This window comes from Procambarus clarkii, chromosome 64 (genome assembly GCF_040958095.1).
Source record: "Procambarus clarkii isolate CNS0578487 chromosome 64, FALCON_Pclarkii_2.0, whole genome shotgun sequence".
Taxonomy (NCBI): domain Eukaryota; kingdom Metazoa; phylum Arthropoda; class Malacostraca; order Decapoda; family Cambaridae; genus Procambarus; species Procambarus clarkii.
Genome location: NC_091213.1, coordinates 31,730,195 through 31,802,283, shown reverse-complemented (window position 1 = coordinate 31,802,283; position 72,089 = coordinate 31,730,195).

The window sequence follows — 72,089 nt, the reverse complement described above, 5'->3', positions numbered from 1 at the left end:
GGAAGTGAAGCCAACGTGACGTTATAGGCGAAATTCGCCCCCTGACATCAAAGCAGGGATAAGGGCCAGCTGCAATGGTTTTGCAGCTGCGCTCAGGCTATATACGGGGAGAGAGTAAGGAGCCGAGGGGGTTATGTAATAATGGGATCGAGCCAGGGGGCTCCGAGGGAATATTTTGCAGGTACAGCGGTCGGGAAGGTGTGAATACAGGTGGACACACTCTGGGCGGATGGGCCTCGACCAGAGAGCTGTGAGGGATCTACAGCGTTCTGGGATTGGTGCCCTGGAACGAGACGTCAGCACAGACCCAAGGGAACATGACCCTGGGGTAGGAATCTCCGTTGCTCTGGAGGCCAGGATCACGTTAGCTCAGAGCAACGATGGGACATTGACAACATTCACCAGGCTGGACAGCCTGGGTTTTGTCTGGGTCATGGAGGATCTATGACCTAGCAATCATGGGACACGAAGACAAGAGAGGTGATGCTGCCAATTGTGGAGGAGGCCAGTGCAACATTGTGTGATCATTGTAAGCCCTTATGTCAACAGTACAGGGCAAGATGTTAAATTATAATTAACTTGTTACTAAGGATGCAGAACCTTAGATATATATGTTTTGTGTATATATTAATGACTAGTGTCATTTCTGTTTAAGTGCCAGCATTCTGGTCAATGTAATTTTATGGTTATGTTTGTATGTAATTATATGTCAGCAGTTTAGGTATATGTGTATTGTTGGAGATGGGAAAAATTATTACAGACTATTTTACCTGTGCTATGATGTGAATATAATGTATATGTTGGAGAAGTGTTGTGAGTCATGTCGGGGAAAATTTTAATTTATTTCATCGTGTGTATGATGAACTTATTGGATGATTTTTTAGTTGTACACATATGGTGGGTGCATCCTCCAGGTCCTTGCACTAATGGAACCATTGCAATGATGCATATGGGGACATATGCGTGTTTAAGGAGGGGAGTGGTGTTGTAATCCACAAGTTAGTAGGAATTATTAGCTAGAGGATCATTACTACAACACTTAACGAATGATGATTGGAAGTACATGTAAGTAGACAGACTATGGATCACATATCTAAGAAAGGTCAATGGATTAAGACCGAAGCTGTTTAGCCAAATTAATAATTCCTGGAAAGAGGAATTATTCTTCGTCAGACTTCTAGGATCAAGGTTACCGCTCTAGGGATAAGGTTAATCGGATTATACCTTCCTTGAGAGGAGTGGTGAAATGTTTGAGGCCATGGTTGGCTAGAGTCAGTCTGATTGTGGGAGTTGAACTGGCAAGTCCTCTGGATCCCCGTTTGCGGCAGCAGCGAAGTGTAGCAGACAGCTATGCGAGAACCTGATGTGATCTTAGTGACGAAGTTAAGTCTGCAGTATGTGAGTATTGAATGAAAGACTAACCGGGTGTGGAGCGTTGTAGTAATCATTCCGTATTAGGGACTTAGGCGGAAGTTACGAGTGTGGGTGGTGATCGCGGAGGTCAAGTGGTCTATGGGTATTGGAAGTGTATTGACCTAATAGAGTATGTTAATATGTATTTATTTGTCAGAGTCTATTCTTTGTAATTAAATGACAAAACCCGACGGCCTTTAAATACCTTCCATATGTTCATTCATTGTGTTCCAGTACAAACCGAGTGGTACGCCTGAAGGGTCTGGTGTGTGTAGGAGTATAGGTGGTAGTAACGGTTGCTGAGGCAAGGTGTTATGTGTTGTGTATTCGCTGGGTTCGGAATGAACCGGGGTTCAGCGTCACGACACCCATCCCATATTGGAATCCCATTAAATGAAAAAGCTGATGAAATTGCTAAATTGGCAACTCGTCATCCAGTGATACATAAAACAATTCAACCCAGCCTAGAGAACATAAAAAACATCATCACCAAAAAACTTTCACATCTCAACAAAGCCTACCTGCACCAGAGAATAGCTGAAGGTTCGCCATCTGCAACATGGTATCTTCAGGCAACCAAATTAGAAAGGTTAAATATCCCAAAAGGAATCCACAGGGAAATAGCAGTTAGGTTATATAGACTACGTCTAGGTTACAGATGCAACTGGGAGATTGGTGAACCCCGACAGAGAGAGTGCATCTTCTGCCAAATTGTCACAGAAAAGCCATTACTTCACTATCTTCTGGAATGTGAAGCAACCAATGACCTTAGAAGAGCTTTAAGAGTTCCTGAATCATGCAGTGGCCACCCTGAAGCCATCAACACAGCCACTCTCCTGGTCAACAAAGGTGTCCAGCAGCTGGACACCCTCATAAAGACTGTGAAGCAGTATCCTCCCCCGCGATAACAGCTTGATGGTTAAATGCAACCTCAGAATACTGAGAAAAAAAAAAATATTTGTACCACTTACGGGCTATTCATGCCCGTGCCACCTCTTGGGTGGCTTAATCTTTATCAATCAATCAATCAATCGTGTAAGTTCTATTCAGTTGTGTATGTGTAAGCTAAAGTCTTTGAAAATGTAATAAGTTTTACGAAACGCGCTCAAGTGTCGCGTCAGACTAGAAATAAAAATGAATTTTGGAGAATTGATTTTTGAATTACCACCAACAGTGAAAAGAAACGTACGAAAGATCGAGAAAATTCGTGTTAGAATTATTAATCTTACTTTTTCGGTCATATTTAATAATATATGTCTACAGGAAAGACTGCTACCAAAATATACTAATATATATATATATATATATATATATATATATATATATATATATATATATATATATATATATATATATATATATATATATACCCGCAATATACCCGCAATATATATTTATACCCGCAATGCGGGTATAAAATCAACTAGTATTGTAAGATTGTTCACTTGAGAATGAACCATGGAGGTTCGAAACGTAGTGCAAATTATACAAATAAGTGTAATACACTCTATAGTAAATCACTTCTTTTCTTCACCTTAAAAGTGCGAAAATGAGTTTTGGAGAACTCCTATTCCAATTAAGCCCTGATGCTAAAAAAATAGTTAGAGGGATAGAAGCCCTAAACCAGAAAATAATAAATACAGAATATGCGGTCATATTCAATGAAAAATGTTTGAAAGAAAACCTGCTGCCAGTATACACCAATATATATATATATATATATATATATATATATATATATATATATATATATATATATATATATATATATATATATATATATATATATATATATATATATATATATATATATATATATATATATATATATATATATATATACCCATATATATATACAAGCATACATAAACATCAGTGGCCTATTTGAGGTTAGCTAACATCAGAACTGCTTTCAAAAACCTGTGTAAGGAATCCTTCAGAATCTTGTATACCACATATATAAGACCAATCCTTAAGTATGCAGCCCCAGCATAGAGCTCGTACCTTGTCAAGCACAAGAGAAAGCTGGAAAAATTTCAGAGGTATACCACTAGGCTAATCCCAGAACTAAGAGGCATGAGTTATGAGGAAAGGCTGCGTGGACTTAACCTCACGTCACTGGAAGACAGAAGAGCTCGGGGAGACATGATCAATACATACAAATTTTCAGGGAATTGACAGACAAGGATGGATTATTTAACACGGTTGTACAAGCACAAGGGGACACAGATGGAAGCTGAGTATTCAAATGAGAAAGATACATTAGAAAGAACTTTTTCAGTGTCAAAGTAGCTAGTAAATGGAAGCATTAGGCAGTGATGTTGTGGAGACTGACTCCATACACAGTTTCAAATTTAGACATAATGGAACCTATTTGGCTCTGGAATCTGTACATAAGTTCATTGACGGTTGAAAGGCGAGACCAAAGAGCCAAAACTCAACCCCCGCAAGCAAAGCTAGGTGAGTACAACTAGGTGAGTACACAAAGATTTTTCCCCCCTGATGCCCATATCAAGAGGATAACATCAGCGGCATATGTCAGGTTGGCCAACATACGAACGGCCTATTAAAACTTGTGTAAGGAATCATAATGAACGTTCTATACCACGTATGTCAGACCAATTATGAACTTAGGTTCTGTTGGCGCGCCAACAGAAGCTAAGCACCTGAGGCAGCTCCAGCATGGAGTCCATATCTCGTTAAGTATATGACAGAATTGGAGAAGGTTCAGAAGTTTGCCACCAAACTAATGCCTGAACAGAGGGGCATAAGCTATGATGAGAGACTACGGGAATTAAATCTCAAGTCGTTGGAAGACAGATGATTAAGGGGGGACATGATCACCACATACAACATTTTCAAGGGAACTGATTGGGTAGACAAAGACTGTTTATTTAACACAAGAGGCACACACTAGGGTACACTGGTGGAAATTGAGTGGCCAAATGAGCCATAGAGGCATTACAAAAAGTTTGGTCAGTGCTAGAGTAGTTAATAAATGGAATGCATTAGGAAGTGATGTGGTGGAGTAAGACTCCATACACAGTTCAAGTGTAGATATGATAGAGCCCAATAGCTCGGGAATCGGTACATCATTTGATTAACAGTTGAGAGGCGGGCCCAAAAGAGCCGAAGCTCATCCCCCGCAAGCACAACTAGGTGAGTACAACAACTAAGTGAGTACACACTTACATATCACTGGTTACTGAATGTCTCTTGACCTGGCCTTGATCAGCAAGTTTCTCTTGGTTCATGTGTGTCCCTCAAGCAGTTAATTAACTCCCTTGAGTGCTAGATCCACGGGCTAAGCCTGAGGCTAACTTGAGGATGAAGCAGACACCGACAGTAACAGACTCCGGAAACACACACCTGGTCTCTTGAAGCCCTCGACACAGTTGGGTAAGCACTGTTTGGTCCACTATGACTTTAGGCTAATGTCACTTGCAATACTGTTGTCGTGCCTCACACCCTGACTACACTTGACGTCACTTGGCAGGTCCTTACTGTCAGACACATATCCATAAACTGTCCTGGGACGGAAACCTTCTCTGTGCGGCCCATGAAACTCCAGTCCTGCTATCAGTCGAAACCTCATTTCCTTACTGGCCTTACACGGAGCCCCAGTAGAGAGGCTGATCACTTCCTGCCACCATTGGTCTGACACTGCTCTAGACGGGGCGCCATACCCAACCCGTCCTCAGGCCAGGCTAGTTACAGGAGCGGCCGTTCATTTCACACGCAAACATAAATCTTAACATAAGGTGATTTAAAAATTGTTTGTGTGACAAATTAATATTATTATATTTTAAATGTCTTTGTATAGTTAGGGATACGATAGATTACTCATGTAGGTTCTCTTCGCGACTATTTGTATATGAGCAGCATGGGTGAAGCCTTTATAGTGATATGGACGTCAACAAAGCATTGTTAGAGAAATGTACGAACGTTATCAGTTGTGAGTCGTATGTAAACTGTTTTTCATAAACAAGGAATTTTGTGACTGGATTAACGAGCATTTGACCTTTGTTAATGTAGGCTGGCCAGCCCGTCCTCCAAACAAAGACCCAAAAGTGATTCCATGCACCCGCCAAACCCCCTGTTTATGAATGAAAAACGGTTTACACACGACTCACAACTGATTTCGTTCGAACACTTCTGGAACAAGTGCTTCACTAACGAATTTTGTTCGAACCAGAACACTGTAATTGCTTCACCCACGTACTACAAATACAAATAATCGCCAACAGAACCTAAACACCTAACCTAACCTATATATGCATAATATGCTAATATATTATAATATTAATTTATATTTGAGAAAATTACCGTTTTGAGTGAACAGCATGTAAAAATTTATGAATGCGTGTGTGGGGTCGACCGCTGGATGTAATGGACTTGAGTCGAGGACGAGTTGAGGCCGGCGGCCTTACCATCAACAGACAAGTTCATTGTGCTGTAGAACGACCTGAGCAAACGATCTCCCTTGATGAGTTGGGAAGCGAAGGTAAGGTCCTTGGGCTGAAAACTGACTCTTGGGATATTATTTATTTATTATTATTATTAATTTATATATTAAATGATTTATATTTTAATGGGTTATTAATGTATTTCTTATAATAATGGACTGTATGATTTCTATTTTACCACAAGTAGCTTTTCTTCACAGGTTTGGGGTTTAATTATATTATACTAAATCAAATTTAATCGATTGATACTACTAATGGTTAGTCTACTAGGCCATATTGGGTTAGTAACATAAATATTCCAGCTTAGCTGTTATAGCATGTAGCCTGGTTAATGAGCACTAGACGCATCCACGTCGCGTGAGCTGAGTCTCCTGGTGGATCAGTCTATAATGGCGTCGTAGCCTGCCTCGTGTTGCACCAGGAAATCTGCTTCTAATGTCTCCTTTCACTTTAATTTCACCTCTCAAATAGCCACAGCGTAATAAATCGTAACCAATATATGACGGCTATATCAGGGGCAAGATATTATCTCTAATTGATCTAAGCTGACCCGTTCTTGGTGGCTTGCCATGCCCATGACCGGTCAACCCTAATCTACATTAATGACCACAAATGATAAAATATAACAGGTCAATTGGGTACCGAACACTTCCTTTATGGCTAGGTAAGTCGTGTTGATAATAGGAGATTCTGGAGTCCTCAGCACTATGATTTGCGGGAAGTATTGAAGGAACTTGTACGAGCGTGCTCGTAGGCAAGGCGTGTTGTTATCAATTAATGGCGCCTCCCCTACCCTCCCATACAATCAACGCGTCTCCCCACCCCCCCCCCCCCCTCCCTCCCCCGGCGCAGTTCAATTCTTGCCCATTTATTGACAAAGGGAGAGGGGGGGGGGAGCTGATTATATTGGCTATTTAATTATGTTCAGTCATGAGAATTTGTTTTTATTTATTCTAGTCCCCAGACTGGTGGTTTAAGAATTATTTAATGTAAATATTATAGATAAATAAAACTCAGGTGACGTGGTGGATATGCATTTGCTAAGAGATCTTACAACACGGAAATTTCTTTATATGATTAACTATTGAAAATTAATGGTTAGTTTGTTAATGTACAGCAACAGCGTTTAATGTTTGTTACATTATAATTTTTATGTGTCGGGAATTTCCAACAGTCCTTGACCAATGACAGAGGCAGACCCGGGGGCGTGTTGCCCACTAGATCAATACTATTGCTTGACGTCAGAGTAGAATCTTGGCTGCCCGAACCTTCTACAACATTCAAATGTTGTAGAATGATACGGAGTTTCTGGTATCCTTGGAGAATAATACCGTGGAGAATAACACGGGTTTTCCATACTTCTAACCCAACCTACCTACTCATGCTCGATTAAACGTCCATTTAATATAGGTTAGTAAAAAAAAAGTTGAGGAATAATTTTCACAAAGTTATGTGATCCATGTAGGGGACAGAGGCATAATAATAATAGTTAAGTATAGTTATGCATTTAGATACTGTGATTAGACGATGAGTGACAATAACGTGGTTGGAGATATGATGACCAAACCACACACCAGATGATAAGGAGACGACGACGTTTCTGTCCGTCCTGGACCATTATCAAGTCATTATCACAGTCTACTTGATAATATTCCAGGGCGGAACATTAATGGCCCAGTAACAGTTGTATTCAAAAAGTTATAAAACTGGAGGATTGACTGTAAAATAACAATGGTTGTTGACGCACTTGTGAACGTTGTTGTGTTTGGTCTTTCTTTTGCTTTTCTAACTGTGATTTCCTCTCTGAAATATTCACAAGGTTTGTCCGCACGTTTTACATGACTCGGTTTAACTTTTATTTCCACAAGTGATCGTTGATAGTTATAAGTTTGTACTGTAAATGTGGACACACAATATTATCAAGTCTGGTATCAGGGTGCCATAAGCACAATTAGAGAACACAATGTAAACCTTAGAGATCTATAATATTTCAGTCTATTGATATGATTATTTCTAGTTCCAGAAATGTTCTCCAACAAAAGTGAAAGTTTTCAACTCGATTTCGAGTGTAATTCTCTCAAAGCTGTTGCCTGTGGCGCCCTTCCCTCGTGATGCCTTGTGTGTGAAGCTGTTGGTCTTCCTGGTACGGAGGCCCACACAGCTTCACATCCAGGATGATCTGACACAGCTTCACATCCAGGATGGTCTGACACAGCTTTACATCCAGGATGGTCTGACACAGCTTCACATCCCGGATGATCTGACACAGCTTCACGTCCAGGATGATCTGACCCAGCTTCACATCCAGGATGGTCTGACACAGCTTCACATCCAGGTTGACCTGACACAGTTTCACATCCAGGGTGACCTGACACAGCTTCACATCCCGGATGACCTGACACAGCTTCACATCCAGGATGGGCTGACACAGCTTTACATGCAGGCAGACTGACACAGCTTCACATCCAGGATGGGCTGACACAGCTTCACATGCAGGCAGACTGACACAGCTTCACATCTAGGATGGTCTGACACAGCTTCACATCTAGGATGATCTGACCCAGCTTCACATCCAGGATGAGCTGACACAGCTTCACATCTAGAATGATTTGACACAGCTTCACATACAGGGTTATCTGACACAGCTTCTCATCCAGGAGGAGCTGACACAGCTTCACATCCAGGATGACCTGACAGATTCACATACAGGCTGAACTGACACAAAGCTTCACATCCATGATGATCTGACAGAATGCTTCACAAGCCAGATGAGCTGACACCAAGCTTCACATGCAGGCTGATCTGACACAAAGCTTCACATGCAGGCTGACCTGACACGAAGCTTCACATGCAGGCTGATTTGACCCAAAGCTTCACCTGCAGGCTGATCTGACACAAATCTTCACATGCAGGCTGATCTGACACAAAGCTTCACATGCAGGCTGATCTGACACAAAGCTTCACATGCAGGCTGACCTGACACAAAGCTTCACATGCAGGCTGATCTGACACAAAGCTTCACATGCAGGCTGATCATACATAAAGCTTCACATGCAGGCTGATCTGACACCAAGCTTCACATGCAGGCTGATCTGACACAAAGCTTCACATGCAGGCTGACCTGACACGAAGCTTCACATGCAGGCTGATTTGACCCAAAGCTTCACATGCATTCTGATCTGACACAAATCTTCACATGCAGGCTTATCATACACAAAGCTTCACATGCAGGCTGACCTGACACAAAGCTTCACATGCAGGCTGATCTGACACCAAGCTTCACATGTAGGCTGATCTGACACAAAGCTTCATATGCAGGCTGACCTGACACGAAGCTTCACATGCAGGCTGATTTGACCCAAAGCTTCACATGCAGGCTTATCTGACACAAATCTTCACATGCAGGCTGATCTGACACAAAGCTTCACATGCAGGCTGATCTGACACAAAGCTTCACATGCAGGCTGAGCTGACACAAAGCTTCACATGCAGGCTGATCTGTGAACTCCAGCAGAAATTTCTCCAGTTTTCTCTTGAAAGTTTGCACTGATGTTCCAGCATAATTTCTCATAAACTTTGGCAGGAGATTGAAGCCTCTGATGTTTACTGTTTTCTCTTGATTTAAGAAATTACCAAAACGTCTAAATTAAGTTTTATTGAGCTACTAGCTGTACCAGGTTATGCGTTGCTGTGGCTCAGCAACGCATGCGCGTTACTGAGCCATAGCAACTCTTTCTTGTCCCCTCATCCTTCCCACTATTCTCCCCTCGTCCTTCCAACCATTCCCCATTCCCCCAACCTCTCATCCTCCCCTCCTCACTCCCCCGTCCCCTCGTCCTCCCCACTTCCCCGTCCTGTCGTCCTCCCCACTCTCCCGTTCCCTCTTCCTCCCCAGCATTCCTCACTCTCCCGTCCACCTCGTCCTCCCCACCATCCCCTACGCCCCCGTCCCGTCGTGTTCCCCACCATCCTCCACTTCCCTATCCCCTTGTCTTCCCCACTATTCTCTATTCCACTGATCCTTCGTCGTCCCTACCACCCAACCCACCCCCACTCCCTGTCCTCTCATCCTCCCTACCATTATCACCTCCCTCGTCCTCCCCACCATCCCCCACTACCATCCTCTCGTCCTCCCCACTATTCTCCACTCCGTCATCCGATGCATTCCCAAATGATCTGATGTTCCCATCAGAAAAATGGGAACATCAAATGATCTGATGTTCCCATCATTGAAAAATAAGAAGAACAGTTAAAACCCGTGGTGAAAACAATGAAAAATAAAAAAAAAGACTATTCTCATGAAATGAACGGTATAGTAAACAACACAACTCAATTCCAATGCAATGTCATACAAAACAATTAAATCAAAATGAAAATAAATTGAAATCCATGAAAATTAAATTTATCAATGCCATCTGAAACCTTGAAATGGACTCATAACATCTTTAGTAGATCATGTGTTGCTTTTACGTGCAACAGATGGCGTAATGTTTCAAAAAAACATGATTTTACCTGTCACAGGTGTGGCATGTATATAGTAGGTATATAAAAATAAGCACGTATTCGAATGTAATGTTGTATCAAAATTTCAAAGCCATTGGTAGAGAGGTTTTGGAGATTTTCCTCACATGAAAACTCTCATGAAAAACAGTTTAAAAAAATCATGTGTTTAATTGTCACAGACGTGACATTTATATAGCAGATATATAAGAACACGCTTGTATATGAAAGGAACGATGTGTCAAAGTTTCAAAGCAATCGGTTAAGAACTTTCGGAGATTATAAACTTTTTACAAACGAACGTTTACATTTTTATTTAAATAGATTACCTAGAATCATGTGATCAAATTCATTAATTTTTGCGTAAATGTGTAAGTGGTAAGTTGTACAGTAAGCAAGGATTTGCATGTTAGTACGGTTATGGAGATTGCAATTTAGTTGGAATTGCTTTAGGGACACAGACGCTAATTAACACATGTTTATTTAATATTTCTGTAATTCGTAGAACCATAAACAAACATATAAAGTTACCAAATTACCTTTTAATATTAAGCCTATGCTCTAAAACTTACTAATTTCTCATTAGTATCTAGTATAAGTAACAGGAGGAATGATGGAGATAACTCATGTGGTGTGTGGTGTGGTAGTTTACATTCTGAAGGTGTTGGTTAGTGTGTGGTGTGTTAGTTTACCTAGTGAAGGTGTAGGTTAGTGTGTGGTGTGTTAGTTTACCTAGTGAAGGTGTTGGTTAGTGTGTGGGGTGGTAGTTTACCTAGTGAAGGTGTTGGTTAGTGTGTGGTGTGTTAGTTTACCTAGTGAAGGTGTAGGTTAGTGTGTGGTGTGTTAGTTTACCTAGTGAAGGTGTTGGTTAGTGTGTGGGGTGGTAGTTTACCTAGTGAAGGTGTAGGTTAGTGTGTGGTGTGTTAGTTTACCTACTGAAGGTGTTGGTTAGTGTGCGGTGTGGTAGTTTACATACTGAAGGTGTTGGTTAGTGTGTGGTGTGTTAGTTTACCTAGTGAAGGTGTTGGTTAGTGTGTGGTGTGTTAGTTTACCTAGTGAAGGTGTTGGTTAGTGTGTGGTGTGTTAGTTTACCTACTGAAGGTGTTCGTTAGTGTGTGGTGTGTTAGTTTACCTACTGAAGGTGTTGGTTAGTGTGTGGTGTGGTAGTTTACCTACTGAAGGTGTTGGTTAGTGTGTGGTGTGGTAGTTTACCTACTGAAGGTGTTGGTTAGTGTGTGGTGTGTTAGTTTACCTACTGAAGGTGTTGGTTAGTGTGTGGTGTGTTAGTTTACCTACTGAAGGTGTTGGTTAGTGTGTGGTGTGGTAGTTTACCTACTGAAGGTGTTGGTTAGTGTGTGGTGTGGTAGTTTACCTACTGAAGGTGTTGGTTAGTGTGTGGTGTGCTAGTTTACCTAGTGAAGGTGTTGGTTAGTGTGTGGGGTGGTAGTTTACCTAGTGAAGGTGTTGGTTAGTGTGTGGTGTGGTAGTTTAGCTAATATCAAACTCTCACAACTTTTATCCTAGTTTTGTTTACTATTCCGGTTCGTATATTATTGTGTTGGTACAATACATAATAATAAGCCTTGGTGTTCCCTGTATTCCAGACTGACAGACAAGTGTTCGACAACATATGTGTAGAGGGAGGCTTACAACATAACCCTACCTTTAGCACTTCTGGAGAGTGTGGTGACTTCTGCGGTAGGCTAGGTAGATACTGAGGCATTATGCTTTGGTCGTGGCACTACTGTGGCGTCTTGTTGTGTTGATGCCTTTGTACTCACCTATTTGTTCTTGCGGGGGTTGAGCTCTGGCTCTTTGGTCCCGCCTCTCAACTGTCAATCAACAGGTGTACAGGTTCCTGAGCCTACTGGGCTCTATCATATCTACACTTGAAACTGTGTATGGAGTCAGCCTCCACCACATCACTTCCTAATGCATTCCATTTGTTAACCAATCTGACACTAAAAAAGTTATTTCTAATATCTCTGTGTCTTGTCTAATATTTGTCTTAACGTTTCGTTGTATACCGGCTTGTGCTGAGGTGTTCTGCTGTGGGATATCTTGAGTTGATTTCGGGGCTTTAGTGTCCCCGCGGCCCGGTCCTCGTCCACGCCTGCACCCCAGGAAGTTGCCAGTGACTAACTCCCAGGTACCTATTTACTGCTAGGTAACAGGGGAATAGGATGAAAGAAATTGCCCATCTTTTTCGCCGGCGCCCGGGATCGAACCCGGGACCACAGGATCATAAGTCCAGCGTGCCGTCCGCTCGGCTAGTGCTGTTTCCCGCAATGAATTCCAAATGACATGAGTTTCTTTCCTTTGTATATAAGCGAGACTCAACATTGATCATTTACCTAATTCGTTCATCAGAGATTGTTCTGTAACATTTAACTTTGTTCAGTTTATACATATTTTGTGTTTTCCGGCGTTAGATAATTTACACACACACACACACACACACACATATATATATATATATATATATATATATATATATATATATATATATATATATATATATATATATATATATATATATATATATATATATATATATATCTTGTCTTGTGTTGTTTGTTAAGATTTCTTAACATCTTAACAAACAACATAGAAATCATCAATAGATACAGCGATAGCAGGCAGCTTGACATATGCGAGGCACTACACATCAAGAGGTCAACACCAGCAATCAACAGCCAATTAATGCACAACTATATTCTAGCCACTTCAAGACTCCGCACCAATATAGAAGCATCAAGATATATGGTCCAATAGGCCCTTTGCAGTTACTTCCATTCCTTTAATTTACCCAATTTATACCCATTGTTTCCTGTTCTGTCTTGTATTAAATGTTTTGTTCACCTCATCCAAAACTGTTGTAACATATCACCTCACCCAAATGCAGGGATATAAGATGAAAGGTGTTTAAATAATTGCATGGTAGAACTCTGTTTAGTGTTTGCAGGTAATAGTTGTGTGTGTGTAAACTAAAGTATTTGAAAATATAATAGGTTTTTACAAAACGCGTTCAAGTGTCGGGTCAGACTAGAAATAAAAATGAATTTTGGAGAATATATTTATTAATTATCATCGACAGTGAAAAGAAACATAAGAAATATTGAAAAAATTCGTGTTAGAATTATTAATCTTACTTTTTCGGTCATATTTAATAATATATATATATATATATATATATATATATATATATATATATATATATATATATATATATATATATATATATATATATATATATATATGAATGAAAACTCACACCCCAGAAGTGACTCGAACCCATACTCCCAGAAGCAACGCAACTGGTAACTACAGGGCGCCTTAATCCACTTGACCATCACGGCCGTCAAAAGGAAGTGATAGCCGAGGCTATTTGAGCCACTTCCCCGACGGCAACTCGGATGGTAATCTTGGGCATAGCATTTCACCAAATCACCTCATTCTTTGGGGCACACGTGAGGAACACAAATGCGAACAAGCCTGAATGGTCCCCAGGACTATATGCGAATGAAAACTCACACCCCAGAAGTGACTCGAACCCATACTCCCAGAAGCAACGCAACTGGTAACTACAGGGCGCCTTAATCCGCTTGACCATCACGGCCGTCAAAAGGAAGTGATAGCCGAGGCTATTTGAGCCACTTCCCCGACGGCAACTCGGATGGTAATCTTGGGCATAGCATTTCACCAAATCACCTCATTCTTTGGGGCACACGTGAGGAACACAAATGCGAACAAGCCTGAATGGTCCCCAGGACTATATGCGAATGAAAACTCACACCCCAGAAGTGACTCGAACCCATACTCCCAGAAGCAACGCAACTGGTAACTACAGGGCGCCTTAATCCGCATTTGTGTTCCTCACGTGTGCCCCAAAGAATGAGGTGATTTGGTGAAATGCTATGCCCAAGATTACCATCCGAGTTGCCGTCGGGGAAGTGGCTCAAATAGCCTCGGCTATCACTTCCTTTTGACGGCCGTGATGGTCAAGCGGATTAAGGCGCCCTGTAGTTACCAGTTGCGTTGCTTCTGGGAGTATGGGTTCGAGTCACTTCTGGGGTGTGAGTTTTCATTCGCATATAGTCCTGGGGACCATTCATGCTTGTTCGCATATATATATATATATATATTTATATTTATATATATATATATATATATATATATATATATATATATATATATATATATATATATATATATATATATATATATATATATATGAGTGGTAACTTTACTGGTGGTGGTTTTGTTTGGTTTATATTGATGACAAAGGTTTGTTCTCTGCTGCGTTCCCCACTACCAGCTTGAACACTTTATTCTGTGATGCCATTCACCTGGACCTAGATTCAGGAAGCTCTGTGTATTTCTTCGTAAGTGGGTTTGCTACGAAGGTTCCTAAGTGCGCCCTAAGAAGATGCTTAGGTGCGATTCAATAAGGTATACTTAGGAAGAAAATTGTTGGTTCACCTGCGTGCCGATAGAGGTCACTACTGTGTTTCGTTTGGCCAATCAGAGAGCAGCAACATTCTTCATATTGAAGATTTAGCGCTGGCTTATAGGAGCTCTACTGCCTCCTATTTACGTCGAATTTTCTTATAAAATTAGTATATTTCGAAGTAAAACAATGTTTTTTCAACTTCTACAGCCAGCACCGACATTGTAGTAAACAAATATGTTACATTTGTTGTTTACCTACGTAATTCTAAGAGATACTGTGTAGCTGTCCTTGTTGCTCGGAAGATGCGCTGACAATTATTGTATATATTTACTGAATTTACCCAATGGCCACTAACTATCTAGTGACCTCGAAGAGGACAGAAAGCCGGCGGCTTGTTAAAGGGCCCGCCAATTGAATTAATGTTATTTTTTAGCTGGAATTTGGCATTTACGGCTTCAGCGGGTAGGCGGTTCCATGGGTTTATAGCCCTCTTGGTGGAAAAAAAACATCTGTTTTCAGTCCTACTTGAGAGAACATACTCTCCAACACTATATCTGTGATTGTCCTGTTATCAGTGACTTCATACCAAATGGTATGAGGTACTTTGAGCTCTGTAATTACTTCATACACTCAGGAATATTGGAAGATATTCTTGTGCTACACCCAGATTTTGCCAGTGGAGGCTAATAGATCAGCATTAAGTATTTTGTTCTCTCCTAATTCCATGTATGACTGGCCGTCCTGTGAGGTGAGGATGTTGGGTGAGCTTGTAGCTGGTTTTTGATCTACACTGTGTGGCCCTTTATACAGAATAGGGAAGCAGCACATTGCTGTGTATACCTAAACATGTTTAAAAATACAATGTTTGAGAGGAGTTTTGTAGAAACTGGTAAGAGTAATTATAATATAATGTTTCCATGATTCAGTGCTTACCTCTTGTGAAAATTGCTTAGAGTTGTTTAGTCAGAGTTGATTTGTTTTTTGTATTGAGGCTGGTATTTTCTAAATTGATTCCATGTACAGTATGTCTAACAATCCTGTGAGATGGGAGTATTAGATAAAATTATAGCTAGTTTTTTATCTACACTGTGTAATATTCCATATAGAATAGGGTAGCAGCACATTGCTGTGTATACCTAATCTTCTTAATAAAAAAAATCAGTAATAAAGATTTTAAATTATAGTTTGTATTATTACAAATACAGTACTGTATTATCCTTATTAAATCATGTTGACCATGGATCATTAAGATCTCATGTTGATATGTAATACAAGTCATATTTCTTTTGAACTGCTAATCCATGCTAATCATTCATTAAATTGTGCATTATGTCTTAATTTTTCACTTCCTTGGATATACTGTACAGTACAAAAAGATAGGATAAAAATAAACCAGTAATATTTCTTTCATTATATTTTTCATTTAAATAACTGCATCAATATTTTTACAGCTGACAGGATTTGTTTTCCCATACAGGTGCATTATTTGTTAAAAAAAATTTGGTTTATTGTTACACACAATGGTGCTACATAGCCTTCCCAGCTTGGTGCCTTCTTTTAATACTTACTGATTAAAAAATAAATAATAAATACATTTTATTCAGGAAAAGTACATACAGTTGATTTACAAACATAATGTTGGATTTATAGGCAGAGCTAGTACATACAATACCTAAAGCCACTAATACTCATAGCATTTCGGGCAAGGTGTGGGGGAAAAAAACAGACTAAAACTTAATAGCAATCGAGATTAGGTATAAATTGTGTTGAAAGAAGGAATAAAAAATACAAAAAGGGGGTTAACATAGCATAAATCAGCAATTGCACATGTTGGTGAACAGCGTTGTTTAAAAAATAGCAAGACATGGGTTGACATTTAGGAGGTAAGTTAGGTTACATGGAGTTAATTAGGCAGTACTTGGTTTAACTCTTAAACTGGTTGAGAGAGGTACAGCCTTTGACATGATTCGGGAGGTCATTCCACATTCTGGGTCCCTTGATTTGTAGAGCACTTCTAGTTTGGTTACACACAGCCAAATTGAGTAACAGGAAGAGGTCTTGGACACAAATTTGTTCCATGCTAAATGTAGAGGAATCAGCTGAGTATTCCTCAAATAAAATAAGTTGCCTCAGCTTATAAGGTAAATAAAATAAGCATTTCTCAAATAAGTAGCTGCCTCACCTCACTGCCTTACTGCTACATAGCCTTCCCAGCATGGTGCCTTCTTTTGATAATTACTTGTTCCACACCCAAATTGTATAACAGGAAGAGGTCTTGGACCCCTACTTCCCTCTCTCTTTTTTAGTAGTCTATATAGTCATAATTATAGCTTTAAGTATTCAATGAATAAAGTTTTTGACATTTTTACCCTTTTCCTTACCTAACATCATTTGTGCAGCATATTTTTATTTTATGTCTCACCCAGATTTAATTTCAAAATAAAACCAAACTAAATAAATTAGAAATGGGTATGTATAGCTAAGGTACACCCTTACTACTAGGCGAACAGGGGCATTTGGTGATAGTAAATGATCCCATCAGGCAGGGCTCATCACCTTCTCTCATATTTCATGTTCACCAGTGTTTATTTACTTAATAACTACTGGTATAATATCTTGTTATTATAAAACTAATTCTACTATCATCAAACACATATTTACTTCAAGTTTCAAGCAGAGAATGCATATATAACTAACACGAAGGACTCCTCTCCACTAGATTCACCAGCTATAATATTTTGGTCATGTTCCAATATCATAAATCGATCCCAGTGTTATGTAGTAGAGAAAAAATGACTTATATCCAGTTTACGTAAAGCTACGAGTGGTCGAAACCACACTTAAATCCCGGAATGAACTTACGAAGATTTTTCCACTTAGGGTAGTTAATTGAATACGGACGTAGCCGCCACGAAGGCGCTAAGACGGAAAACGCTCTTAGCTAAGAGGAAAAACCTTCGTAAGTACCTTCCTGAATCCGGCCCCTGGGCTCGAGGAGACTCGAACTGTGTACCCCCCCCCCCCCTCGCGTGTGTGGGCGAAGCTGCACCGATCCTGCTGTTGAGTAATCTTAATAAGGATATTTATTAAGAACTTTATTATTAGTCATTTTCACGTGAAGTTCCGAGAAAATGTTTATTCCTCGGAAGTGTGGATGACAATTTTTTATTGTGTCAGATTAACCCGTAAATGTCTTGAGGACATTAGTGGACATTTTGTTGTCTTTGTTTAATAATATACAATATAAAGATCATATTTACATCAGTTAACAAGGGAAATACTACAATTATATATATTTTATATAATTCTCAGTAAACCAATTTTCCATCACCAAGCATGAGCCGTAATCCCCATATGTTGTACTTGATCCTTCCTCGCAAGACCTTCAATATTGTGTCTACTGAGTAACCGTCCCAGGCTGCGGGCGCGTCACCTCTCATCCTCAGTAACCAATTCTCTCTCATATATTATTTAGTAATGTAGTTGGATGGTTGTGAAGTGGTACAAGTATTGTGTAGCGCGAGGTTTACACACGCGAAGTCTACCATGTTTTTAACTCCTGGCAGCTGGGGTTTTATTAGTAAATATATTTGTATAACACTGAACATTAAAAATATATTTGCGTCATTTTTACGATATATACAACTGGGTGAAATACGAGAAACAATAAAACTTTGAGTCTCATAGGGCGGTGGGGTCACGGTGAGGTCGTGGTGGGGTCACGGTGGGGTCGTGGTGGGGTCACGGTGGGGTCGTGGTGGGGTCACGGTGGGGTCACGGTGGGGTTGCGGTGGGGGTCGTGGTGGGGTCACGGTGATCACGGTGGAGTCGCGGTGGGATCACGGTGGGGTCGCTCTGCGGTCACGGTGGGGTCGCTGTGGGGTCACGGTGGAATTACGGTGGGGTCGCGGTGGGGTCACGGTGGAGTCCCGGTGGGGTCCCGGTGGGGTCACTGTGGGGTTGCGGTAGGGTCACTGTGGGGTCGCGGTGGGGTCGCTCTGGGGTCACGGTGCGGTCACAATGGAGTTAAGGTGGGGTCACTGTGGGGTCGCGGTGGGGTCACGGTGGAATTACGGTGGGGTCACTGTGGGGTTGCGGTGGGGTCACTGTGGAGTCATGGTGGGGTCACGCTGGGTCGCGGTGGGGTCACGGTGGAGTCATGGTGGGGTCACGCTGGGTCGCGGTGGGGTCGCAGGAAGCATTTGACATTTAATTAGGAAAGAAGGACTGTTACAATCAGAACACAAGGCACTATTATCGCAAGGAAAATTGCCGCATACATGTTCAAGTTTGCTTAATGGTGCAATTAAGTTTACCTCGGCCGCTCTCCTTGCACTATGAAGCAGGAAAGGTCATTAGGCAACACTCCCTGGGCGGGGTGGGAAAGATCAGCATGCATCTTTAAACACACTGTGACGCTCAGAACTGGTCACAGAACATTTTGGGCCCCCCTGACTGAGGGGGTGAGAGAGGACTCCTCAAGCACATCCCTCTAACTCAAAGTATAAAGTTTACATTTTTTATTGTGTAGTAATTGTTATGAGAAACGTTAGCAAGTGTTTTGAATAAAAGCCTCTGAAAGTTATATATCTACACTGACTCTCTGTTCACTTCTCTCTGATCTGTCGACAATGTTGCTAAAAATGATGTGAAAACCATTCGGACCATTTTAAATTATTTCCAATATGCAAAGTAGCAGCATAATATCTTTTTAACATATATGCATCAGAAAACTCTTGACACCAGAAGGATTCGAACTCGTTCAGCCAGGGTCTCCATGCCACATGACGTGTCCAGTACTATAACCACTCGGCTAAACTGACTGTACAAAAGAATTGGAAGTCGTCTGACCCTTAACCCAATAACCGACAGCTCTGGGGACGAGTTTTCTAATGTATATGGGATTGGGAACCATTCAAGCTTGGTTTATATATATATATATATATATATATATATATATATATATATATATATATATATATATATATATATATATATATATATATATATATATATATATATATATATATATATATATATATATATATATTGTGACGGTAAAGCATTGGTGTTCGGCTGTTTCAAAAGCTAGGGGCAGGGCCTCGTCACATCACGAAAAAAAGAGAGAAAAGTTTGCCCTTTCGTCTGTGGTAAGGTAATGGGAAGACACAAAACACAAGTATATAAACAATGAAATTTTAATTACTCTAGAAAACAAGACATGAATAAAGGTAATCTCATAAAATATGCAGGTCAAGTCAACAAACAAAATAACATGAATAATCACTGGCAAATGAAAAGTTACGCTAAGACAAGTAAGTTACAGTGATAGCAAAATAAAATATGAGTGCTGGAATACTGGCTTCGAGCTGCCACCTCCCTTAGTACACGAAAGCCAAGGCTTAGTCTACCAGCGAGAGATGTCAACTGCATGGACCACTGAGATATTCTGACGAGACTGGCGCACTGCAGCCCAGACGTCGAATTGTGGTGGTGGCGGAGGGCAGGGGCGACGAGACACCAGCCAATCAGCAACAGGCAGGCAGAGGATGAGCAGTTAGCTGGTTACGGCAGTGGCTAGGTGTGCTGGGTACGATTTGCTCTCTGGGCAAAACGTTTGGCGATACTTGGTGAACGTATCTTGTATATATGCAGGCGATGAGTCACAATAACTTGGCTGAAGTATGTTGACCAGACCACACACTAGAAATAGAAGGGACGACGACGTTTCGGTCCGTCCTGGACCATTCTCAAGTCGATTGTGATGAGGAGGTAGGGACAGGCAATAAATAGGCAAGAGAGAGCTGAGGAGGAAAGTCAGGTGTAGGGGATAGTAGTAATGAGAACTGCAGCAGGCCTATTGGCCCATACGAGGCAGCTCCTATTATAACCACCGAAGGAGATAGTAATAGGAAAAAGAAGAGGATAGCATGGGAGCGTAGGAGAAGACAATGGACAGAAAAAGGGAGAAGAGAGAAAAAGAAAAGGAAAGAGAAAGAAAGAAATGGAAGGGGGAAAGCTTATGTTAAGTCACGTTTGTTAGAAAGATTAGAGCATTTGAGTATATACTGTGAAAGGGAAGAGACCACAGCAACAAAGCCAGGACTCAAGTTCATGTTGGGTACATTGTGTATAAGAGCCGATTCAACAAGACGGCGTCTGTGTAGAGTATAGGCAGGAAAGATTATTTTGGAGGAAAACCAATCAATGGGATGATTAGAATCCCTCACATGGCAGAAGAGAGCATTGTTAGTGTCTGCAGACTTAACACTTCTCTTGTGTTCTTTAAGACTGTCATTCAGTGTACGGCCAGTTTCGCCAAAGTATTGGAGAGGACAAGATGAACAGGAAATAGAGTAGACACCAGCAGCATTAGAAGCAGGAGGAGCAGTGTGAACTAGATTGCTACGAAGTGTGTTAGTTTGTCGAAAGGCGAGTTTAATGTCAAGAGGACGAAAGGTATTGGTAAAAGTTTTGAGTTCAGATATGAAGGGAAGGCATAGTACAGTGCTACTAGTGTTGGAAGCAGGTTTAGGATGGAAGAAGAATGATGAAGCTACCCATTTCATTATGTATGAGGTCAATTTTATTTTATTGAAGTTAAAATTAACGTAGATATATGACCGAACCTAACCAACCCTACCTAACCTAACCTAACCTATCTTTATAGGTTAGGTTAGGTTAGGTAGCCGAAAAAGTTAGGTTAGGTTAGGTAGATTAGGTAGTCGAAAAACCATTAATTCATGAAAACTTGGCTTATTAGGCAAATCGGGCCTTGCATAGTAGGTCAATTTTTTTTTATTGGAGTTAAAATTAACGTAGATATATGACCGAACCTAACCAACCCTACCTAACCTAACCTAACCTATCTTTATAGGTTAGGTTAGGTTAAGTAGCCGAAAAAGTTAGGTTAGGTTAGGTTAGGTAGCCGAAAAAGTTAGGTTAGGTTAGGTTAGGTAGGTTAGGTAGTCGAAAAACAATTATTTCAAGAAAACTTGGCTTATTAGGCAAATCGGGCCTTGCATAGTAGGCCGAGAAGTGCGTTCTGGCTACTAGGTACGACATATATATATATATATATATATATATATATATATATATATATATATATATATATATATATATATATATATATATATATATATATATGTCGTACCTAGTAGCCAGAACTCACTTCTCAGCCTACTATGCAAGGCCCGATTTGTCTAATAAGCCTAGTTTTCATGAATTAATGTTTTTTCGACTACCTAACCTACCTAACCTAACCTAACCTAACGTTTTCGGCTACCTAACCTAACCTAACCTATAAAGATAGGTTAGGTAGGGTTGGTTAGGTTCGGTCATATATCTACGTTAATTTTAACTCCAATAAAAAAAAATTGACCTCATACATAATGAAATGGGTAAATTTATCATTTCATAAGAAAAAAAATTGAGAAAATATATTAATTTAGTAAAACTTGGCTTATTAGGCAAATCGGGCCTTGCATAGTAGGCTGAGAAGTGAGTTCTGGCTACTAGGTACGACATATATATATATATATATATATATATATATATATATATATATATATATATATATATGTCGTACCTAGTAGCCAGAACTCACTTTTTGGCCTACTATTCAAGGCCCGATTTGCCTAATAAGCCAAGTTTTCCTGAATTAATATATTTTTTCTAATTTTTTTCTTATGAAATGATAAAGCTACCCATTTCATTATGTATGAGGTCAATTTTTTTTATTGGAGTTAAAATTAACGTAGATATATGACCGAACCTAACCAACCCTACCTAACCTAACCTAACCTATCTTTATAGGTTAGGTTTGGTTAGGTAGCCGAAAAAGTTAGGTTAGGTTAGGTTAGGTAGGTTAGGTAGTCGAAAAACAATTAATTCATGAAAACTTGGCTTATTAGGCAAATCGGGCCTTGCATAGTAGGCTGAGAAGTACGTTCTGGCTACTAGGTACGACATATATATATATATATATATATATATATATATATATATATATATATATATATATATATATATGTCGTACCTAGTAGCCAGAACTCACTTCTCAGCCTACTATTCAAGGCCCGATTTGCCTAATAAGCCAAGTTTTCCTGAATTAATATATTTACTATAATTTTTTTCTTAGGAAATGATAAAGCAACCCTTTTCTCTATGTATGAGGTCAATTTTTTTTTATTGGAGTTAAAATTAACGTAGATATATGACCGAACCTAACCAACCCTACCTAACCTAACCTAACCTATATTTATAGGTAAGGTTAGGTTAGGTAGCCAAAAAAGCTAGGTTAGGTTAGGTTAGGTAGGTTAGGTAGACGAAAAAACATTAATTCATGAAAACTTGGCTTATTAGGCAAATCGGGCCTTGAATAGTAGGCTGAGAAGTGCGTTCTGGCTATTAGGTACGACATATATATATATATATATATATATATATATATATATATATATATATATATATATATATATATATATATATATATATATATATATATATATATATATATATATGTCGTACCTAGTAGCCAGAACTCACTTCTCAGCCTACTATTCAAGGCCCGATTTGCCTAATAAGCCAAGTTTTCCTGAATTAATATATTTACTATAATTTTTTTCTTATGAAATGATAAAGCAACCCTTTTCTCTATGTATGAGGTCAATTTTTTTTTATTGGAGTTAAAATTAACGTAGATATATGACCGAACCTAACCAACCCTACCTAACCTAACCTAACCTATATTTATAGGTAAGGTTAGGTTAGGTAGCCAAAAAAAGCTAGGTTAGGTTAGGTTAGGTAGGTTAGGTAGACGAAAAAACATTAATTTATGAAAACTTGGCTTATTAGGCAAATCGGGCCTTGAATAGTAGGCTGAGAAGTGCGTTCTGGCTATTAGGTACGACATATATATATATATATATATATATATATATATATATATATATATATATATATATATATATATATATATATATATATATATATATATATATATATATATATGTCGTACCTAGTAGCCAGAACTCACTTCTCAGCCTACTATTCAAGGCCCGATTTGCCTAATAAGCCAAGTTTTCCTGAATTAATATATTTACTATAATTTTTTTCTTATGAAATGATAAAGCAACCCTTTTCTCTATGTATGAGGTCAATTTTTTTTTATTGGAGTTAAAATTAACGTAGATATATGACCGAACCTAACCAACCCTACCTAACCTAACCTAACCTATATTTATAGGTAAGGTTAGGTTAGGTAGCCAAAAAAAGCTAGGTTAGGTTAGGTTAGGTAGGTTAGGTAGACGAAAAAACATTAATTTATGAAAACTTGGCTTATTAGGCAAATCGGGCCTTGAATAGTAGGCTGAGAAGTGCGTTCTGGCTATTAGGTACGACATATATATATATATATATATATATATATATATATATATATATATATATATATATATATATATATATATATATATATATGTCGTACCTAGTAGCCAGAACGCACTTCTCAGCCTACTATGCAAGGCCCAATTTGCCTAATAAGCCAAGTTTTCATGAAATAGTTGTTTTTCGACTACCTAACCTGCCTAACCTAACGTTTTCGGCTACCTAACGTAACCTAACCTATAAAGATAGGTTAGGTTAGGTTAGGTTAGGTTAGGTAGGGTTGGTTAGGTTCGGTCATATATCTACGTTAATTTTAACTCCAATAAAAACAAATTGACCTCATACATTATGAAATGGGTAGCTTTATCATTTCATAAGAAAAAAATTAGGAAAAATATATTAATTTAGGAAAACTTGGCTTATTAGGCAAATTGGGCCTTGCATTGTAGGCTGAGAAGTGCGTTCTGGCTACTAGGTACGACATATATATATATATATATATATATATATATATATATATATATATATATATATATATAGATAGATATATATGTTGTACCTAGTAGCCAGAACGTCGTACTTGGCTTACTATGCAAGGCCCGATTTGCCTAATAGGCCAAGTTTTCATGAATTTATATATTTTTCCAAAATTTTTCTAATGGAATGATAAATCTGTCCATTTAATTATGTAAATGTTAATTTGTTTAAATTTGAGTTAAAACTAACGTAGATATATGACCGAGCCTAACCAACCTTACCTAACCTAACATAACCTATCTAAACCTAACCTAAACTAACACAACTAAGTCAATAATTTATGTTCCTAATATAACATAATAATAATAATTCAAATAAACTAATTGGAAACAATTTATTGCAAATAAAGAAAATCACTCAGCCTATTAGACAAATTTGGCCTTGCATAGTAGGCCGAGAAGTGCCGAGAAGGGTTAAAGGAGAACCCAACAGAGTTCTTCATTAACTTGCTTCCATCCTGAGCTGTGGCTGAGAGCACGGTCGACATAAGCGTTAACAACACTCCTCTTGTACATGTCTGGGTAGTCACTGTTGGCATTGAAGCACAATTCTATGTTTGTTTCCTTAGTGTAGACTGCAGTGTGGAAACCTCCGCTCCTTTCCATGACTGTTACATCTAGAAAGGGCAGCTTCCCATCCTTCTCCATCTCGTAAGTGAAACGCAACACAGAGTTCCGCTCAAATGCCTCCTTCAGCTCCTGCAGATGTGTGACATCAGGTACCTGTGCAAAAATGTCAACATACCTGCAGTATATGGCCGGTTTCAAGTTCATGTCGACTAAGACCTTCTGTTCGATGGTACCCATGTAGAAGTTCGCAAACAGGACCCTTAGGGAAGAACCCATGGCGACCCTGGTTGATACCTGGTTGATGGGGTTCTGGGAGTTCTTCTACTCCCCAAGCCTGGCCCGAGGCCAGGCTTGACTTGTGAGAGTTTGGTCCACCAGGCTGTTGCTTGGAGCGGCCCGCAGGCCCACATACCCACCACAGCCCGGTTGGTCCGGCACTCCTTGGAGGAATAAATCTAGTTTCCTCTTGAAAATGTTCCCGGTTGTTCCGGCAATATTCCTTATGCTTGCTGGGAGGACGTTGAACAACCGCGGACCTCTAATGTTCATACAGTGTTCTCTGATTGTGCCTATGGCACCTCTGCTCTTCACTGGTTCTATTCTAAATTTTCTTCCATATCGTTCACTCCAGTACGTTGTTATTTTACTGTGTAGATTTGGTACTTGGCCCTCCAGTATCTTCCAGGTGTATATTATTTGATATCTCTCTCGTCTTCTTTCTAGTGAGTACATTTGGAGGGCTTTGAGACGATCCCAATAATTTAGGTGCTTTATTGCGCCTATGCGTGCCGTATATGTTCTCTGTATTCCCTCTATTTCAGCAATCTCTCCTGCTCTGTAGGGGGAAGTGAGTACTGAGCAGTACTTAAGACGGGACAACACAAGTGACTTGAAGAGTACAACCATTGTGATGGGATCCCTGGATTTGAAAGTTCTCGTAATCCATCCTATCATTTTTCTGGCTGTCGCAATATTTGCTTGGTTATGCTCCTTTAACGTTAGGTCGTCAGACATTATTATTCCCAAATCCTTTACATGCTGTTTTCCTACTATGGTTACATTTGATTGTGTTTTGTACTCTGTATTATGTTTAAGGTCCTCATTTTTACCGTACCTGAGTACTTGGAATTTATCACTGTTAAACATCATGTTATTTTCTGATGCCCAGTCGAAAACTTTATTAATATCAGATTGAAGTTTTTCAATGTTCTCAGCCGAGGTAATTTTCATACTGATTTTTGTGTCATCTGCAAAGGATGATACGAAGCTGTGACTTGTATTTTTGTCTATATCTGATATAGAATAAGGAAAAACAGCGGTGCCAGGACTGTACCCTGAGGTACAGAGCTTTTCACTGCACTTGGACTAGATTTTATATGGTTGACCGTTTCTCGCTGAGTCCTGTTTGACAGAAAACTGAGTATCCAGCGTCCTACTTTTCCGGTTATTCCCATTGGTTTCATTTTGTGTGCTATCACGCCATGGTCACATTTATCGAAAGCCTTTGCGAAGTCCGTGTATATCACATCAGCATTCTGTTTTTCTTCTAATGCCTCAGTGACTTTGTCGTAGTGCTCAAGTAGCTGTGAGAGGCACGATCTTCCCGCTCGAAATCCATGTTAGCCTGGGTTGTGAAGGTCATTGGCCTCCATGAAATTGGTGACCTGACTCCTAATCACTCTCTCAAATACTTTTATGATGTGCGATGTTAGTGCAACTGGTCAATAATTTTTTGCCAATGCTTTGCTCCCTCCCTTGTGTAGAGGGGCTATGTCTGCTACTTTAAGTGCATCTGGTATCTCCCCCGTGTCCAAGCTCTTCCTCCACACTATACTGAGTGCCTGTGCTACCGGCACTTTGCATTTCTTTATAAATATTGAATTCCATGAGTCTGGACCTGGGGCCGAGTGCATGGGCATGTTTTCAATTTCTTCAAAATTTAGTGCGCTCGTGTTTATATCAGTTATATTTACAGGGGTTTGAATATCCCGCATAAAGAAATTGTCTGGATCTTCCACCTTCATGTTGTTTATTGGAGTGCTAAACATGTCCTCATACTGCTTTTTTAGGATTTCACTAATTTCTTTGTCATCCTCCGTGTATGAACCTTCACTTGTACGAATAGGTCCAATACTGGCAGTGGTTTTTGCTTTTGATTTCGCATACGAGAAGAAATATTTTGGATTTTTCTTTATTTCCTGAATTGCTTTCTGTTCTAACTGTCTTTCTTCAGTTTCATATGAGTGTTTCAATTTCCGCTCGATTTCTTCAATCTCCCTATTTAAATTATTCCTTCTTTGACGGGAAATTCGTGTCTGCATAAGCAGTTCCGTTATTTTTTTCCTGCGTTTATAGTGTCGTCTGCTTTCTCTTTCTACGTTAGATCTCTTTCTGGCTTTCCTGAAAGGAACATGTTTCAGACAGACTTGATACGCTTCTGAAGTCAGTTTTTCTATTCCATCTGTAGGACTTATATTAATTAGAACAGGTCCCCATGGAATGTTTGTAAGTTCCCTGTTTATTATCTCCCAGTCTATCCTTTTATTATTAAAATTGAATTTACTGAATAGCCCCTCTCACTTTATCAACGTTTTAGGTCTATTCTGAGTATTGATGGTAGTTTGCACTTCAATGAGTTTGTGATCTCAGTATGTGGTATCTGATATCGTAATGTCTCTGATAATGTCTTCATTGTTCGTAAAGACCAGATCTAGAATATTTTCATTTCTCGTTGGCTCAGATATCTGCTGATTGAGTGAAAATTTGTCACAGAATCTAAGTAGTTCTCTAATCTGTGGTTGGTTAGGTCCTGATAGATTTCCTGGTATAATATTATTGTTTGCTATTTTCCACCTGAGACTAGGCAAGTTGAAGTCACCTAGGAAGATAATATCAGGTATCGGGTTCTCCAAATTATCAAGGCTATTCTCTATTTTGCTTATCTGTTCTGTGAATTCCTCAGCCGTTGCATCTGGCGGTTTGTATATTAGAATAATCACAAAATTTATTTTCTCTATTTTTAATCCCAGTACCTCTACCACCTCATTTGTAACGTTTAGGAGCTCCGAGCATACAAGGTCTTCCCTAATATACAGACCCACTCCTCCATGTGACCTAATTTTCCTATCACACCTGTATAGGTTATATCCTGGAATCCAGATCTCACTGTCCAACAATTCCCCTGCATGGGTTTCTGTGAAAGCTCCAAATACTGCATTTGACTCCGTGAGGAGGCCATTTATGAACTGTACTTTGTTGTTTGTTCTTGTTTTCAGTCCTTGTATGTTGGCAAAGATGAATGAGGTTACTCTATTAGTGATAGTTTGAATGGGAGACTTTTTCGGCAAGCCCATTATTCGTGGACATAATGAGTTTGTTCTGACCAGTACTGATTGTTGTAGGGCAGTTGTCTGTCGTAGTTGTAGTTCCCTTTCGGTGGGTAATTGTATCTGTAATTCTGGAATGCAAGTGGATCTGGTATCCAGTTCCATACACTCTCCATGCTGCTCCTTTTGAATTCTCTGCCGGTCTGGTATAAAAAAATTATAGAGTTTCCTCCAAATTCATTATCCTGCTTGCCACTCTTTATGTAGCGTTCCGTGCCTTTCACGTGAAAGTGTGGGCAGCTGAGGTCATAGCATTTTCTGTCCTCCAGTGAGGTTTGGCACATGTCAGGATGGAAAAACCTACATATTGATCCAAATCGACACTCACCTTTCCTAAGCATATTTAAACATTTTTTGGGATGTTGGTAACTGCATTCCAATCCTTTTTTATTACCAGCATATCTATGTCTGCATATGCCCTTTGCATAAAATTTGCATAAGTCTGTCCTTCTGTTCTGAATTGCTCTATCGGGAACCGTCGTAGTGTCTGTACCTATCGAGCTGTCAGTGCTGTCTGGTACACTTTCTAGTTTACTGTCATCTACATCCTGGCCTACTGAGTCAGAGTTTACAGCTTCCTGAGTTTCAGCCTCAGTTTCATCCCTGACTATAGCCTCCGCCCCTTGTATATTAGAATTGTTGTTCCTTTCCCACTCCTTCTGGATGGCTGGTAGGCTTCCAAAGAATGATGTTTTCCGATCATGCGTCATGTTATCTAGAATGTTTTTTAGGATATTCCAAGCTGGCAGGTCATTTTTACACACCCAGAGCAAGTGACCAGCTCTCAGTGCCGTAGTGTTACTCACTCCTGTACAAGCCGAATGGAATCTAGTCTTACAGATATAACATTCAACTCCCGTTACCCCATCTACTTGCTTATACATGTGCTCATCCGGGCTCAAGAAGGGTGCCTCTTTAGTACAAGCTAAACCAGCCATATACTGCAGGTATGTTGACGACATTTTTACACAGGTACCTGATGTCAGACATCTGCAGGAGCTGAAGGAGGCATTTGAGCGGAATTCTGTGTTGCGTTTCACTTACGAGATGGAGAAGGTTGGGAAGCTGCCCTTTCTAGATGTAACAGTCATGGAAAGGAGCGGAGGTTTCCACACAGCAGTCTATATTAAGGAAACAAACATAGGAATGTGCCTCAATGCCAACAGTGACTGCCCAGACAGGTACAAGAGGAGTGTTGTTAACGCTTATGTCGACCGTGCTCTCAGCCACAGCTCAGGACGGAAGCAAGTTGATGAAGAACTCTGTAGGGTAAGGCAGGTCTTAGTCAACAACGGCTTCTCCAAGGATTTCGTTGAAGACATCATAAGAAGGAAGGTGAAACGTCATGCAATCTCTGAAGAGACAACTAACACAACACCTGTACCCCCTATTTGACTATTTTACAGGAACTTCTTTTCTGCAGTTCATAAAATGGAGGAAAGGGTCCTGAAAGATATTGTTAATAGGTACGTTATCCCTACAGACAAAAATCAGAAGATACAATTGACGATTTACTATAAAACCAAAAAACCAGCCAACCTAGTCATGAGAAACTCTCCAGACACAAAGCAGAACGCTTAAAAAAAGACCAACGTCGTCTATGCCTTCAAATGCCCACTTGGGGACTGTAAGCCTCAAAGAACTCAGTATATAGGCAAGACAACATCTCTTTCCAGGCGATTAACGATGCATAAGCAACAGGGCTCCATTAAGGAACATATAATCTCTTTCTACAACCAGACCATCACCATAGAAGTCTTAACAAACAACACAGAAATCATCGATATATACAGCGATAGCAGGCGGCTTGACATCTGGAAGGTACTACACATCAAGAAGTTAACACCAGCAATCAACAGGCAATTAATGTACAACTATATTCTACCCACTTCAGGACTCCGCACTAATATAGAAGCATCAAGAAATATGGGACAATAGGCCCTTTTCAGTTACTTCCATTCTTCCGTTTAATTTACCAAATTTATACCCATTGCACCGTGTTCTGTCTTGTGTTTAAAGTTTGCTTTATCTTGTGTTGAAAGTTTTGTTCACCTCATCCAAAACTGTTGTAATATATCACCTCACCCAAATGCGGGTATACAAGATGAAAGCTGTTTAAATGATAGCATAGTTGAACTCTGTTTAGTGTTTGCAGGTTATAGTTGTGTGTGTGTAAACTAAAGTCTTTGAAAATGTAATAAGTTATTACGAAATGTGTTCAAGTGTCGCGTCAGAGTACAAATAAAAATGAATTTAGGAGAATTGATTTTTCAATTACCATCGACAGTGAAAAGAATCATAAGAAATATTGAGAAAATTCGTGTTAGAATTATTAATCTTACTTTTTCAGTCACACACACACACACACACATATATATATATATATATATATATATATATATATATATATATATATATATATATATATATATATATATATATATATATTTATATATATATATATATATATATATATGTCGTACCTAGTAGCCAGAACGCACTTCTCTGCCTACTATGCAAGGCCCGATTTGCCTAATAAGCCAAGTTTTCATGAATTAATTGTTTTTCGACTACCTAACCTACCTAACCTAACCTAACCTAACTTTTTCGGCTACCTAACCTAACCTAACCTATAAAGATAGGTTAGGTTAGGTTAGGTAGGGTTGGTTAGGTTCGGTCATATATCTACGTTAATTTTAACTCCAATAAAAAAAAATTGACCTCATACATAATGAAATGGGTAGCTTAATCATTTCATAAGAAAAAAATTAGAGAAAATATATTAATTCAGGACAACTTGGCTTATTAGGCAAATCGGGCCTTGCATAGTAGGCTGAGAAGTGCGTTCTGGCTACTAGGTACGACATATATATATATATATATATATATATATATATATATATATATATATATATATATATATATATATATATTTATATATATATATATATATATATGCGAACAAGCCTGAATGGTCCCCAGGACATATGCAATTGAAAACTCACACCCCAGAAGTGACTCGAACCCATACTCCCAGAAGCAACGCATCTGGTATGTACAAGACGCCTTAATCCACTTGACCATCACGACCGGACATAATGAGGTGATAGCCGAGGCTATTTGAACCACCCCACCGCCGGCACTCGGATAGTTATCTTGGGCATAGCATTTTACCAAATCACCTCATTCTTTGGGGCAACACGTGAGGAACACAAATGCGAACAAGCCTGAATGGTCCCCAGGACATATGCAACTGAAAACTCACACCCCAGAAGTGACTCGAACCCATACTCCCAGAAGCAACGCATCTGGTATGTACAAGACGCCTTAATCCACTTGACCATCACGACCGGACATAATGAGGTGATAGCCGAGGCTATTTGAACCACCCCACCGCCGGCACTCGGATAGTTATCTTGGGCATAGCATTTTACCAAATCACCTCATTCTTTGGGGCAACACGTGAGGAACACAAATGCGAACAAGCCTGAATGGTCCCCAGGACATATGCAACTGAAAACTCACACCCCAGAAAGGGGTGATTTGGTAAAATGCTATGCCCAAGATAACTATCCGAGTGCCGGCGGTGGGGTGGTTCAAATAGCCTCGGCTATCACCTCATTATGTCCGGTCGTGATGGTCAAGTGGATTAAGGCGTCTTGTACATACCAGATGCGTTGCTTCTGGGAGTATGGGTTCGAGTCACTTCTGGGGTGTGAGTTTTCAGTTGCATATGTCCTGGGGACCATTCAGGCTTGTTCGCATTTGTGTTCCTCACGTGTTGCCCCAAAGAATGAGGTGATTTGGTAAAATGCTATGCCCAAGATAACTATCCGAGTGCCGGCGGTGGGGTGGTTCAAATAGCCTCGGCTATCACCTCATTATGTCCGGTCGTGATGGTCAAGTGGATTAAGGCGTCTTGTACATACCAGATGCGTTGCTTCTGGGAGTATGGGTTCGAGTCACTTCTGGGGTGTGAGTTTTCAGTTGCATATGTCCTGGGGACCATTCAGGCTTGTTCGCATTTGTGTTCCTCACGTGTTGCCCCAAAGAATGAGGTGATTTGGTAAAATGCTATGCCCAAGATAACTATCCGAGTGCCGGCGGTGGGGTGGTTCAAATAGCCTCGGCTATCACCTCATTATGTCCGGTCGTGATGGTCAAGTGGATTAAGGCGTCTTGTACATACCAGATGCGTTGCTTCTGGGAGTATGGGTTCGAGTCACTTCTGGGGTGTGAGTTTTCAGTTGCATATGTCCTGGGGACCATTCAGGCTTGTTCGCATTTGTGTTCCTCACGTGTTGCCCCAAAGAATGAGGTGATTTGGTAAAATGCTATGCCCAAGATAACTATCCGAGTGCCGGCGGTGGGGTGGTTCAAATAGCCTCGGCTATCACCTCATTATGTCCGGTCGTGATGGTCAAGTGGATTAAGGCGTCTTGTACATACCAGATGCGTTGCTTCTGGGAGTATGGGTTCGAGTCACTTCTGGGGTGTGAGTTTTCAGTTGCATATGTCCTGGGGACCATTCAGGCTTGTTCGCATTTGTGTTCCTCACGTGTTGCCCCAAAGAATGAGGTGATTTGGTAAAATGCTATGCCCAAGATAACTATCCGAGTGCCGGCGGTGGGGTGGTTCAAATAGCCTCGGCTATCACCTCATTATGTCCGGTCGTGATGGTCAAGTGGATTAAGGCGTCTTGTACATACCAGATGCGTTGCTTCTGGGAGTATGGGTTCGAGTCACTTCTGGGGTGTGAGTTTTCAGTTATATATATATATATATATATATATATATATATATATATATATATATATATATATATATATATATATATATATATATATATATATATATATATTCAATACTAGTGGGTACTTGGAATATATATAATAAAGTAAATGATATTATATAAAGTATATTCAAAATGAATGTTGATAAATGGTCATATTTAATTAATGGTTTACAGGAGAAGCGTTTGTTGTCGTTTACCTTTAGCACTGAGGGTGGTAGATATCATACTTTACGTGGTAGATATCATACTTTACGTGGTAGATATCATACTTTACGTGGTAGATATCATACTTTACGTGGTAGATATTATACTTTGCGTGGTAGATATCATACTTTACGTGGTAGATATCATACTTTACGTTGTAGAGATCATATTATACGTGGTAGATATCGTCCTTTACGTAGTAGATATCATACTTTATATAGTAGAGATTTTTCTTTATATGGCAGAGATCCTACTCTATGTGGTAGAAATTATACTCTATGTGGTAGAAATCATATTGTATGTGGTCGAGATCATACTTTAAGTGTTAGAAATCACATTTTATATGGTAGAGCTTATACTTTATGTGGTCCAGCCGAAAAGGTCCGCTTAATAAGAGGCAATGACGTCCCCATCTTGAAGCAAAACTATACCCTGCACTAGCTGGGTACCACACAGGGCACGGAACAGGTACCCAACCACCGACTTCACGCCAAGCTCTTCGACTGAGGACCAATACAGGGGCACGTCCGCACCCTCTAGCAGCCAGTAGCAAACTGCTTAATTCACGAATTCTTTTCTTTTTGCTGGGGAGAGGAATTATCTGAAATATACCCCAAGCCATTACGACTATAAAGCACTAGGGAAAGGGTCAGAATAAGGATTTGGGATGGAACAGGGGAAAGAAATGGTGCCCAATCACTTGGACGGTCGGGGATTGAACGCCGAACTACATGAAGCGAGACAGTCACTCAATCGTCCATCTCAAGAGGTTGGACAAAGAGGAAGCCTGTTTATACATGTATTTTAGGCTCGAGTCGAGTTCCCTCCTTACTCAACCAATTGGGCTGGACGGTAAGGCGACGGTCTTGCTTCGTGAAGGTCGGCGTTCAATCCCCCTACGTCCAAGTGGTTGGGCACCATTCCTTTCCCCCGTCCCATCCCAAATCCTTTCTCAGATCCCTTCCAAGTGCTATATAGTCGTAATGGCATGACGTTTTCTCCTGATCATTCCCTTCTCTCCTTAGTCTCACTACTGGCCTTCCTTATGATCAAACTCCACTCCACCAGTTGCCTAACTTCCGGGTAAGTAATTTCCGCTAGGTGAACATTTGCATTAGGTGAAATAAAACGTGCCCAACAATTATTGTCCCTCCTGGGAATCAAACCAGGGATCCCCGATTGTAAGTCGAGAACGAAACCCATTGAACTGTCAGACTTTATTGACAGTTGCCAGAATCAATGAAGAATAAAACGTCTGAGCCCAGACACAGACAGAACATTTTATTTTACCGTAGTACAATAATAACTTGGTGAAGAACACAGGTATTTCCCTCGATATATTGATAGTTAAGTTACAAAATGCACTGTATTATAAGTCATTCTAAGTTGCCCAGGTACTGAATACTGCTTCTACATATAATAAAATAGAGTTGGAAACAGCGTTGTTATCTTGCATAACAAGGTTATTTCCGTTGTATTTTAATGGATGCCATGTTTTGTTAGTTGTTTCAAATGTTAGATAAATACCATATAAGAATTGCTTACAATTAAATGCAACACGCAAGGAATCCTGATATATACAGGAAAGTAGTCGATGATACTTTAATACACTAAGACCGTAAATGTGGGATTTGAAGTAATTACAGAAGTCAAGAACGTGACAGACGACATCTTGAACACAAGATATCTCATCTCCTTACATCATAATGTAGAGATGAACGTATTTATTCATTGTTAACGTTAAAAGAAAACTATGAATTAAACCTCACCTAAAACTGGTTTCTTGAGACAATTAATTATGAGGTTACTTGAGTTAGAACTCAGTGATGTCAATGGAACATGATAACCACAAATCTTAATTTGGTTATAAAGTGATTCATAATGATGAATGGCGGATATCTCAGAGCAATTGCATGGAGTGCATTCTTGGGGAGAAATATATCTCCTCAGCAGACTAAGAGCACTGGAGAGCTGCCTTCCTATGACGCAAGACCAAGTGATTTGTGTGTGCACAAATCTTTAATAAACACAAATCTTTAATAAACACAAATCTTTAATAAACACAAATCTTTAATAAACACAAATCTTTAATAAACACAAATCTTTAATAAACACAAATCTTTAATAAACACAAATCTTTAATAAACACAAATCTTTAATAAACACAAATCTTTAATAAACACAAATCTTTAATAAACACAAATCTTTAATAAACACAAATCTTTAATAAACACAAATCTTTAATAAACACAAATCTTTAATAAACACAAATCTTTAATAAACACAAATCTTTAATAAACACAAATCTTTAATAAACACAAATCTTTAATAAACACAAATCTTTAATAAACACAAATCTTTAATAAACACAAATCTTTAATAAACACAAATCTTTAATAAACACAAATCTTTAATAAACACAAATCTTTAATAAACACAAATCTTTAATAAACACAAATCTTTAATAAACACAAATCTTTAATAAACACAAATCTTTAATAAACACAAATCTTTAATAAACACAAATCTTTAATAAACACAAATCTTTAATAAACACAAATCAATGAGTCACAAATCTTTAATAAACAAATAAATGCAATTTACACATAGAAACCACAATATCGTGATGCATCAAATGAACAAATCCACAAGTGGTTTGTGGATTCTTTTACTACGTCGTAGCTCAGTCGATTAAGGCAGCGTCTGGGATCCTCTCGGACGTAGGTTCGAACCCTCGTCACGGCCCTTGTGGATTTATTCTAATAAATGCAAGTTCATTCAGCCAAAAAGCGTCTGTCACTTAAATATTTACATAACAAATATAACACAAATAGGGTACCTCTTAACTTTTAATATAAACTGAAGGTTTGTGATTTAAAAAAAATCAAAATATATTACATGGACGAGATGCTAAGATTCGAGTTGCAACACTTCCTGATGTCCACAGGTGCTTCTCCACTCAATACGTGAGCAGAAGGGAATGCTCTTCAAGGATATGCCACTCCGGGTCCTTATCCCCAATTACTGCACCTCAATGGAGAGACCAGAAGCAAGACCTTGCTCCTCAATACCAAAACCTACACTTCCTCAGTTTACTGGTGATACGGATTCTAGGCTCTCAATTCCACCTCCGTTCACTCGTGCAGACTCACGTGACAAGATATATATCTGTTTGCATACATCTATATGAAAATAATAACCCATCAATTTTATAACTCTGGAAACGTAGACTCTATATTTCGATCCCAACTCTGGCTCCTCTTCAGCAGTGAGAGAGAATAAGAGCTGTAGCTGCTTTCATTACGTCAATTCAGATGTTCCTGGTAAGAGGTGGAAGCAGTGGGGTAATAGCCTCCTTGTTACATAGTCACTCATCAGATCTGGTAACCACTGTCCTGAGGAGATATTAAAATATAAATTATTGTTTATAAAAGTAGATTTTGTTATTTTTGTTTTTAAGCCATAGTGTTGGATAAATTATACAAGTTAGCCCATATAATTTTGTGATCGGTCTCTCTTACATGTTTATATGAAGCTTAGATTTCTTGGTCATATCTAACATTTCCCTTGTGTTCGTTGATGCGGGGGTTTAGATCCTTGCCTGTTTGTCCATTACAATCATAATCTGTCATCCTTCAGTCCATCTCTCCAGTAATATATCCATTCATCTACTCATATATCGCTATCTATAACATTCAAACAGAATATAATACTCCCCCCTTCCATATATCAGTTGGCTCAGTCTTGTATGGGTTCGAAGGTTAATTTCAGAATATAATATACCCAATATATGGGAGTTTGGCCTTAATTTAATTACCTCGACATTTCTGTTAATTTTCCCGAGATCAATGAATAATGTTGAATATTTCTATAGGAAAAAATGTAGGTATTTTTTTCATTATATCTGTCTGAATACTGGTGGGTAGTACCACAAATTGTCGTGGGGGTCTGAATGTGACCATGGTACGTTGTTCCCTTTTGAATTATGGCGACTCCAATTAGCCTGTGTTAATCCCATGCCCCAAACACTTTCCGCTGCCAGAGTGGTTGGGGCGCGTCTCAACCAGTGGGCTGCAACTCTGCACAGACTGAGAGACATCCTAATGTGTATTGATAAGAGGGAGGGACCCGGCGTTTCCCGGGGTCTCTTTGTCTCCTATATGTCCATTCATCTGTCTATCCATCAATCAATTTATCCATCTATTTATCAATCTATCCATATATAATTTATTTATCCATTATCTATCCAAATATCTATCCAATAGTCTATTTATCAATCTATCCACATACCTATATATCCATTTCCCATCCATCTATCCATCCTCTTATCGATCCATCTAACCATATATCTATTAATTTATATATATCCATCTACCGACTCATTTTTCTATCCATATACATATCCATCTGCCCAGCCCCTCTATCCATCTTTCTATGTCCATCTATCATGTCCGTATATCTATCGATCTATCCATGTCTCTATCAATCTCTATATCCATCCAGCTACCCATCTCTCCTTTAATGTATCTATCTATCCGTTTATGTATCCATCTATCCATCCATCTATCCGTCTATCTATTTATCTATCTATCGATTTAGCCATCCACCTACTCGTCTTTCTATCCATCCATGTATCTATTCGTCTGTCCCTCTAAGCCTCCATCATCTTTTTATCTATACCTCTATCCATCTATCGATCTATTCATCTATTCATCCACCTGTCTGTCTTTTTGTCTCTCCTTATGTCTATCTATCGGTCTCTGCCTCTCTCTGTACCCGTGTATTTCTGTCTCTTTCTCATTTTCTGTTTTTGTCTCTGTTTCGGTCTTTATCTGTCTCTGTTTCGGTCTCTATCTGTCTGTGTCTGTGTGATGGATATCAAAATTGCAATCTTATGGAGATAGTTGGAAAATATAATTACTGGGCACTGTCAACCCCTAAAAAGTAATTCACTAAATGCGGGTCAGAGTTACATAGACTCTCTATAACAATGATGAGAGGGAGGGAATTATCAGGGGGAAGCTCCAAGCCATTACAACTATAGAACACTGGGAAGGGATCAGTATAAGGATTTGGGATGGGACGGGAGGAAGGAATGGTGCCCAGCCAGTAGGACGGTCGGGGGGATGGAACGCTGACCTGTTTGAAGCGAAACATTCACTCTACCGTCGAGCCCAAGTGCTTTGGCTTAACAATGATGAGAGTTTATACTTGTCAACAGATTTGTGAACTACATATGTATCTAACTTGAAGAAACCTTCGCTAAAATTAATAGTATTTAGAACAGTGGCTAATGATGGCTGACTCAGTTAAGTTTCTTGTCATAAAACTGTCCTTGTAAGTAGGGTATTTCTGTGAGTCTCAGGTGATGGTATGGTTGGGTAACATGCACAAAATGTTGTATTAGATTGTTGCCCAGTTTAGGTCAAGTATATATGTTGTGAAAGGCATATAGGAACACTTTTCCCTGTCTGACCAATACAAATATAATCACAATTGTCACATGAGACAAATAAACACAGCCTGTAAATTATTCTATACAACGAAGCTGCATTCTAATATGAAGCTTTTATCTATACTCGTACTTTTTTTTACTACGCTGCTTCACTATACCAAAGTTTCTCGTGTACTTTTGGTTGCACAAGTACAGTTTATTTTCGTCTACTGAACTTCAGTATGTTTAATTTAGCAAAGTTAGTAAACATTAGTGTACTAATGTTTATGCAAGAACCATTGTAATTATGTTCAGAACTTTCATTTAATACAATCAAGCCTCGATATACTTCATCCTTGAATCAGTCATTAGTATTCTTCATTAGAGAATTAATCATTCGTATACTTCATAGTAGAATCAATCAGTTGTATACTTTTACTAATGATCACAAATAAAGCTTTATTGTTGAAAGCTTCAGTATACCTCTTACTGTCTCAAGCTTCAGTCAACCTAAGAGCTGTGGACTATATGTATAGCCTCTGATTCTCTTCGCATTAAGTGACTGAATCTCTTCCACTTGCGACTCCTCAGGTATTGTCGGTCACATATGTCTTGGTCTGCTCTCTCGCGGATTTTCCGAATTCACTTTCCTCTCATTGTCTCCCAGTTGTTCACTTTTCTCGCATTGTCTCACAGTTGTTCACTTTCTTCTCAGTGTCTACCAGTTGTTCACTTTCTTCTCAGTGTCTCCCAGTTGTTCACTTTCTTCTCATTGTCTCCCAGTTGTTCACTTTCTTCTCAATGTCTCCCAGTTGTTCACTTTCTTCTCATTGTCTCCCAGTAGTTCACCTTCCACTCGCGCTCTTCCAGCAGCTCACTATTTTCACTATCTCACAATCATTCAGTTTTGTTTGTTATATCCAAATAAATAATTATGAATGGAATGGATATCTAAACCGTCACGTTTTCTCTCGCTGTTTCTTAGATATTCACTTTCATCTACCTGTTTACCAGTAGTTCGTTATCTCCTCGTTATCTTCCAGTCCAGTCTCGCTTTCCCTTAACCGCTCTAATGAATCAACTGGGATCAAAACCTGGCCTCTCTTCTCCCCAGTCAGTGGTTATTGGCCTCTCGTGCGTCTAGAAGGAGTCCTGGCAGATTAAAGCACCCGCCTCGACGCCCTCAGGATCCACATTTTACCGGCTGAAGATTTTCTTACACCGACAAAAATACCCACCGACATGAAGCGGCGCTTTTAACGAGTCTGAACGGAAGGAAAAAGGAATATTGACATCGTCGGGGGAAAGTTTACCATCAGGATGCGCTTAATTGGACGCTTGAAGCCGAAAAGTGAGCGATTCAAAGAGGTTCGTTAAAAAAGTTTGCAGTCAGGAAGCAAGCGATGCGGACACGTTGGCAGGAAGAGTCAAGGGTTCGATGATCAAAGGTGCGGTTATCTTGGTCCTGATAACAAGCAGGTGGTGATCAGTGGCTGATGGTGATCAGTGGCAGGTGGTGATCAGTGGCTGGTGGTGATCAGTGGCTGGTGGTGGTCAGTGGCTGGTGGTGATCAGTGGCTGGTGGTGATCAATGGCAGGTAGTGGTCAGTGGCAGGTAGTGGTCAGTGGCAGGTTATGATCAGTGGCTGGTGGTGGTCAGTGGCAGGTAGTGGTCAGTGGCAGGTAGTGGTCAGTGGCAGGTTATGATCAGTGGCTGGTGGTGGTCAGTGGCAGGTAGTGGTCAGTGGCAGGTAGTGGTCAGTGGCTGGTGGTGATTGTTACGAACCCCACTCCATCGACGGAGCACGGAGCAGCGACGTCAGTGCCATCTGTGAGTCCGCTCCCGAAACCCCCACAACATGGACGACGTCATCTAGCGGTGGCAGGATGATACCAGCAAGAGGCGCTAGATTCCTGTCTTAGTCAGCTCGAGAGGTAGCTGGTGCTGACCTCTGGTGAGGTGGAGCCTAGAAAATCAGCGCTATCCTTTGAAGGATGAGTTGTATGTCTATGTCAGAGTCCGTAAGTGATGTTTCCTAGTGTCTCATGTACTGACCAGTGTACTGATGACGTGTCTGTATCCACAGAGTCGACGTAGGGCTGCTGTGGTACGAGGACAGTCAGTCTACCCAGGGCAGCCAATAGCTCTCTACTCCATTCTGCTTTACGGAAGCAGTAAGCCGCCACCGAAGAGGAACTGTGTAGTATCTGCTGTCTGCCTGTGAAGTTGCAGTGACAGAATTCGGTGTATCCTGGAACTGGCTAGAGGAAGAGACGACTGACAGTCAGGTGCTACGGAGGAGTGTAACTAGCTAGTTGCAAGAAGCTCCTGCCAGGGGTTCGCTACCCTTGTATTTGTTCGTGTAGAGGCCCAGCAGCGCGAGGCTGATGTTCTCTGTCAGTACCAGGCTGGAGAGTGATTGTGGGCGTGCACAAGGAGCACCAGTTAGGACTGTGTATAGGCTGGCCCGTGGCCAGGGTAGACTCATTGATGTTTCCCAGTACTGGTTGAGGACGGTACTGTGTGTTGAGGAAACACGGAAGCTGACAAGACTGCATCGATTGAGCATCGAGGAGGGCTAAGTGTCCTATGAGTGACACTTGTGTATATATCAGTGTAGTAATACTTCCTTCATGATTTTATATGAGGTGATGGGAAAGTGATTATATGTGAATATATTGATAATAGATAAAGTGTCGTATTCAATGCAACCCCCCCCCCCTCCAATTGTGTTTAACTTGCATTACCAAGCTCATTCCTTGAAAGCCTCTACTAACTTGGGGTTGGATACCAGAACTTTAGCTCTTCTAGCAAAGAACCCAGTTGCGACCCATTATGGCCGTAACAGTGATCAGTGGCTGGTGGTGGTCAGTGGCTGGTGGTGGTCAGTGGCTGGTGGTGATCAGTGGCTGGTGGTGGTCAGTGGCTGGTGGTGGTCAGTGGCTGGTGGTGATCAGTGGCTGGTGGTGGTCAGTGGCTGGTGGTGATCAGTGGCTGGTGGTGGTCAGTGGCTGGTGGTGGTCAGTGGCTGGTGGTGATCAGTGGCTGGTGGTGGTCAGTGGCAGGTGGTGATCAGTGGCTGGTGGTGATCAGTGGCTGGTGGTGATCAGTGGCTGGTGGTGGTCAGTGGCTGGTGGTGGTCAGTGGCTGGTGGTGATCAGTGGCTGGTGGTGATCAGTGGCTGGTGGTGGTCAGTGGCTGGTGGTGATCAGTGGCTGGTGGTGGTCAGTGGCAGGTGGTGATCAGTGGCTGGTGGTGATCAGTGGCTGGTGGTGGTCAGTGGCTGGTGGTGGTCAGTGGCTGGTGGTGATTAGTGGCTGGTGGTGGCCAGTGGCTGGTGGTGATCAGTGGCTGGTGGTGATCAGTGGCTGGTGGGGGTCAGTGGCAGGTGGTGATCAGTGGCTGGTGGTGATTAGTGGCTGGTGGTGGCCAGTGGCTGGTGGTGATCAGTGGCTGGTGGGGGTCAGTGGCTGGTGGGGGTCAGTGGCTGGTGGTGATCAGTGGCTGGTGGTGATCAGTGGCTGGTGGTGGTCAGTGGCTGGTGGTGGTCAGTGGCAGGTGGGGGTCAGTGGCAGGTGGGGGTCAGTGGCTGGTGGTGGTCAGTGGCTGGTGGTGATCAGTGGCTGGTGGTGATCAGTGGCTGGTGGTGGTCAGTGGCTGGTGGTGGTCAGTGGCTGGTGGTGGTCAGTGGCTGGTGGTGATCAGTGGCAGGTGGTGGTCAGTGGCTGGTGGTGGTCAGTGGCTGGTGGTGGTCAGTGGCTGGTGGTGGTCAGTGGCTGGTGGTGGTCAGTGGCTGGTGGTGGTCAGTGGCTGGTGGTGATCAGTGGCTGGTGGTGGTCAGTGGCAGGTGGGGGTCAGTGGCTGGTGGTGATCAGTGGCTGGTGGTGGTCAGTGGCTGGTGGTGGTCAGTGGCTTGTGGTGGTCAGTGGCTGGTGGTGATCAGTGGCTGGTGGTGGTCAGTGGCTGGTGGTGATCAGTGGCTGGTGGTGGTCAGTGGCTGGTGGTGGTCAGTGGCTGGTGGTGGTGGTCAGTGGCTGGTGGTGGTCAGTGGCTGGTGGTGGTCAGTGGCTGGTGGTGGTCAGTGGCTGGTGGTGGTCAGTGGCTGGTGGTGGTCAGTGGCAGGTGGGGGTCAGTGGCTGGTGGTGGTCAGTGGCTGGTGGGGGTCAGTGGCATCAGGGTGAAATGTACAGAGACAAAGAGTGACTAACTTGCCAAGAGAGCGTATTATGGGGCAGCGTCACTCATCCTGTGAGTGTACACACCGCCATAGTGACAGTATTGGGCAGCGTCACTCATCCTGTGAGTGTACACACCGCCATAGTGACAGTATTGGGCAGCGCCACTCATCCTGTGAGTGTACACACCGCCATAGTGACAGTATTGGGCAGCGTCACTCATCCTGTGAGTGGACACACCGCCATAGTGACAGTATTGGGCAGCGTCACTCATCCTGTGAGTGGACACACCGCCATAGTGACAGTATTGCGCAGCGTCACTCATCCTGTGAGTGTACACACCGCCATAGTGACAGTATTGGGCAGCGTCACTCATCCTGTGAGTGGACACACCGCCATAGTGACAGTATTGGGCAGCGCCACTCATCCTGTGAGTGTACACACCGCCATAGTGACAGTATTGGGCAGCCCCACTCATCCTGTGAGTGGACACACCGCCATAGTGACAGTATTGGGCAGCGCCACTCATCCTGTGAGTGGACACACCGCCATAGTGACAGTATTGGGCAGCGTCACTCATCCTGTGAGTGGACACACCGCCATAGTGACAGTATTGGGCAGCGCCACTCATCCTGTGAGTGAACACACCGCCATAGTGACAGTATTGGGCAGCGCCACTCATCCTGTGAGTGGACACCGCCATAGTGACAGTATTGGGCAGCGTCACTCATCCTGTGAGTGGACACACCGCCATAGTGACAGTATTGGGCAGCGCCACTCATCCTGTGAGTGGACACACCGCCATAGTGACAGTATTGGGCAGCGTCACTCATCCTGTGAGTGGACACACCGCCATAGTGACAGTATTGGGCAGCGCCACTCATCCTGTGAGTGGACACACCGCCATAGTGACAGTATTGGGCAGCGTCACTCATCCTGTGAGTGAACACACCGCCATAGTGACAGTATTGGGCAGCGTCACTCATCCTGTGAGTGAACACACCGCCATAGTGACAGTATTGGGCAGCGTCAATAGGAAGAAAACCCGCTGGATTCTTCATCTAGTCACTTGTACCCAGACACAGCTGGAATTTTCTGAACTGACTCAAGTGAACAGCTTCTTAATCTAGAAGAAGAACATCTGCAAACCCTTAAAATTTGTCATTTCCCTATCCTTTGGGTGCAAATATGGGAATCTTTTAAGAACAGCATTTATGTTTGACAAATTGTGTTTTCCTAACTCAAACAATGTGGGGCTTTATTACTCTACACATTTCTAATGTCTCTTAGATGTTCACATTGTCTCGGGTAGTGGTCAAGGCGGTGTCCCTCACTCTGACCACAGATTCTGTAGCTCCGCTGATCAGCTGCTGTTTCCTTCCTGAATCTCAATGGATATATGTATCCAAAACGGATTCTTGCTATTATTGATTGTCTCCCGCGGCCACCTCCCCTTCCTCATTGATGATTGGGATTGCCAGCTGTAACCTCAGTTTACCAGCGTACGGAGTGACTGATTTGTTCGTCTATCTTTCTTCCTCAATTACCTTGTGACGGTGATAATACCTGATAATACCTCTAATCTGTAGAAGAGTCTTGGATATGAGATATTAAATATGGTGTTCAGCGCTCTCTGCAACCAGCATATCTGCTCGTTCATTTCCACAGCTCCCAACTCGGGGACGGGAGCCACAAGAATTTGACCACTCTTCCCTGATTGATTAGTACTCTCACAGTTCTCTTAACTTCAGTACCAATCGCGAGGTCTTCCGCCTGTTTTTTTAATAAGTTTTTATAGTGTTACTTTTGAATCAATGCAGATCACTGCACTTTTTTTATACAAGAGTTTTTACATTCTTGTACAGCCACTAGTACGCGTAGCGTTTCGGTCAAGTCCTTAATCCTATAATCCCTGGAATACGACCCCCACGAAGAATCGTTTATCAACCAGATTCCTATTTTACTGTTAAGTTAAACAGAGGCTACAGTTAAGGATTTGCTCTCAGTAAATCCTCCCCGGCCAGGATACGAACCCAGGACAGAGCGCTCGCGGAACTCTAAGCGAGCGACTTAATCACTACACCACGGGGACTTTTAATGTTTCTTTCAAGGTATCTTTGAGTTGATGGTTGATGAGGGGTTGATGAACCGCATGTCAATGCATCAACGCATTGATATGCGTTGATGAGTCATAGTTCCCAATAGGTGTTTTTTCTTCATTTCTGTTTTGAAGTACATAATTCCTAATTACTGTGTATAATGCTCCAGCCCTGCAATTAATATGACTAGATGACCCATCACTGTAGATTTTATCTCATTTATTTTCGGATTTATATAAATTTCCTCGAGATACTTAAGTCTCATTTCTTCTGGTGTTATGTTGGAGTTTTTTGTTTTCCTCTCGTGTATAATAATGTTGTATGGGTAATCCTCCCAGGGAGTTACATCGCTACAGGCAGGAGCTCGCGGTCTTGCTCAACCTGATGAAGTACCTCAAGGTGGCACACTGTTCCACGGTACCATTATTTGATTGCTTTTACCAGTTCCTCCTGTAAGTAGCACAAAAAATTATTTTTTCTTGACACTAACATTGTAGTTGGGCAAATCCATAAGGGCTGTGATGAGGGTTCGAACCTACGTCCGAGAGCATGTCAGAGGCTGCCTAAATCGACTGAGCTACGACATGGTAAAAAGAATTGAAATCATAAGTTCTACTGCCCATACCTGGATCCTGCAGCCTCTCCGAGACACAAACCAGGATGTTGTATTGAGTTGGGGTCTGTTGCTATCCTAATTACAAGCTTAGCATTCAGTGCAAACTCTGCTTTTAATACTGGAGAGGGAGAGCTCTTCTCGTAGAGTAGATGTTCTGGCAGCTTTTGTGTCTGCGAATGTTTGCCATTACTTCATTGTATATGCTCTCATGTTATTCTTTTGTTTCATATTGGTGGCTTTCCGATATGAAATATGATATGGCTCTGATATGGCTTTCCGACATAATATCAAAGGAAAGATATGCTTTCATATATGTTTTCTACAGGATATTCATGTGCCTCAATCAGTTATATATATATATATATATATATATATATATATATATATATATATATATATATATATATATATATATAACTGAAAACTCACACACCAGAAGTGACTCGAACCCATACTCCCAGAAGCAACGCAACTGGTATGTACAAGACGCCTTAATCCACTTGACCATCACGACCGGACATAATGAGGTGATAGCCGAGGCTATTTGAACCACCCCACCGCCGGCACTCGGATAGTTATCTTGGGCATAGCATTTTACCAAATCACCTCATTCTTAGGGGCACACGTGAGGAACACAAATGCGAACAAGCCAGAATGGTCCCCTGGACAATATGCAACTGAAAACTCACACCCCAGAAGTGACTCGAACCCATACTCCCAGAAGCAACGCAACTGGTTGCGTTGCTTCTGGGAGTATGGGTTCGAGTCACTTCTGGGGTGTGAGTTTTCAGTTGCATATTGTCCAGGGGACCATTCTGGCTTGTTCGCATATATATATATATATATATATATATATATATATATATATATATATATATATATATATATATATATATATATATATATATATATATATATATATATATATATATATGTATATATATATATATTTGTTACATTTTCGAAGGATATTTCTTAGTTTGTGCATTTTCAGATGATTTTGTTAAGTGACTAAGCACTTTGTTAAGTTTTCTAAGGATTTCTTTTTAATTGTTTGCACATTTTCAGAAGATAATTGTTAAAGTTATTTGTTTACGCACTTTGAGCATTTTTACTAAAAATTTGTCGTCTCTTACATATGTATCTCACACTTTTATGAGTATTCGATATAAAGAATTTTATTTAGTTCACGTTCGTTCCTAAGTACACATTCGTACACATAACGAATGCTCATGTATATGTGTGTGTACTCACATAGTTGTACTCGCCTTGTTGTGCGTGTGTGGGGGATGAGCGTGCGGGGGATTCAGTTTGTCTAGGTCATCTTGTAGTCACATACTATCTTCCTCCGTCTTAATCCTCCTCATAAATTTTGCATCATCAGTAAATAATGGCAGGAACGAGTCTATACCCTCTGGGAGATCATTTACATATATCAGAAGCAGTATAGGTCCAAGGACTGAATCCTTCTGGACTCCACTGGTGACGTCTCGCTGATCTGAGGCCTCACCTCTCACAGTGACTCGCTGTCTTCTGTTACTTAGGTATTCCTTTATCCATTGGATAAGGGAGGTGGTGATTATTAATGTCATAAGTACGTTCTAATTACGTCTGCAAATGAGGGAGGTATTGTAGAAATCCCGTTTACAGATACATTACCATCTTCTTGAGGGATAGTTCGTGTCTGGTACTGGAGAGGATTCTCTTTCAGGCTTTTAATATCCTCCTCTGACTCACTCGGCTCGTCCTGAAAGTTGGTTACTTTCTCCTTCATCACCATTAGTTCTTCACTGATCTGGCTCCACATTTGAGCGAGTGTCTGCCTATACGAGTCTTCTTGTCCTTCATCTCCCTCTGTGTTAAGTCGTTTCCCTGTCATGTTGGTTCCCTATTCCAATTCTCAAATCCAAGGTGTTTGTGTGTGTGTCTGTATGTGTGTTTGTTAGTGTGTGTGTGTGTGTGTCTGTATGTGTGTTTGTTAGTGTGTGTGTGTGTGTACTCACATATTTGTACTCACCTATTTGTGCTTGCGGGGGTTGAGCTCTGGTTCTTTGGTCCCACCTCTTAACTGTCAATCAACTGGTGTACAGATTCCTGAGCGTACTGGGCTCTATCATATCTACATTTAAAACTGTGTATGAAGTCAGCCTCCACCACATCACTTCCTAATGCATTCCATTCGTCTACTACTCTGACACTGAAAAAAAATCTTTCTAACGTCTCTATGGCTCATTTGGGCACTCGATTTCCACCTGTGTCCCCTAGTGCGTGTGCCCCTTGTGTGTAAATAGCCTGTCTTTATCTACCCTATCAATTCCTTCCGGGAGCCGGTCGGCCGAGCGGACAGCACGCTGAACTTATGATCCTGTGGTCCTGGGTTCGATCCCAGGCGCCGGCGAGAAACAATGGGCAGAGTTTCTTTCACCCTATGCCCCTGTTACCTAGCAGTAAAATAGGTACCTGGGTGTAGTCAGCTGTCACGGGCTGCTTCCTGGGGGTGAAGGACACTAAAATGGACACTAAAAAAAAGCCCCGAAATCATCTCAAGATAACCTCAAGATAACCTCTGAGAATCTTGTATGTGGTGATCATGCCCCCTCTAACTCTTCTGTCTCCCAGTGACGTGAGGTTTAATTCCCGAAGTCTCTCCTCGTAGCTCATACCGCTCAGTTCGGGTACTAGTCTGGTGGCAAACCTTTGAACCTTTTCCAGTTTAGTCTTATGCTTGACTAAATATGAACTTCATGCTGGAGCTGCATACTCCAGTTTTGGTCTGATATATGTGGTATACAAAGTTCTGAAATATTCCTTACACAAGTTTCTAAAGGCCGTTATTATGTTAGCCAACCTGGCATATGCTGCTGATGTTATCCTCTTGATATGAGCCTCAAGGGACAGATCTGGCGTGACATCAACCCCCAGGTCTTTCTCTCTCTCTCTCTCTGACTCTTGAAGAATTTTATCTCCAAATGATACCTTATATCTGGCCTCCTGCTCCCTACGCCAATCTTCATTACATTACATTTGCTTAGATTAAACTCTAACAACTATTTGCTCGACCATTCCTGCAGCTTGTCCAAGTCTTCTTGAAGCCTCAAGCTGTTCTCCTCTCTCTTAATTCATCTCATAATATTGACTTCGTTAGCAAATATTGAAAGGAATGAGTCTATACCCACTGGGAGATCATTTACATATATCAGAAACAGGATAGGTCCGAGTACAGAGCCCTGTGGGACTCCATTGGTGACTTCACGCCCATCTGAGGTCACACTCCTCACTGTAACTCTCTGCTTCCTATTGCTTAGGTACTCCCTTATCCACTGGATCAACCTACCAGTTACTCCTGCCTGTTGCTCCAGTTTATGCATCAGCCTCTTATGGGGTACTGTATCAAAGGCTTCCCGACAGTCAAAGAAAATGCAGTCCGCCCATCCTTCTTTTTCTTCCTTAATCTTTGTCACCTGATCGTAGAATTCTATTACGCCTGTAAGGCAAGATAAATCCTCCCTGAACCCATGTTGATGGGTTGTCACGAAGTCTCTTCTCTCCTGATGTGTTACTAGGTTTTTTCTCACAATCTTCTCCATCACCTTGCATGGTATACAAGTTAAGGACACTGGCCTGTAGTTCTGTGCCTCTTGTCTGTCACCCTTTTTGTATATTGGGATTACATTAGACGTAATCTATTTCTGGTAGGTCTCCCGTCTCCAGTGACCTAGTATTCACTATGGAGAGTGGCAAGGAAAGTGCTTCTGCACTCTCTTTCAATACTCATGGTCAGATTCTGTCCGGGACAACAGACTTTCTCACATCCAGATCCAACAGGTCAACCTGTCCTCTTAGAAATAACGTCGTTTTTGGTCGTTTGCCCGTAAGGCCGAAAGTGGGCGCAATTTGAAAATGAAAATAAATTTTGGATTGTTTTTTTTTAAACAGTTAGTTAAAGATCCTCTAGTAGGTTAGGTGGGCAGGAAATTCTCATAAAGTTTCAAAACGTTATGAAAAACGTTAATTGAAAGTCTTTTCCGCGTAAACCGAACGATTCAAACAGAAAAAGGGACAGTAGGTCACTTTCGTGAGCCGAATTTAATTTCAAATTACGTCCACTTTCGGCCATAGCGCCCATACTAGCTAAAAGTGACGGTATTTTTAAGAGGACGGGTTGGTCTCTTGACCCCATCTCTTGTTATTTAGAACTCTGTGTGTGTGTGTGTGTGTGTGTTAACTAGTGTGTGTGTGTGTTTGTTAGCTACTATATGTGTGTGTGTGTGTGTGTGTGTGTGTGTGTGTATTCACCTAGTTGTGTTTGCGGGGGTTGAGTTCTGCTCTTTCGGCCCGCCTCGCAACTGTCAATCAACTGTTTCTAACTACTACTGTGGGAGATCATTTGTGTGTGTGTGTGTACTCACCTATTTGTACTCGCCTATTTGTGCTTGCGATGGTTGAGCTTGGACTCTTTGGTCCCGCCTCTCAACAGTCAACCAACTGGTGTACAGAATCCTGAGCCTACTGGGCTCTGTCATATCTACATTTAAAACTGTGTATGGAGTCAGCCTCCACCACATCAGTGCCTAATGCATTCCATCCGTTAACTACTCTGACACTGAAAAAGTTCCTTCTAACGTCTCTGTGGCTCATGTGGGTACTCAGTTTCCACCTGTGCCCCCTTGTTTGCGTACCACCAGTGTTGAATAGTTTATCCTTGTTTACCCGGTCGATTTCCTTGAGGATTTTGTAGGTTGTGATCATGTCTTCCCTTACTCTTCTGTCTTCCAGTGTCGTAAGGTGCATTTCCCGCAGCCTTTCCTCGTAACTCATGCCTCTTAGTGCTGGGACTAGTCTAGTGGCATACCTTTGAACTTTTTCCAGCTTCGTCTTGTGCTTGCCGAGGTACAGGCTCCATGCTGGGGCTGCATACTCCAGGATTGGTCTTACATATGTGGTGTACAAGATTCTGAATGATTCCTTACACATGTTCCTGAACGCTGTTCTGATGTTAGCCTGCCTCGCATATGCCGCAGACGTTATTCATTTTATGTGGGCTTCGGGAGACAGGTTTGGTGTGATATCAACTCCTAGATCTTTCTCTCTGTCCGTTTCATTAAGTACTTCATCTCATATTCTGTATCCTTGTGTCTGGCCTCCTGTTTCCACTGTCTAGTTTCATTACTTTGCATTTACTTGGGTTGAACTTCAACAGCCATTTGTTGGACCATTCACTAAGTCTGTCTAGGTCATCTTGTAGCCTCTTACTGTCATCCTCTGATTCAATCCTCCTCATAATTTTTGCATCATCAGCAAACATTAAGAGAAACGAGTCTATACCCTCTGGGAGATCATTTACATATATCAGAAACAGTTTAGGTCCAAGGACTGACCCCTGCGGAACTCCACTCGTAACGTCTCGCCAATCTGAGACCTCACCCCTCACACTGACTCGTTGTCTCCTGTTGCTTAGGTACTCCTTTATCTAAATGAGTACCTTCCCTTTCACTCCAGCCTGCATCTCCAGCTTTTTCACTAGCCTCTTATGTGGTACTGTATCAAAGGCTTTCTGGCAAGCAAAAAATATGCAATCTGCAGTCTGTGTGTGTGTGTGTGTGTGTGTGTGTGTGTGTGTGTGTGTGTGTGTGTGTGTGTGTGTGTGTGTGTGTGTGTGTGTGTGTGTGTGTGTGTACTAAAGTTCTTTCTAATATCTCTGTGGCTCATTTGGGCACTCAGTTTCCACCTCTGTCCCCTAGTGCGTGTGCCCCTTGTGTTAAATAAACTGTCTTTATCTACCCTATCAATTCCCTTGAGAATCTTGAATATGGTGATCATGTCCCCCTTAACTCTTCTGTCTTCCAGCGAAGTGAGGTTTAATTCCCGGAGTCTCTCCTCGTAGCTCATACCTCTCAGCTCGGGTACTTGTCTAGTGGCAAACCTTCGAAGCTTTTCCAGTTTGGTCTTATCCTTGACTAGATATGGACTCCATGTTGGGGCTGCATACTCCAGGATTGGCCTAACGTATGTGGTATACAAAGTTCTGAATGATTCCTTACACAAGTTTCTGAATGCCGTTCTTATGTTGGCCAGCCTGGCATATGCCGCTGATGTTATCGATGTTATCTTCTTGATATGGGCTGCAGGAGACAGGTCTGGCGTGATATCAACCCCCAAGTCTTTGTCATTCTCTGACTCTTGAAAAATTTCATCTCCCAGATGGTACCTTGTATCTGGTCTCCTGCTCCCTACACCTATCTTCATTACTTAACGTTTGCTTGGGTTAAAATCTAACAACCATTTGTTTGACCATTCCTTCAACTTGTCAAGGTCTTCTTGAAGCCTCAAGCAGTCCTCCTCTGTCTTAATCCTTCTCATAATTTTGGCATCGTCCGCAAACATTGAGAGCAATGAATCTATACCCTCTGGGAGATCATTTACATATTTCAGAAACAAGATAGGACCGAGTACAGTGCCCTGTGGGACTCCACTGGTGACTTCACTGTGTGTGTGTGTTTTTGTGAGTGTGTGTATGACCCCTTATAAGCAGACCTAGGTGCTTACAGGGGTTGAGCTTCGGCTCGTTGGCCCCGCTTCTCCACATTCAATCAACTTGTGTACAGATTCCAGAATTTATTGAGCTCAATGAAATCAATATTTGAAACTGTGTATAGACTCATTTTCTACCACATCACTGCCTATAGCATTTTATTTGCTAACCACCCAGAGACTGAAAAATTATCTCTAATATATCTGTGGCTCATTTGAGTATTCGGTTTCTACCTGTGTTCCCTTGTGCAAGGACCACCCGTGCAAAATAATTTGTCTTTGTCTACCCGATGTGTGTGAATACAGGCTTGCACGTTTATTCAGTGTCCTGGCCTTTGTATCTTCGAGTGTACCCTTCTCACGACTCACTCCAAATTTCCCTAGAGCCAGAAGCCAAACTGAGTTTTCAGTCTCCATATAAAAATGTCTGAAAATGCCCCTCATTGCTGATCTCTGAACTGGGGATATGTGAACGTATTCTTTTTATGGCAACTGTGACTCGCCATTATATCTGTTTATAAATCGCTCTGCCTGCGATATATCATTTTGTGGATGACAGTTCATTACTATACGTCTTGTTTATGTATTTGTATATTTCACCAAAATATTGTGTTAGCGTGAGAGAGAAAGAGAGAAAGGGAAAGAGAAAGAGAGAGAGAATAATCTTACAATTATTGACAGCGATTTTTATTACTATCATTATTGTACTGTCGACAATATAGTTTCAGTAACGCCCATTCTGCTAGTAATAACTTGTTCGAGAAATACAGTTAGTGACATCAGCTTCTTTATGACTCCAAGATCGTGTTCTTACAATGCCATAACATGTTACTCGGGTAACACAGGCGACTTGTGGCTAAGCTTTCAGCACTTCTTATATCTAGTTCCATGTTATAGCACAAGGAACTATAAGGAGAAAGGAACAAACCATTACGCCTATATAGCACCTGGAAGGGGGTCAGGATAAGGATTTGGGATGAGACGGTGGAAAGTTTGGTGTCCAATTATTTGGATTATCGGGGGATTGAACGCTAACCTGAATGAAGCGAGACTGTCGCTCTACCGTCCGGCCAAAGAGGTTGGGCTGGTTCCATGTTAGAGTTCAACCCGTCCTCCTAATAGAGCGTCGCATTTTGACGCTGGGTCAAAAGCCAAAAAATCGCCGTAAAGAAAATGACAGCAGCTCGTGAAATTGTCATACTGTTCTGTTTTCTGTTTTGGGTCCTCTGGTAAGTTAGGAAAAGAGGACTTTAGTCCGATAGTTTCTTGACGTTGGGATACCATTGGATGACGGGTTGATAGTTAATGACGTCAAGGGAAAACTACCAGTCTGCATTCCAGATTAAACATGTCACGGGTTTACCAGAGTAAACCTTTACTGCCAAAAGTCTGCGATCAAGGTGCATGAGAATGAGGCTTCACAGGAGGGAGTCCGGACCCCCATCGGACTCCCTTCAGACACCGACTCTAAGGTCAGTCATTAATGAAGGTCAAAGTGCAAACATATAATTTGCTTCAAGTGTCGCCTTCTTCAACATCTACTTCAACACTCTATTTTTTTTTCATTTTTGACGGCTGACCATTTGCTCCCTGTGCCCACATGACAGTCTGGCCCTGCTCGGCCCTGTCTGGCCCTGTCCGGCTGCGTCTGGCCCTGTCTGCCCCTGTCTGGCCCTGTCTGGCTGCGTCTGGCCCTGTCTGGCTGCGTCTGGCCCTGTCCGGCTGCGTCTGGCCCTGTCCGGCTGCGTCTGGCCCTGTCCTGCTGCGTCTGGCCCTGTCAGGATGCGTCTGGCCCTGTCCGGCTGCGTCAGGCCCTGTCTGGCTGCGTCTGGCCCTGTCCGGCCTTGTCTGGCCCTGTCAGGATGCGTCTGGCCCTGTCCGGCTGCGTCTGGCCCTGTCCGGCCCTGTCTGGCCCTGTCTGGCTGCGTCTGGCCCTGTCCGGCTGCGTCTGGCCCTATCTGGCCCTGTCTGCCCCTTTCTGCCCCCGTCCTGACCTGTATGAACTCTATTGTAGTTGTTATCAAACGGGATTTCCGATAATCCTAGGGTTCCACGAGAAGACACTAAGGGTTCAACGAGAGGACACTAAGGGTTCCGGGAGAGGACACTAGAGTTCTGTGAGAGGACACTAGGGGGTTCCACAGAACACTAAGGGGTTCCACAGGAGGACACTAGGGGGTTCCACAGGAGGACACTAGGGGGTTACACAGGAGGACACTAGGGGGTTCCACAGGAGGACACTAGGGGGTTCCACAGGAGGACACTAGGGGGTTCCACAGGAGGACACTAGGGGGTTCCACAGGAGGACACTAGGGGGTTCCACAGGAGGACACTAGGGGGTTCCACAGGAGGACACTAGGGTTTCCACGAGGACACTAGGGGTTCTGGGAGAGGACACTAAGGGTTCTGGGAGAGGACACTAGGGGTTCTGTGAGAGGACACTAGGGGTTCCACGAGAGGACACTAGGGTTTCCACGAGGACACTAGGGGTTCTGGGAGAGGACACTAGGGGTTCCGAGAGAAGACACTATATAGGGGTTCCGGGAGAGGACACTAGGGGTTCCGGGAGAGGATACTAGGGGTTCAGCGAGTTGACACTAGGGGGTTCCGTTCACAGAGAATGACAAAGAGGCGTTTGAAGAACTCAACAAGAGGTCCCAGGAGGTCTTCACAACAGTGCAACGGGAAGTCCCTGAACTAAGATGGGTAGCAACAAATCAAACGTAGAAGATATTAAAATTACCAGTGATGGGGTTGGGAGGTATCTGCTCGATCTAGATGTGACTAAGGCTGTTGAACCTGATGGAATCTCACTATGGATGCTAAAAGAGGGGACTGAAACACATTGAATGCCACTGTCTTTGGAGTATAACAAGTCATTGGAAAAAGGAGATCTACCAGAGAGTTGGAAGACAGCTAATGTAGTCCCAACATACAAAAAGAGGGATAGGCAGTAGGCTCTAAACTTAACTTGTATACCATGCAAGGTGATGGAGAAGATTGTGCGAAAAAGGCTGGGAGCACATCTGGGGAGAAGGGACTTTGTAACACGTCACCAGCATGGATTCAGGGAAGGCAAGTTGTGTCTCACCGGTTTAACTTGTGAACGAGTTAAGTAAAATGCACAGGTTACATATAACTTTTGCGTTTATGCAAGTATGTCATATATTTGAGGCTTGCATTTTCCTCAGTAGTGACTGATTTGATGAAACCGATCGGTAATCTCTTCCCATTTCGAGTGCTGTCGAGTTGTTGCGGAACAGTCCTAGACTACAAATGATTTATATAGTCTGTGATGGTCAAGTGGTTAACGTATTGGATATGCCAGAGTGCTTAATGCACCAGGCTGTCTAAGGTTCGAATCCTTCATAGAGAAGAGTTGTTTGGTTATATATAACTTGTGCGTTTATGCAAGTGTGTCGTGTATATATTATATATATGTATGTATATATATATATATATATATATATATATATATATATATATATATATATATATATATATATATATATATATATATATATATAGAAGGGGTACCACCTCTGGTGCAAATGTAGGGACCCATAGCCTCAGAGAAGAAAATAAAGAGTACTCAGAGAAGACCTTTTGGATCCTCACTGAACACTTTGATATTAAAGGGAGTTTTAATTAGGGAGTTTTACCCTAATTACTCCCTAATTTATTTATTAATTAAAATTAATTTAATTTAAAAATTAATTTAAAAATTAATTAATTTAATTAGTAAAATTAATTTACCCTAAAACTCCCTAATTAGGGAGTTTTACTCCCTTTAATTATTAAAGGGAGTTTTTATATATATATATATATATATATATATATATATATTTATATATATATATATTTATATATTTATATATATATATATATATTTATATATTTATATATATATATATATATATTTATATATTTATATATATATATATATTTATATATATATATATATATATATATATATATATATATATATATATTTATTTATATATATATATATATATATATATATATATATATATATATATATATATATATATATATATAGATATATATATATATATATTTATATATTTATATATTTATATATTTATATATTTATATATTTATATATTTATATATTTATATATTTATATATATATATATATATATATATATATATATATATATATATATATATATATATATATATATAATGTCGTACCTAGTAGCCAGAACGCACTTCTCAGCCTACTATGCAAGGCCCGATTTGCCTAATAAGCCAAGTTTTCATGAATTAATTGTTTTTCGACTACCTAACCTAACCTATAAAGATAGGTTTGGTTAGGTTAGGTAGGGTTGGTTAGGTTCGGTCATATATCTATGGTAATTTTAACTCCAATAAAAAAAATTGACCTCATACATAATGAAATGGGTAGCTTTATCATTTCATAAGAAAAAAATTAGAAAAAATATATTAATTCATGAAAACTTGGCTTATTAGGCAAATCGGGCCTTGCATAGTAGGCCGAGAAGTGCGTTCTGGCTACTAGGTACGACATATATATATATATATATATATATATATATATATATATATATATATATATATATATGAAACAACGATCACAAAAACACTGATCCAAGTGTGCGAAAAAAATGATTAGTTTATTGTGAGATCATTAAAGGACTTGAATAAGCGACAGTACATTATTATGGAAAACAAAATATAATTAATTTACGCTTCACTGGTGGTATTATTGAAAAGTTTTGGAAGATGGGATTAATTGTCATAATAATAATTACTAATTGGGATTACTGTGTCTGTGTGGGGTTCAGTTGGAGAGATTTACACTGTCACACTATGTATTGAATAACTCACTAAATGGTTACTTTGTAATTTAGCAGTTTTAATCAACATTATTACCCCTTGTGATTCAACATTTATTTTAAGCTGCATACCAGGATAATAAAAATTTATTTTTAAATTATTGTATAATTTTTTTCTTCAGACTTAAACATATAGATGAAACAAATTAAAATTGGTGGCGAGTTGGGAAAACAAATTATACGTGGTACAGTTTGACCGCGATTGACCCCGAAAAGCAAGTTTACCCCTAAAATAACACAGCCAAAAATATTCAACAATGTTTATAATGCTTAAAAAATAACTAAAAAGAGAATGCAGGACAATGACATGCTCAGTTTTAGGTGGCAAAATAAGGGTTGTTCTAAGCTATGATAATGGTTAAGGGGCATATCTGTGAATATTATTAGTTGTTCAATGTCAACTAAATGTTTTTGACTAGTTGTATATGGAAAGGGCTGCAACTGTTCTAAGTTTCAGTATCACAACCTAAATAGAAAGGGAGTTTTTTTTTTTCAACAAATTTTTCACATTTTCAACAATTTACTACAACCACAAGTATCAAATGAAATCATTTCTATCACATTAGCATATAATAAAGGATTTGTATTACTGGATTTTCCAAAATATGTTTAGTGTGACAAATACAAATAGTCAAAGTTCCCCCCAAAATTATGCAATTATATCATGTTTATATTTATTTATAAAATCAGTAAATAAACTTATAAAAAACGCTTTTTACAGATTGTAGAGACATAAACTTTACATATAAGGTGTAAGGTTCATGTAAATTAAATAAAAAATGAAAGATCAGTGGTTACGTTTATGTTACTTGAAAGAAAGTAATGAAGAAATGAAGTCTAAGGTGCTGCTATCTGTGGCTGATGTTGACATCAACCAATTTCCTCGAAAATTGGCACCCTTAAAGAAATAATTAGGTGCAGTCAAGTGTATAAGTTTTATGCAAATCGGACGGTAAACAAAAGAGAAAAAAATAAAAATAATCAACTTTTTTTAACTCGATTTTTTATAATATTTTTTTTTTTTTATTATATGTTATTGTGATAGCTGAGAGTCATAGACATGATTTCAGTGGACACTTGTGTTCAAAAAATTATCATCAAACACTTCGGAAAATTGTTGACATATATATTTAAATATTTTTTCTCCCTTCCTCTTTATGCTACGATGCTGATACTTTAACCAGTTGAAGCCAATGTCATTTACTAGTTAAAAAAGTTAGATTGAAATCGAACCAGTTTTCATTTATTGCATTTTTTACCAATATGCTCCTTAACCTCTTATGGCTCTTCGGCAAAGAACAACAATTATAACCAGCAAATTTTCTGGGATATAAAAAAGTAGAGATTCACATGACCCACATCGGCGGCCCTGGGGAAAATTCCACTCCATTATATCAATATTATTATCTAAGGAATGTAATATCTCAATATATTATCTATAATTTACGTCAGAAAAATATGTCTACTGATGATTTAAGTTTCATCAGTATTTACATCAAAATCCTACATGACCATTTGATCAAGTACACTATTGGACTCAAGGCCTACATAACATTGTATATGTGATTTCAGGAATCTGGAAGCTTCCAGGTAATCAAAAATATTGTTGGAACCAAATTATAGCTTCCAGTGACATATTTTCAAAATCCTTAATAAAGGCCAAATTGTATAATTAAGCACTATCAATAATCTTTAAATCAACTAAGTAATCATGTTGTGATATAGTTTTATCACAATAATCAGTCTAAAATAATGAACATTATCAATTAATAATCATTGTCGGCACCTTCACAGGAGTGGCGGGGGGCGCCACCGGTGGTCAGAAGCGTCCAGTACCGGAGCTCCTGGTGTTTACGGGGGAACGCTGTGCACGTGTCAAGTGCTGGAAAAAAAATTCAGCAAGAAATTTATGCATAAACTAATTGTAATTCTCAGTGGTGGGTCCCTGGATATTAGGGGAGTTCCTGAACTTTATATAGGGAGGAATTGAGTGTGGAGGTCCACTCCAGCAAGTGAGGCTGCCACCACCACCTCATCCACCAAGATAGACGCAACATCGTGTACACTGTATTCTAGCAAGCTACTAGTATCCTTAATATCAACGCTGTAATATCAAAATCAACAACATAGAGCTGTCATATCAATCAAAATACAGAGCCTGGTCTCAACAAGAGAGATATCATTTGGCAACTGTCAGAAATGATCCGGTTTTCAATTTTGGATAAGTTATTGATTGTTTTAGAGCGCAGATAAGTCAATTATACGCTTATAAAGTTAATAAGTCCATATATAAATTGAGAGTTATTAGAGTTATGGCCCCATGTAGCCTGGGTGGAATAAGTCAACCCCAGTGAGAGTTATTCTGCCGTCCGGACCTGATTGAGAGATCAGAGGAAAGATGTATATATTAAATAATTGAGTAAACGTCAGTGAGTAATCACAGGATATTAGTAGATGATGGGCGTTGGTAATAAGTGACATAATATGAGATGTCGATACTTTGGGGACGTGAAGTGACGCTAGCAAGAGGGGCTGTAACCTCACTCGAGTCACAACTGTCGTCACAGGTGGCTGTACTTCGTTGACTCTCCCTGAATAAGGAAGATATTGTTCCCTGAGATTGTGCTGGAGTGAACACTACTTCTCTGCAAGTGTGAAGAGGCTGTTGGGGACATAGTACACCATTTCTCTGTGATTTTAGTAAATTTGAGGCGACCTGCAATTGAGTGTTGGTCGTGCCTTGGTGAAACTCTAATTGTTATGCCTTCATGAGGAAGGGAGTAAGCAGGCGTTACTGTTGTGGAGCCTGGCAGGCGACGTTGTGAACTCAAGTGATGGATTGGTGGAAACCTTGTGAGGCAGTTCTAAAGCATTCTTGTGGGCGGCCTATGTGAGTGCTATGTTTGAGCTCCAGTGAGTGAGCATCTTCACGTCAGAGACTTTGGTGGTAAGCCTGTTTAATCAGCTGTTAATTTAGCCACTAGTATTTGATCGTGTGCCCAGCAATTATAGTGAACATATGTGTATGTAGAATAGATATTTTGTTACGACAATGAGCTAAAATAAGTAGTTGAAGATGGGAGGACATGCTAGAGGGAGCGGTGATACATCCGCCCTCAATGGAGGTCAGTGGATTACTGAGGGAGAAAGACCCAGCATCACGGCGGCAGGCGGAAGCTCCAGCGACGCGTGGACTCGCCCAGGATGAGGGAGGACCCACATCGGCGGAGCCATAGTGCGGGTATAAGGATGTCGGATGGAAGAGTGTGTATATAAATGTAAATGTATTCTGTAAATACATTTAATTATTTTTTGTTAGGTAAACATTTTTATTAGCATGTAAAGGAATTGCAAGTTTGTTTGAGAAGGAGATCGTGGAGAAACTTCGAGGTTAGAGAAATTGATGGAGAAACTTCGAAGCTGGAGAAGAAGTGTATGCTGACCTCTGTGGCAGAGCAGAATTCCATAATGAGGAGTTGATTTCAAGCAGTGCAGAGGAGCTACACGTGTCTCTGTGGAATCGGTGGTGAAGTGCCACTGATGTTATTATTATAGAGAGTTATTCTGCCGTCCGGACCTGATTGAGAGATCAGAGGAAAGATGTATATATATTAATCGGCCGAGCGGACAGCACGCTGGACTTGTGATCCTGTGGTCCTGGGTTCGATCCCAGGCGCCGGCGAGAAACAATGGGCAGAGTTTCTTTCACCCTATCACCCTATCACCTAGGTATCACCCGTTACCTAGCAGTAAAATAGGTACCTGGGTGTTAGTCAGCTGTCACGGGCTGCTTCCTGGGGGTGGAGGCCTGGTCGAGGACCGGGCCGCGGGGACACTAAAAAGCCCCGAAATCATCTCAAGATAACCTCAAGATGTTGGATTAGGACTTCGTTGTGCAGCAGATTGGGAGAACTGCAGAAGTGCCTTTCCTGATATTTTGGAGGACCTAGAGATATGTATTGGTGGTGAGCATCTAGGAGCAGAACAGAGGTTCATGGTGGACACATAATTGTATAATGGAAGGGCTTGAAAGCTTATTGGCATGTAAGGTGAGAGATTGATTTCTTCTTTTGTTGGGGGATACTTATGTAGATTTTTCTGTTGTTTCAGCCCTGAGCTGAGTTTCATATACTTTTAGGGCCGAGGATACAGTATTGTTGTGACAGGATTTCAGCCCCATGTAGGGAGGGAGTACTAAGTGGTAAGCCAAGAGTTGGGCAGCCACGTGATATGGACGGTTGGTGAAGCCAGGACATGATATTGGATTGCTACCAGGTTGTAGCAGTTTAGAGTGTTGTATGATAATGTTCTATTTTATATGTCATGTATTATGTGTTTTTTCTTTGTCTATTAAATGTAAAAGTTAGCTTGCTTTTGTTCTTGTTCTGGTGAGGTTTCCCAGAAAGCTAGAGAGAGTGAGAGAGAGAGAGAGAAAGGGTCATGGCTGCAGACAGGGTGGCAGAAGATACTAATTGATGAAAGGGGGATTTAGAGCATTCCAAATAAGGAGAGAGTGGGGAGTCACGGCGGCTCGAGTAGGGTGTGTGCACAAGACAACGAGGCCAGTGTTGGAGCCGCACCCCTAAATATGTAATGCTGAACCCTCTCCAAGATCATCAGGTTTACAGGGTGATCTCCTAGGTTATGTACAAGCACTACAGTGTCCATTGCTGGTCTACCAACGGTACCGGGAGTGTGGCTGCCGACGTCAGTTGTTTGTTCTGTCAGTGAGTGGTTGGGGGACATTGTCCCCCTGTATGCAAATAACAGTTTGGTGCAACAACCAGTGCTCTCTTTTGGAGGTTTAAGTCCCAAAATCCCAAATCCCCTCAGAGCAGAACATTAAGCAGCGAGGCAACGCCTCATCAGTTAGTACGTTCTGACAATCTTTTCAGTGACTGGACCTCTTCCATTGCTGAACCCTTCATGTATATATTTTGTTTGTATATTTACATGGACATTATTCTTGAATAATTATACCTTGTTGTGTGTACTAGCACATTCTGATTATTGGCTGCTACAATATTGCCCGAGCTGGGCTAGACAGCGTATATTGTTCAGATCCTTGATCATGAACTGTACCAGCGTTTACAGTTATAGAACTGTGTTTATCAATTTATCCCTGTAAAATATACAAGCCAATGTGTTGCAATTCCCGCAGGTATATTGGGGTTCTGTTATCAATTACCTTGATCAGCCTTAAGGAACCTACCTGTTACAGCCCATTACCAGTATCAAGGACACAGAGGATTAAACTAACGACACAAACATTGGACCATTGCCCTTAGCTAAGAATTAGGCTGTTTATTTTTATATACTAATGTAATATATACAACACTTAATTTCCAAGACCTATGTATTTTCTGTGTACAACATAACCCCTATATTTTCCCACAGGCCCCTCCCCCTCCCCCTCCCTCTCTCAATATCAAAATATAATTTATGCTAAAAATATTCTTATCAAATTGCAGTAGATTTTATGTACATTACAATACAAAAATGTTTAGTTTCTAAAAATTCTGTTCAAATGCCTCCGTGAATCACTACCCGACGCGGCCCGCTCCTCCACACACGCTCCTGCCTGATGCCAATTCCCTTGTACTACTCCTTATCACCACTCAAGCTTTGTGAGGTTTAAACTTTGTGATACTGAAGCTTTGAGATACTGGAGCGTTATGATACTGAAGCTTTGTGATACTGGAGCGTTATGATACTCTAGCTTTGTGATTCTGGAGCGTTATGATACTGAAGCTTTGTGATACTGGAGCGTTATGATACTCTAGCTTTGAGATACTGGAGCGTTATGATACTGAAGCTTTGTGATACTGGAGCGTTATGATACTCTAGCTTTGTGATACTGGAGCGTTATGATACTGAAGCTTTGTGATACTGGAGCGTTATGATACTGAAGCTTTGTGATACTGGAGCGTTATGATACTCTAGCTTTGTGATACTGGAGCGTTATGATACTGAAGCTTTGTGATACTGGAGCGTTATGATACTCTAGCTTTGTGATACTGGAGCGTTATGATACTGAAGCTTTGTGATACTGGAGCGTTATGATACTCTAGCTTTGTGATACTGGAGCGTTATGATACTGAAGCTTTGTGATACTGGAGCGTTATGATACTCTAGCTTTGAGATACTGGAGCGTTATGATACTGAAGCTTTGTGATACTGGAGCGTTATGATACTCTAGCTTTGTGATACTGGAGCGTTATGATACTGAAGCTTTGTGATACTGGAGCGTTATGATACTCTAGCTTTGTGATACTGGAGCGTTATGATACTGAAGCTTTGTGATACTGGAGCGTTATGATACTGAAGCTTTGTGATACTGGAGCGTTATGATACTCTAGCTTTGTGATACTGGAGCGTTATGATACTGAAGCTTTGTGATACTGGAGCGTTATGATACTCTAGCTTTGTGATACTGGAGCGTTATGATACTGAAGCTTTGTGATACTGGAGCGTTATGATACTCTAGCTTTGTGATACTGGAGCGTTATGATACTGAAGCTTTGTGATACTGGAGCGTTATGATACTGAAGCTTTGTGATACTGGAGCGTTATGATACTGAAGCGTTGAGATACTGGAGCGTTATGATACTGAATCTTTGTGATGCTGAATCTGTGTGATACTGAAGCTTTGTAATACTGAAACTTTGTGACGCTGATGCTTTGTGATACTATGTCTTTGAGATACTAAAGATTTGAGATACTAGGGCTGTGATACTGAAACCGTGTGAGAATAAACCTTTGCAGAACGGACGATCTGTGATGCTGAATATATGATCCTGAAGCTTTGTGATACTAAGGATTCCCATTACTGAGGCTGTGTTATTGAAGATCTTAACATTAAAGCTTTGAAATACTGAAGCCGTGTGACACTGAAGCTTTGTGATACTGAAATTATGTGATACTAACGCTTTGTGACACTGAAGCTTTGAGATGCTGGAGCATTAGGATAATGAACCTTTGAGATACTGAAGTTTTGAGATACAGGACCATATGATACTGAATCTTTGTGTTACTCAAGCTTCGAACATCTGGAGTGTTGCGATACCGAAACTTTGCTTTACTGAGGCAGTAAGTGCTACTGAAGGCTAACCGCTGACCTTCCAAAAGAACGCAACAATAATTGCCTAACTCCGGTATACCTATTTTATTGCTAGCTGAACAGGTGAGAGTACATTTGCCTAACAGCTACTTTATAGCTTAAGGATGAAACCTGGGTCCCTCGATTGTGAGCCGAGGACGTAACCCACTGTGCTACAGCACCTACTTCAGTCCCAGTCTCGTTATTACATAAAACAACTCTTGAGAAATTCCAGATGTTCGAAACTTAACAGCTTCACGAGTTGAGAGGTGTGAGCTACAAGTAAAACTACGATGAAGTATACCTCACGTCACTGGAATAGAGAAGACATGATCATACCTTACAATATACTGACGGGAATAGAGTAGCAAGGAAGGTACATGATCAATGAACATATTTGTAAACTAAGTTACTGAATGAGTAAAGATATTATAAAGAATTTGTTATTATTTAAGGAGAAAAATTTAATACGCTAACCAATTAGGTAAGACTAGGAACAGCTTCATGCGTAGATATTCCAGAGCTAAAAAAGTTCAGTAACTTGTGCATCAGTCAAAAGTTAAGAAGCGGGTCCCAAGGTCTGAAGCTGAATACACGCACTCTCACTTAGTGAGTACAAAGTGTTACGGTATCGACACCGTCGCTGGAGTATGGAGTGACGACTTCAGCGCCATCTATGGGTCTGCACTCCTACTCCCCGGTATGTGGTGCAACTCAGACAACGCCATCTGTTGGTAGTGGCGGGGCAGCGGTGATTGGCTCCTGTTTCCTGCCTCAGTGATAATGTGAGGTCGATGATGCTGACCTCTGGTGGGTGGTGTATCAAGATCAGCACCATCTAGGTTGTGGCTACAAGCATAATATCAGTTCCCCGGTGGACTAGTGTTATCCCCAGGGTTACCCAGTGTACTGTCCATCTAGCTAATGACGTTTTTAGGTCCACAGGGGTGACATATGGAGGAGATTGAGCTGAGGAGGGCAGTTCACCTGGGGTAGTCCACGAACTCTTAGCTTGGTCCTGCGAGAGAACTAAGTAGCCGTCGTCGATCCGAGCACAGTGTGTGTTAGCTGCTAATATATGCAGTGTTTTTAAAGATCGACGTACCCGGATTGGCTCATAAGAGTTACGGAAGACAGTGACGTGTCTTGTGTGAAGTGCTGTTAGCAAGCTGCTAGAGGATTCTGCCAAGGTGTTTGCTACCCCTCTATGTGTTAGTTTGGGACCCCTGTCGGCGTGTTGCTGAAGCCCTCTGACAGTATTTGGAGAGCAAAGGTGGGGTGTAAGCACATCGTTATACTGTGTGGGTGGACTGGCCCATGTAGAAGGTGAACTCGCCAGTGTTTGCCAGTACGAATGGACAACGAGTACCTGGAATGTGGATTCACCGGGCTTGATGAACACTGTCGTAGTCGTGTCCTGCGTGAAAGAGACACCATTGTAAATAGGTGTAGTTATACTTTAATATTATAATATATATATATATATTGGTGAAGGGAATTGTGAATGGCTTATCCCCCCCCCCTCCCATATCTATTTATTACACTACTACTTGATGCAGCCAGTTCTTGAATGTTTACCACCGACTTGGAGTTGGAAATAGTAAAAGAAGTCATAACAGCAAGAACCCGATTACTGGCCCATAGTGGCCGTAACAAAAGGCACATTGAACAATGCATTTAGGGAACGACTGGTAGGCTAAGTCCCCCAGGGAGACTGCAGCAGCAGCAGCAGCAGCAGCAGCAGCAGCAGCAGCAGCAGTAGTATACCTTGATGGCTAAGTTACTAAGGAAGACAATGAACAGTAAGTTTGTTCCTGGTGAACTAATTAAATCACGATAATTAGAAGAGCAACCAGCGGTTATCAGAGAGCACAGTCACACAGGAGGAGGGCCAGAGTACACAGTCACCACCTGAACACCTCAACAGTCACACAGGAGGAGGGCCAGAGTACACAGTCACCACCTGAACACCTCAGCAGACAGTCACACAGGAGGAGGGCCAGAGTACACAGTCACCACCTGAACACCTCAACAGACAGTCACACAGGAGGAGGGCCAGAGTACACAGTCACCACCTGAACACCTCAACAGTCACACAGGAGGAGGGCCAGAGTACACAGTCACCACCTGAACACCTCAGCAGACAGTCACACAGGAGGAGGGCCAGAGTACACAGTCACCACCTGAACACCTCAACAGTCACACAGGAGGAGGGCCAGAGTACACAGTCACCACCTGAACACCTCAACAGTCACACAGGAGGACGGCCAGAGTACACAGTCGCCACCTGAACACCTCAGCAGACAGTCACACAGGAGGAGGGCCAGAGTACACAGTCACCACCTGAACACCTCAACAGACAGTCACACAGGAGGAGGGCCAGAGTACACAGTCACCACCTGAACCCCTCATCAGTCACACAGGAGGAGGGCCAGAGTACACAGTCACCACCTGAACACCTCAACAGTCACACAGGAGGAGGGCCAGAGTACACAGTCACCACCTGAACCCCTCAACAGACAGTCACACAGGAGGAGGGCCAGAGTACACAGTCACCACCTGAACCCCTCAGCAGACAGTCACACAGGAGGAGGGCCAGAGTACACAGTCACCACCTGAACACCTCAACAGACAGTCACACAGGAGGAGGGCCAGAGTACACAGTCACCACCTGAACCCCTCAGCAGACAGTCACACAGGAGGAGGGCCAGAGTACACAGTCACCACCTGAACACCTCAACAGTCACACAGGAGGAGGGCCAGAGTACACAGTCACCACCTGAACACCTCAACAGTCACACAGGAGGAGGGCCAGAGTACACAGTCACCACCTGAACACCTCAACAGTCACACAGGAGGAGGGCCAGAGTACACAGTCACCATCTGAACACCTCAACAGACAGTCACACAGGAGGAGGGCCAGAGTACACAGTCACCACCTGAACACCTCAACAGTCACACAGGAGGAGGGCCAGAGTACACAGTCACCACCTGAACACCTCAACAGTCACACAGGAGGAGGGCCAGAGTACACAGTCACCACCTGAACCCCTCAACAGACAGTCACACAGGAGGAGGGCCAGAGTACACAGTCACCACCTGAACCCCTCAGCAGACAGTCACACAGGAGGAGGGCCAGAGTACACAGTCACCACCTGAACACCTCAACAGTCACACAGGAGGAGGGCCAGAGTACACAGTCACCACCTGAACACCTCAACAGTCACACAGGAGGAGGGCCAGAGTACACAGTCACCACCTGAACACCTCAACAGTCACACAGGAGGAGGGCCAGAGTACACAGTCACCATCTGAACACCTCAACAGACAGTCACACAGGAGGAGGGCCAGAGTACACAGTCACCACCTGAACACCTCAACAGTCACACAGGAGGAGGGTCAGAGTACACAGTCACCACCTGAACCCCTCAACAGTCACACAGGAGGAGGGCCAGAGTACACAGTCACCACCTGAACACCTCAACAGTCACACAGGAGGACGACCAGAGTACACAGTCACCACCTGAACACCTCAGCAGACAGTCACACAGGAGGTCAGACAGAGTACACAGTCGCCACCTGAACCCCACAGCAGACAGTGTGCAGCTACGCCTTATTAAAACAGTCGACAATATAAACACTGATATATATTAATCAAATTAACTAAACATAGATTGCGACAGTGACCCTGGGTAAGGACCTTCGCTGAGTGCACTCAAACATCATGTATCGGGCCACGGACAAATCACGGACGGTCTCGCCGACGCGGGACGTCACAGGTCTCCCGTCTATTACGTCACGGGACCTGTAATACGTCATCGACGGAGACGACGCTGCACCTCTACCGGATGCCATCTTGTTTGGTGAAAAAATATGCATAAGTATGTATAACCCCAAATATTAGGTTCATTAGAGATAAAACTACACCTACTGATATAAATATAAATACTCCATGGAAGTCCTCCAGGATGGTTATGCCTGAGTATGCTACAAATAGGATTAATAATGTTATGATGGATTACATTATTGTAATTAAGTACTTTTGAGTGTACTCACCTAGTTGTGCTGGCGGGGGTTGAGCTTCGGCTCTTTGGTCCCGCCTATCAACTGTCAATAAACAGGTACTCACCTAGTTGTACTCCCCTAGTTGTGCTTGCGGGGGTTGAGCTTCGGCTCATTGTTCCCGCCTCTCAACTGTCAATAAACAGGTGTACAGGTTCCTGGGCCTACTGGGCTCTATCATATCTACACTCAAAAATGAGTGTAGAGTCAGCCTTCACCACATCCTTTCCTAATGCATTCCGTTTATTAACTACTCTGACACTAAAATAAATCTTTCCTATGTCTTTATGGCTCTTTTCGGCATTAAATTTCCACCTGTGTCCCCTAGTGCGTGTGCCCCTTGTGTTAAATAAACTATCTTTGTTTATCCTATTAATTACTTTGAGAATCTTATTTGTGGTGATCATGTCCCCCTCTAACTCCTCTGTCTTCCAGCGGCGTGAGGTTTAATTCGTGTAGTCTCTCCTCTTACCTCATGCCCCTCAGTTCGGGCACACGTCTGGTGGCAAACCTCTGAGCCCTCTACAATATAGTTTTATGCTTGACGAGATATGGACGCCATGCTGAAGCTGCATACTCCAGGACTGGCCTGACATACGTGGTATACAAGGTTCTGAATGATTCCTTACACAAGTTTCTAAAGGCCGTTCTTACACTGGCCAACCTGACATATGCCGCTGAGGTTATCCTCTTGATATGGGCTTCAGGGAACAGGTCTGACGTGATATCAACTCCCAGGTCTTTCTCTCTGATTCTAGAAGAATTTCATCTCCCAAATGATACCTTGTATCTAGCCTCCTGCTCCATACACCTATCTACATTACGTTACATTTCCTCGGGTAAAACTCTAACAACCATTTATTAGCCCATTCCTTCAGTTTGTCCAGGTCTCCTTGAAACCTCATGCTGTCCTCCTCTGTCTTAATCCTTCTCATAAGTGTCAGTGTGTGTATGCGTGAGTGTGTGTGAGTGTGCACATGTTTGAGTGTATAAGTGTGTGAGTGTATGAATATGTGAGTATATGAGTGTGTCAGTGTATGAGTATGCACATGTTTGAGTGTGTGAGTGTATGAGTGTGTGCGTGTGTACATATCCGTATTCACCCGTCGGCCACGATATATATATAATGGTCCTACTGGGAGAAGCAGGGCGGCAATTGGCTCTCCATTTCCTCTTTGGCTTTTTCCCGCCTGCACCTTGAAGCGGAGCACCCACCATGGATCACTGGGCCTCGACCTGAGGCTCCTCTCCATAGGTTTATTATCTCCTGCATCGAGAGATTGTTTTAGTGTTCAGGCCGCAGGTCGACTTGGGAGAGTTGACGTGGACTGGTGGTGTGTTGTTGTCATGGAACAGAAACTCGTGTTCGGGCACCGTCTGGTCGTGGGTTATGTTCTAGTTAGTCTCTCTCTCTCTCTCTCTCTCTCTCTCTCTCTCTCTCTCTCTCTCTCTCTCTCTCTCTCTCTCTCTCTCTCTCTCTCTCTCTCTCTCTCTCTTCCTCCCTATCTCTCTCTCTCTGCCCCTCTCCCTTTTCTATTTACCTATTCAAACATTTTTACTCCCTCTGCATGTTTCTCTCCTCCCTCACAGGCTTCCATTACCGTCATCAAATACGCTCGTAGCGACCTCCGGCCACCAGTCAAACCCTTTTATTTCCCCAGTGACTGAAGACTAGTACAAACACACACACACACACACACACACACACACACACACACACACACACACACACACACACACACACACACACACACACACACACACACACACACACAGTAGAAATGAACAGAAGAAAGTCAGCTTCAAAGCAATGTACACTAACATAAACGGGATTACAAATAAAACAAGGGAACTTGGAGAATGGGCACTAGAAGAAAACCCAGACATAATAGCACTCACAGAAACAAAGCTAACGAAAACCATAAGAAATGCAGTGTTTCTGCAGTATTACTGTGTAGTGAGTAAAGAGAGAAAGGGAAGAGGAAGAGGTGGTGTAGTTCAGCTGATATGAAAAGGCTGGAGTTTTGAGGAGATAGATATCCATGGCTGTGAATGTTTCAGTGACTACATAACAGGAACCATAGTAATTGGAGGACAAACACTTACTGTAGAAGTCATATATAACCCCCCACGAAATGACAACAGACCCAGACAGGAATATGATTGACACAAACATGGCCATCATTAATATTATAGAGAGCAGCTTCTGTTGCTAGCAGGAACGGATCCAGAGTAATAATTATGGGAAACTTCAACCACGGGAAGATAGATTGGGAGAACAGAGACCCACATGGAGGACCAGATACATGGAGAGCTAAGCTGCTGGATGTGGCAAGAAGAAACTTTCTAAGCCAGCACATCAAGGGACCGACAAGAATGAGAGGAGAGGATGAACCGGCTATGCGTGATCTGATATTTACCCTAAATGAGTCGGATATAAAGGAAGTTATGTTGGAAGCCCCCTTGGGAATGAGTGATCACCGTGTATTGATCTCTTAATACCTTGTAGATCTAGGAATTATTTTCCCCCAAAAAGAACTGGTAAACAAAGGGCTGGCGTACCGAAAGGCAAATTATGAGATGAGAAAATTCCTAAGAGAAATACCATGGGACACAGAACTTAGAACTAAGTTCATACAAGACATGATGGACTATGTCACCCAAAAGTGTCAGGAGGCAGTAAACAGGTTCATCCCGGCCCTAAAGAAAAAAAACGAGAAGCAAAAGAAGAATCCGTTGTTTAATAGGGCATGTATAAAAGCAAAGGAACTTAACAATAGGGCGTGGAGGAACTTCCGAAATAACAGAGCACCAGAGAGCAGGGAGATCAGGAATGAGTATGTTGATATGAGAAGAGAAGCAGAGAAAAGTGTGAAAATGATATAGCAAATAAAGTGATGACCGAACCAAAGCTACTCCACAGTCACATCAGGAGGAAAAACAGCAGTGAACGAACAGGTGATGAAACTTAGAACAGGCGAGGACAGGTATACAGAGATTGACAGAGGTGTGTGAGGAGCTCAACAAGAGGTTCCAGGAGGTCTTCACAATAGGACGAGGTGAGGTCACTGCGCTAGTAACAGTAACAGTGGTAACAGTAAACCAGGCATCCGTAGAAGGGTTCGAAATTGCAAGAGATGAGGTCAAGAGACACCTGTTTGATCTGGATGTGAGAAAGGCTGTTGGTCCGGACGGAATCTCAAAATGGGTATTGAACGAGCTTGCAGCAGCACTTTGTTTGCCTCTTTCTATAGAGTTTGGTAGGTCACTGGAGACGGGAGACCTACCAGAAATATAGATTACGTCTAATGTAATCCCAATATACAAAAAGGGTGACAAACAAAAGGAACTTTAGGCCAGTGTCCTTAACTTGTATACCATGCAAGGTGATGGAGAAGACAGTGAGAAAAAACCTAGTAACACATCTGGAGAGAAGGGACTTCGTGACAACCCATCAACATGGGTTCAGGGAGGGTAA